Genomic DNA, 72,089 nt, shown 5'->3' on the forward strand with positions numbered 1-72,089 from the left:
GATGTTTCAGGTCAAAGACCTTTCATTGGAACAATGAAAACAAGGTGATTGACAATAAATCTAGAAGGGAATTTTCAAGAAAATTCTTTATTCAATAAATAATTAGAATAAGCGACCTGCTACCTCAGGAACTGATTAAGACCAATAGCTTGGATCCTTTCAAAAGAAACTACATAACTATTCTGAAGAACGGACAATGGAAAGACTTCTTAAACGGCTGAGATGAAGGAAATGGAATTGAAGGAGGCTTGTCTAAATCTTGGTTTTATCGGACTAAGTGGTCTGTTTCTGTGGAGACACAAGACACTGTAGATGCTGAACTTTGGAGCAACAAACAATCTGCCAGAGGAACCTAATGAGTTGTGCAACATCTGTAAGAAGAAAAGAATTGCCAACATTTTATGTTGAAACTCTGAATCAACTCTGCATCAACAATCCCTTTCTTCCTACAGATGCTGCTTAGCCTGCTGAGGTCCTCCAGCAGATTGTTGGTCTATTTCTGTATTGCATGTCGTATGTTATTTAATGATGGCCTATTCATGCATATGTAAAAGAGGATTAATTTGTATTATCTGAACAATTTGGCCATCATTTTAGATAAAAAAGGATGGTTAAGTTGTTTTCAGAAAGCATCCAAAAGTTCTTTTTCCAGTGTTAAACTAGAAACAAAAACAGCAAAATCGATATCTGTGATTTGAAAATTTGTAACTTTTGTACATTAACTGCTGTCTTCAGGGGAAATGGTATTGTTTTCCTTAATGAACTAGAGGTTGTAAGTACAATATTAAAAAGTCTCAATTGAGTGTTGATATTAGAGGTTTTCTTTTAAAAAGCAGTGTGGAAACTGACTTGAGCAAAAACAATTAATGTTACATCCATTAACTTCCAAAGGCTGAATAAATACCTTGCAAATGACAGAATTTGAAGCTCCAAAGGTAATTAAAGTCTTAGATGTTCAAATAAATTTGACAACTGCACTGTGTATGGGGATGGGGGTTTGTTGGGGTGGGTGTGTGCCAGAGTGCTGAAGGAAAAGATAAGACAAATATTATGGAGTCTTATTTCATTTATATTATCCGATTTTTAGTTATAATGACCAAGAAAATGTCAGAATGCTTATTTTGTTTAAATTTGCAGGAAGAAATGTTGTGACATTGAGTCCAAGATTGAAAGGCTTGAACTTCACTCTCCTCAAAAAGCTACCCTTTCCCAAATTGCTTTGAAAATGCTTTGTTGTCAGCTTTAAAATGAAGCACAAAGCACGGTCTGCTTGTTCTGATGGATATTTCTTTCAGATAATTATGAAATTAGCATACGAGTTGAGAACAAATGAGCCAGGAAAATCTTCTTCAAATGAACTAATCTTAATATACAGAATATTTTAGGAATCAGAAAGCATTGCTGCAAATTGGTTGCATCACGGGCTGGCACAGCATTTCAAAGGTGCAGGAATGTAAGAAGCTTCAGAGAATCGTGGATTATGCCCAAAATATCACAGGCAAATCCTCACTGTCATCAATAGTATTTAAAAGATACGTTGCCTCAAGAAATCCACATCTATCATCAAGGACTCTTGCCATCTGTCCCATGCTATCTTCTCACAGCTACCATTAGAAAGGAGTTTCAGAAGCTTAAAGTCTTCAGGTTCAAGAACAGCTACTTCCCTTTAACCACTTAGTTCTTGAAACAATTGGCACACCCTGATCACCAGAGTTTAGCAACACCTTGGCCACTTTCATCCCTTGACACAAAAATGGACTTGAGTTTTTTGTTGTGTTTCTCCTTGCAAAGTAAAGGCGTATAATTTACAGACTACAAGTGTATCGGTGACAGTGACTCCTCCCTTCTTGATAGGCCGAATACATTCCATGCACAATTTGACACAATGAATGAATGAAGTCACATTGAGGGAAGTCCCTTATCCCCCCGAGGAACAGGCATCCTGTTTCACAAGCAGGGGTTGTTATTGAAAAAGAGATTTCTTTTTCTGTTAGTATGTGGACTGTTTTTTTCTCTTGCATATGCTTTGTACTTGGATCGTTTACCTTTTGTGTTTAATTGCTCTGGTTTTGCACTTTTTTTTTGCAGGAGCCTTCTTTGTGATCCTGCAGATTGCTAAGCTCGTCACATTTGTCACTTTTTTTAAGGGGGTGGCATAGTGGTTAGCACAATGCTTTACAGTGCCAGTGACCCAGGTTCAATTCCCGACACTACCTGTAAGGAGTTTGTACATTCTCCCGTGACAATCGGGTGCTGAGGGATTGGGCAGCCCAGTGAATAGAGGTTTTAATGGACATCCTTAATTTCTCTTTGTAACAGTCCACTGTCCTTGCAGGCTTTATGGCAGCTACCATAATTTTGGTGTTCCAGAGAGTAATGGAAGCTTGCCAAAATGATTACCACTCAATGTCACTGACTTCAACAATCATGAAGTGCTTTGAGTGGCTGGTAACAGATCATAGAAAATCCTGCCTTTCAGCTACATTGGACCCTTTCCAGTTTGCCTACCGCTTAAACCAATATACTAATGATGCCATAACCCAGGTTCTCCTTTATGTGCTGTCCAAACTAGAAAGCAATGTCTCATATACCAGGTTGTTGTTCATCAACTTCAACTCGGTGTTTAGCACAATCATCCCACAGAGACTAACTGGTAAATTGTCCTCACTGGAACTCAACACCCTTCTCAATAACTGGATCTTTGACTTCTTGAATGAAAGATGCCAGTCTGTCCGTGTTGGCCACAACATTTCAAGTTCCATCACACTGAATACTGCTGCCCACTCTGCCCTCGGGCAGGGTGCTCAGCCTGCTGCTGACTCCTAACAGTACTGTCAGATCCAGCTCTAACTGCATCGAGTCATTGATGATACTGCAGTGGCTGGCCTCATCAGCAACAATGATGAGAAGGCATACAAAGATCAGGTAAAGAGGCTTCACAAATAGTGTGAGAACAACAACCTGAGTCTCAATGTGGACTAGACAAATGAAATAATTGTGGACTACAGGGGGGCACAAGTTGGCGTCTCTCCATTGCACATCAATGGCTCTGCGGTAGAGAGAGCGAAGAACATGAAGTTCCTTGGTGTGCACATAACGAACGATCTAACCTGGATCCACAACACTTCCTCACTGGTCAAGAAGGCACAGCAACATCTAAATTTTCTGAAGAGATTGAGGTCTGCAAGGCACCCCACCTCCATTCTAACAACTTTTCCGGATGTGTGAAGTCCTAGAGACTCCCAGCCTCCTGGATGACCACATCTGCACCAGGTGCATCGAGCTGCAGCTCCTTAGAGACCGCATTAGGGAACTGGAGCTGCAGCTCAGTGACCTTTGTCTGGTCAGGGAGAGTGAGGAGGTGATGGAGAGGAGCTATAGGCAGGTAGACACCCCGGGACCACAGGAGACAGAGAAGTGGGTAACAGTCAGGAGAGGGAAGGGCAAGAAGCAGGTATTAGAGAGTACCCCAGTAGCTGTTCCCCTTAACAACAAGTATTCCTGCTTGAGAACTGTTGGGGGGGAGCAGTCTACTTGGGGGAAGCAACAGTGGTCGCACCTCAGGCACAGAGACTGGCCCTATGGCTCATAAGTGTAGGGAAAGGAAGAGGATGGTAGCAGTGATAGAGGATTCTATAGTTAGGGGTTCAGACAGGCAATCCTGTGGACGCAGGAAAGAAATGCAGATGGTAGTTTGCCTCCCAGGTGCCAGAGTCTGGGATGTTTCTGATTACGTCCACGATATCTTGAAGTGGGAAGGAGAACAGTCAGAGGTCGTGGTACATATTGGTACCAGTGACATAGGTAGGAAAAGGGAGGAAGTCCTGCAAAAAGACTACAGGGAGTTAGGAAAGTGAGAAGCAGGACCTCAAAGGTAGTCATTTTGGGATTATTGCCTGTGCCACATGACAGTGAGTATAGGAATTGAATGAGGTGGAGGATAAATGCATGGCTGAGGGATTGGAGCAGGGGGCAGGGATTTAGATTTCTGGATCATTGGGACCTCTTCTGGGGCAGGTGTGACCTGTACAAAAAGAATGGGTTGCACTTGAATCTGAGGGGGACAAATATCCTGGCCGGGAGGTTTGCTAAGGCTATTGGGGAGAGTTTAAATTAGAATTGCTGGGGGGTGGGAACCAACCTGAAATGACAGAAGAAAGGGAGGTTGGCTCACAAATAGAGAAAGTTTGGAGACAATGCGAAAGGAAGGATAGGCAGGTGATAGAGAAGGGACACGCTCAGTCCAATGGTTTGAGATGTGACTATTTTAATGGGAGGAGTATCGTGAATAAAGCGGATGAGTTTAGAGCGTGGATCAGCACTTAGAGCTATGATGTTGTGGCCATTACAGAGACTTGGATGGTGCAGGGGCAGGAATGGCTACTTCGTGCCAGGATTTAAATGTTTCAGAAAGGATAGTGAGGGAGGCAAAATAGAGGGGGCGTGGCACTGTTGATAGAGATAGTGCCATGGCTGCAGAAAAGGAGGAAGTCATGGAGGGGTTGTCTACAGAGTCTTTGTGGGTGGAAGTTAGGAAGAGGAAGGGGTCAATAACTCTACTGGGTGTTTTATATAGACCACCCAATAGCAACAGGGACATCAAGGATCAGATAGGGAAACAGATTCTGGAAAGGAGTAATAATAACAGGGTTGTTGTGGTGGGAAATTTTAATTTCCTAAATATTGATTGGCATCTCCCTAGAGTGAGGAGTTTAGTTGGGGTGGAGTTTGTTAGGTGTGTTCAGGAAGATTTCTTTACACAATATGTAGATAAGCCTACAAGAGGAGAGCCTGTGCTTGATCTGGTATTGGGAAATGAACCTGGTCAGTCTCAGTGGGAGAGCATTTTGGAGATAGTGATCACAATTCTATCTCCTTTACCATAGCATTGGAGAGGGATAGGAACAGACAAGTTAGGAAAGTGTTTAATTGGAGTAAAAGGAAATATCAAGCCATCAGGCAGGAACTTGGAAGCATAAATTGGGAACAGATGTTCTCAGGGAAATCTACGGCAGAAATGTGGCAAATGTTCAGGGGATATTTGCTTGACATTCTGTATTGGTATGTTCCAATGAGACAGGGAAAGGATGATAGGGTACAGGAACCATGGTGTACAAAGGCTGTTGAAAATCTTGTCAAGAAGAAAAGAAAAGCTTATGAAAGGTTCAAAAGACTAGGTAATGATAGAGATCTAGAAAATTATAAGGCTAGCAGTAAGGAGCTTAAGAATGAAATTAGGAGAGCCAGAAGGGGCCATGAGAAGGCCTTGGCAAGCAGGATTAAGGAAATTCCAGGGCATTCTACAAGTATGTGAAGAGCAAGAGGATAAGACGTGAGAGAATAAGACCAATCAGGTGTGACAGTGGAAAAGTGTGTATGGAACTAGAGTAGATAGTGGAGATACTTAATGAATATTCACTACGGAAAAGGATCAATGAGGACAGGAGAGGTTCCAGAGGATTGGAGAGTTGTGGAAGTTGTCCCCTTATTCAAGAAAGGGAGTAGAGATAGCCCAGGAAATTATAGGCCAATGAGCCTTACTTCAGTGGTTGGTAAGTTGATGGAGAAGATCCTGAGAGGCAGGATTTATGAACATTTGGAAAGGCATAATATGATTAGGAATAGTCAGCATAGCTTTGTTAAAGGCAGGTCTTGTCTTATGAGCCTGATTGAATTTTTTGAGGATGTGACTAAGCACATTGATGAAGGTAGAGCCATAGATGTAGTGTATATGGATTTTAGCAACATATTTGATAAGGTACCCCATGCAAGGATTATTGAGAAAATAAGGAGGCATGGGATCTAAGAGGGCATTGCTTTGTGGATCCAAAACCGGCTTGCCCACAGAAGGCAAAGAGTGGTTGTAGACAGGTTATATTCTGCATGGAGGCTGGTGACCAGTGGTGTGCCTCAGGGATCTGTTCTGGGACCCCTAATCTTTGTGAATTTTATAAATGACCTAGATAAGAAAGTGGAGGGATGGGTTAGTAAAGTTGCTGATGACACAAAGGTTGGGTGTGTTGTGGATAGTGTGGAGGGCTGTCAGAGGTTACAGCGGGACATTGATAGGATGCAAAACTGGGCTGACAAGTGGCAGGTGGAGTTCAACCCAGATAAGTGTGAAGTGGTTCATTTTGTTAGGTCAAATATGATGGCAGAATATAATATTCTTGAGACTCTTGGCAGTGTGGAGGATCAGAGGGATCTTGGGGTCCGAGTCCATAGGATGCTCAAAACTGCTATGCAGGTTGACTCTGTGGTTAAGAAGGCATACAGTGCATTGGCCTTCATTAATCGTGGAGTTGAATTTAGGAGCGGAGAGGTAATGTTGCAGCTATATAGGACCCTGGTCAGACCCCACTTGGAGTACTGTGCTCAATTCTGGTCGCCTCACTATAGGAAGGACATGGAAACCATAGAAAGGGGACAGAGGAGATTTACAAGGATGTTGCCTGGACTGGGGAGCATGCCTTATTAGAATACGTTGAGTGAACTCGGCCTTTTCTCCTTGGAGCGACGGAGGATGAGAGGTGACTTGATAGAGGTGTACAAGATAATGAGAGACATTGATTGTGTGGATAGTCAGAGGATTTTCCCCAGGGATGAAATGGTTAGCATGAGAGGGCATAGTTTTAAGGTGCTTGGAAGTAGGTACAGAGGAGATGTCAGGGGTAAGTTTTTATGCAGAGAGTGGTGAGTGGGTGGGATGGGCTGCCGGTGGCGGTGGGGGTGGATCCAATAGGGTCTTTTAAGAGACTCCTGGATGGCTACATGGAGCTTAGAAAAATAGAGGGCTATCTGGTAATATAGAGTATTGTATGTAATTAGTTTTGCTACAACAAGTGTATGGGACATTGGAAAAAAGTTGAATTTCCCCATGGGGATGAATAAAGTATCTATCTATCTATCGGTAAAACCAAGCTAGTTCTATGGTAAGCATATGTTCGGCACAGCTTTGTGGGCCGAAGAGCCTGTATTGTGCTGTAGGTATTCTATGTTTCTATATTTCTACAAGAACACCCTTGGGAGTGTCCTGTTTGGCTGCATTGTTGTGTATTATGGAAGCTGTAAGGCATCAGACTGCAAGACCCTCTAGAGAGTAGTCAAAAACAGCCGAAAGGATATAGGGGTCTCCTTCCCCACTGTTTGCGACATTTTACCGGGAGTGTTGTATACAAAGGGCCTGAGATGTTGTTGTCGACCCCTCCCATCCTCCCTCAATCTCTTTGACCCACTACCATCAGGAAGGAGGCACAGGAGCATCAGGACTATGGCTGCCAGACTGGATAACAGTATTTTCCCTAGGCTGTGAGGTCTCATCACTAGGGCAAAGAGCTGTTTGCTGTACTGTTTACTGTTCACCTGTGCTGCATATTAATTGCACTTTGAATTATATTTTATTAACTTATTCGTGTCAATATATTGTTCTGTGTGCTGTGTGTGATGTTTTCACTGCGATCCAGATAAAGGTCGTTTCACTTTGTTGTATATATGTATAGTGAGATGACAATGAACTTGAACTTGAGTTTGAGCTTGGTTTTTCCTGTGAATGCTGACTATATGATGCTGCTGCAGCTAAGTTTTCCATTGTGCCAGTGCATGCATGTACTTTGTGCATATGATAATAAACCTGGTTTTGATTTTGAAATTGGAAAATTAACTGTTGAAGTCAATGATTCTAAAATTGCACATGGGGATTGCACAAGCTTTTTCAGAAATCAGTGGTAATGAAACTGCCAGTTTATCAGTATTTCCTGATTTGCATATTTGAACGATTATGTGGGATATATAGAGCTCAATTTTTCTAATGTTCTACCTTCATTCAGAGCTCCTCCCAACTTTTGTCTCTTACATATGTCTGGTAACACATTAATTCACACTCTCACACATACTTGACCAATTTTCCTATGTTTCGTTCTAAACTACTTGCTTCAACTCTCCCCTGTGTTAGCATTTTCAAACGCACCCCATTCTTTGGGTTCAAAAGTTTCTTCTGAATTCTCTATTCTAAATCAACAGGGAATAGTGGGAATGGAGTACTTAAAAGTAATGTTAAGCATCTAGCAGTATAACCTGGCTGACAATTACAATGGTAGAGAGTGATGACAGCCAGAGACAGATATGTTAGACTACAGGAGTTGCTGTTATCTAGATGCACTGATAGTCAGAGCTTTGCAGTTTACTCCTTGCTCTGATTACAGAATATTGTAGCATACACAACCATCTCCACAAAGAGAAATCATTGCCTTCATGAGGTAATACCACACAGCCATTACACTGAAGGCTTCTGCAAAACGGCTCCCATCCAAATCACTTGACATTGTATACTGTAATCGTCCACAAGAGGCAGCACACCAGGGAGAACATCTCCAGAGAATCACTAACACATGAATCACAGATTTTTATCATGGGATATGACCAGCCTGCAAGGAATTTGCAATTGTATTGGTTGCTATTTATTGTTGGTCTCACTGCTACCTCAGTTACTGTAGTGAGATGCTGAAGATGTTCTATAGGTCAGTTGTGGAGAGCGCCCTCTTCTTTGTGGTGGCGTGTTGGGGAGGAAGCATTAAGAAGAGGGACGCCTCACGTCTTAATAAGCTGGTAAGGAAGGCGGGCTCTGTCGTGGGCAAAGTACTGGAGAGTTTAACATCGGTAGCTGAGCGAAGGGCGCTGAGTAGGCTACGGTCAATTATGGATAACTCTGAACATCCTCTACATAGCACCATCCAGAGACAGAGAAGCAGTTTCAGCGACAGGTTACTATCGATGCAATGCTCCTCAGACAGGATGAAGAGGTCAATACTCCCCAATGCCATTAGGCTTTACAATTCTACCGCCAGGACTTAAGAACTTTTTAAAAGCTATTATTAATGCTTTTTGAGATAGTGATTTAGATGCATATCATATTTTTTACTGAGTTAAGTATTGTATGTAATTAGTTTTGCTACAACAAGTGTATGGGACATTGGAAAAAAAGTTGAATTTCCCCATGTGGATGAATGAAGTATCTATCTATCTATCTATCTATCCCAAAATTAAAACAGTTCTTCTTTTCTCTTTGGGGTTGCTATTTGTCTCTTTTTGTCTCGTTCATGCTCAGTGTTTTTGTTTTCCATCGTGCCTTTGATACAGTGTGGCCAAAATTTTCAGAGCCCATTTTAAACTTTTTTTTTGCATATGACTATGCTGTACTTTTTTTTTACCTTAAAGTGGAATTCAATAATTGAATGTAATCTGTTTACCTCAAAACTTGCTTCTTGTTCTTTCATCCATCTGTGGTAGTAATTAATTTTTTCTAACATGGCCTAAACTGCTGAGCATTCCTTACAGATGTACATTTCACAACTTTTATGTGCTCCTTTCTGCTCTCTATTTGCCTTTATTAATCCTCCAACAAGATGACTTCTTCAACAGTGTATCACCTATCTATCATCCTTGCCAAGCTGTCCTCACACAAAATTTAACCACTAACTTGAGTAAATGCAAATTGAGATGTGCATACTTTTAAAGATCAAAAGGACTTTAACTCTTGGTTTGCAAGGATTTAGTTATTTTCTTCAAAAGTAAATGGGAGATAATATGGAAAGACTATCGGGAAATGAATGAGGATGTGACCATCCATGACCAGCTCCTTGTTGACACATTAGTCTTGTTTTCTGGTGTTCACATATTGGTGTAACAGTAGTCCAGATGAGTAAACCTGATAAAAGTAACAGCTTTTGCTGTCATTACCACATGAAGCTGATATCATATGCAGTTTGACAAAGAAGTCCAAATGTTGATGTTAGCGATTCAATCCAGCTCCACTGACAGGTGTTCCTTGCAACCTTCTCCATTGTGATCAAAGTAAATCACTTGAACAGATGTGAACTGAAGCTACTTACAAACTTGTCCAACTGTAAAATGGCTTAAAATATAGGGCCTTAATGGTTTCTGTGATAGTACTTATGCCTTGGTAAATGATCATGCACTGGGGAACCAACCTGAACCATTTCTGGCTTGGAAGACATTGTTTTGTATTGGTCTTATCAAACAAGTGACTAGAAACCATAAAAATAATTACATTGCCTAAGAATTTTACTTTGACTTTCTCATCCAAATAATGCATTCTTTTCACATACAAATATTGGTAACACCAGCATCAGAGCACCACTTGCAATGAGATAACAGCCTGTGATGGCTGGCAGAAGGATAAGAAAAATGTAATGACATGGTAGAAGAATGACTTGACAATTTTTAGTTATGCTGCCTGCAAGTGTTCATGGAGGCAAATAATAATTGTTTTTAGCATAAAATAACAAAAGCTATTAGCCATCATGTAAACTATCTTCTTAAGGCATAGATTACCACACAAAAACATCATTTTTATAATCTTATAGATGTATTGTAATTCAATTTGCATACATAAAATATAATTAGCTCAGATCCAGTCACATAAATATGTGCTGTATGCTGACCAAGAGGATTCAGTCCATATCTACATCTTACACACTGCATGAAAGACTCAAATCGACATTGTTGTCATTTATTAAAGCCTGCAGAAATACATGATGATAAAATGTAACTTATTATTTGCTGAAATATTATTGCTTCAATTTGCACAAAGCTTTTTGGCAGAAACTAAAATACATTACAGAAATGTATTGTTCCAGGAGCTTTTCTGAGCTATTTGACAATGCAGTGGTGTTTACATCAGTTTGAACAATGCAGACCCACAGCACAGGAAACCTTTCGAATCAGTACTAGCTCTATGTCACACCATCCGGCCAAACCTATTTCCCACAGAAGTCCCACCCAGTTCATGTTTGAACACCACAGTTAAATCTGCCTTGCTGTGAAACAAAATGTTTCTCCTCATTTCACTTTTATCAATCACCTTCGATCTAAATTTTTTCTTCCATTTAAAATGCTGGAGGAACACAGCAGGTCAGGCAACATCAATGCAAATGAATAAGAAGTCAACATTTTGGGCTGAGGCCCATTTCCAAAGATGGTGCCTGACCTGCTTGTGCTCCTCCAGCATTTTGTATGTGCTGTTCTGGATTTCCAGCATGGCTGGATCTCTTGCATTTGTTTTTTCTCCTCTTATAAGACCACAGAACATCGGAGCAAAATTAGACCATTCAGCCCATCGAGTCTGCTTTACCATTCAATCATGCCTGATCCTTTTTTTTCTCCTCCTCAACTTCAGTTCCCGGTCTTCTCCCCATAACCTTTGATGCCGTGTCCAATCAAGATCCTATCAAGCTCTGCCTTAAATACACCCAATGACCTGGCCTCCACAGCTGCATGTGGCAACAAATTCCACAAATTCACCACCCTTTGGCTAAAGAAATTTCTCCGCATCATTGATTTGAAAAGGTGACCCTCTATCCTGAGGCTGTATCCCACCCTGGGAAACATCCTTTCCACATCTACTCTGTCTAGGCCTTTCAATATTCAAATGGTTTCAATGAGATACCCCTCATCCTTCTGAATTCCAGTGAGTAGAGACCCAGAGCCATCAAACATTCCTCGTATGATAATCTTTTCATTCCTGGAATCATCCTTGTGAACCTCCTCTCCAATGCCAGCACATCTTTTCTAAGATGAGAGGCACAAAAACTGTTCACAATACTCAAGGTGAGGTCTCACCAGTGCCTTATAAAGCCTCAGCATCACATCCCTGCTCTTGTATTCTAGGCCTCTTGAAGTGAATGCTAACATGGCATTTGCCTTCCTTATCTGCCTATACCTTTCACAATTCAGACATGCCTATCTGAATACCTCTCACAGCCTGCAGTGTTCCAAGAACAATTCCAACTACTTCAATTTGTTAACATGTGTTCCTACTCCCTGGAATCATTTTTGTCAATTTATTCCATACCTTCTCTTATGCTGTTGCATCTTTCCTGGAGTGTGGCACAGTAATTGTAGCCTGTGTAGGACTGAAGTTACTAGTTTGGTAACCCAAAGATCTAGGGTCCCAAGGTGAACTCCCACCAAGGCAGTTGAATAATCTGAAATCTTTAAACAAAGTGTATCTAATCTTAGAAATGATTACCACAAAACCACAGGATTATCTAAAAATAAAACTGTCTAGGTTACTAATGCTTTTTAAGAGAGCAAAGGTATCATCTTAGTCTGGATACTAATTCTAATTAATGTAGCTATGCTGAGCTAGAAAGGATATTAAATTCTGTACTTTCATTAGTGAAAGAAAGAAGGTAGTGAAAGAAAGAAGGTTGTGTAAGATGATTTATCACAACTTCCTTGCTATTGTTTCACATTTACAAACTCCAGAATTGCCCATTCATTTTAGATAATTTCTGAAACTGTTCTGCTACTGACATCAGATGTTCTTTTTTTTTGGTAATAAGGCCTTTTCGGCTACTTTGAAAATTCAACAGATCCTTTGAGGAGCTTCACACTCCGGTCACTTCAATGTGTCTTTACCAATGATGTTCGCAATGCACTTAATGCACTTGCACACAAACAAACCTTTCAACCCACATTTGATATGGACACGGACAAGGTTAAGATGTTGAATTCAGATTTTGTTATTCTCATTAGTGCCTCAGCAAGATTGTTCAACACTGGTACTCAGGCTTTCAATTCCGAGGTTGCTTTTCCACTACATTATCCCAAAAGATGGAGATGGACTAATAATCAAGGGCTTAAATTGAAAGAAATATAAATTTCATTAATATAAACAAAGGTCTTGCAAAGGTGGATTCTAATTGCAGGTAATCTTATAGTTGCACAGTTGGAAACATTCAAGGGGAAATAATTAGAGTTCAAAGCCAATGTGTTCTCACGCCTCATGCCCTGGATGTTGGAGGCACATTGGGGGTTGGAAAGAGAGGAGAAAAAAAATAACATATAGGAAACTTATGATGAGAGGAGAGGAAATTTATCAAGAGTATATCGAGTGTGGCTGCTTAAGAAGGAAATGAGGAAGACTAAGAGTGCAAAAAATATCAACAGACAGGATTAAGTAAAATGTGAAAGCAGTCTGTAGCATGTTGAGGGCAAAATAATAATCAGGGAAAAAGTAGGGCCAATTTGGGACAAACTGCCAATTTGTGCATGGGATGCAAAAGGTTTAGGCAAGATCCTAAATGAATACTTTTCATTAGTATTCATAAAGAAAACAGAATATGTAGTTGGACGATTCAGTGAAGGGGTAGGTGTAAGTCTAGCACTTATTTGCATAAATAAGCACACACTTGCACTTGACTTTAACCTACCAAGCATAAACTGAGTGTCTTGGTAGGGTTAAACATGGATAAATATTAAGGGCTAGATAGGATTCTTCTAAGAATGCTACAAGAGGCAAAGGAATTAATTGGTGAAGTACTGGCGGAGCTTTGAAAATCTTCTCTGGTCCTCACTTGAGGTGCAGGTGATTGAGCATAGTAAAAATGTTTCCCTCTTTTCTAGAAAAGCAACCGGGAAAAGACTTTACTACAGGCCTGCCATCAGTGGTAGGGAAGATACTGGAATACATTCTAAGGAAGAGGATTAATAACATTTGAGAAGGCAGAGAAGGATCAGAGACAACTGATGTGGCCTTGTCAAAGAAAGATCTTGCCTGTCTTATTGGATTTAGTTAACATGGACTTTAGAAAGTTCTTTGACAAGGATCTTGTGTGAAAAATCATTCAGGAGATTAAAGTCCATGAATACAGGGCAAGGATAAAATGGATTCAAAATTTGCTTGATAATATGAGGCAATGGGTGAAAGTAGAGGATTGCTTGTACAATCAGATGTCTGTAACTAATACAGTCAGTTTCCACTTTATTAGGGATACCTGTACAATTGCTTGTTAATGCAAGTATCTAATCAGCTAATCATGTGGCAGCAACTCAATGTAAAAAAGCATGCAGACATGGTCAAGAGGATCAGTTAATGTTCTGACCAAACATCAAAATGGAGAAGAACTGTCAACTAAGTTTTTTTGACTGTAGATTGATTATTGGTTTCAATCAGAGTGGTTTGAATATCTCATAAAGTACCGATCTCCTGGGTCTTTTTATGCACAACAGTCTCTAAACTTCACAGAAAATCAAAAAAATCATTCAATAAGTGACAGTTGTGTGGCTAAAATAACTTGTTAATAAGAGAGGTCAGAGGAGAATAGCCAGACTGATTCAAACTGACAGGAAGGTGACAGTAACTCAGCTAACCATGCATTAGGATAGTAATATGCAGTAGGGCATCTCTGACTACACAACACATTGAACCTTGTAGTAGAAGGGCTATAGCAGCAGAAGACCTCAAACATGTAATCAGTGGCCATTTTATCAGGTACAGGAGGTACTTAATAAAGTGGTCACTGAATGTATGTACTACAAGGACTGGTGCTGCGATACTTCATTTATAATATACATAAATGACTTGCTTGTGGACATTGATGTCATCAGTAAGTTTGCTCATGACGTGAAGATTGGTGAGGTTATTGATAGTGTGGAATAAAAAAAAAGTTACTTTAAATCAAATCCTAAATCCCTTGCACAATTTCAAACTTGTGTCTCTAACCTCAGTAATAAACTGAACATAAAATCAATTCTTTAATTAAATCCTTCCTTCTAGCCATTTTAATAAAGGTTCACCTGATAATTAGTTTTGGCTTATTTTCACTGATCATCTGTCTTTTTTTTCTTTCATGGAAAGATTCAGTTTTTACTGGTAATAAAAATACCATCCCCAGTAAGTCCTGAGAATTGGGGAGCGAAGATAATTAGTGCAGCGGATGATGCAGTGTTTTGATTTAAATACAGTGATGATTCAGGAAGGATCACTGAACAAAACTGTATTTTGAATTTAATCACCCTGGCTCTCTTGCAAACAAAAATCAAATTTATGCTAACATGTGGTTCCTCATAAATAATGGTACTATTTATACAGTAACACATTCTCACATTGAGTACAGGATGCTCCCGTTTATTGGAACCATCCCGGAGCTAACAAATTCACCTGATGGTCAGGAAGAAGTGGTGTCAGATTTACCTTCATGGAGAACATGGATACTGTATGTAATAAATAAATCTAAGAGTTTGCTGCTCCAGTTTGAAAATGCATTTGCAAAAAGCCTTTTGCTTGACAGCATAATGTTATTTACTCCTTCAGCATGGGAACAGACTCTGCAGCCCACTAAGTCCATGCAGGCACATTAATCCAACATTCAAGTTCAAGGTCACGTTTATTGTTCTTTAACCATACACATGTACACTCAGTGTGGATGTTTGCGGTCTTCTGTTGCTGCAGCCTATCCACTTCAATGTTCGATGCCCTGTGCATTCAGAGATACTGTTGTAATGTGTGATTATTTTTTACTGTCATCTTCCTGTCAGCTTGAATCAGTCTGGCCATTCCCTTTTGACATCTCTCATTAACAATGTGTTCTTACCTACTGAACCGCCTCTCACTGTAATTTTTCTTGTTTCTCGCAACATTCTCTGTAACCTCGAGATACTGTTTCCATGAAAATCCCAAGAGATCAGCAGTTTTTGAGATACTCAAAACACCCTCTCTGGCACCAATAATCATTGCATGGTCCAAGTCACTTTGATCATATTTCTTCCCTATTCTGATGCTTGGTCTGAACAAGCAGTGAACCTCTTGACCATGTCTGCTTCAAGTTGCTGCCACATGATTAGCCATTAGATCTTTGCATTAAAGTGCTGGTGTGCAGGTGCACGTTATAAAGTGGCCACTGAGTGTATACAGCTAAATGAAACCTCTTTCCTCTTGGATTAAGGTGCAAAACATCGTACATATCATCACACACAACACAAATAGTTATGATCCATCACGTGCAGTCACAAAATAAAATTAGCACATGGCCTGAAGATTGACAGCTTGACATTAAGTATGAGGTGTATGTTATTGTCAGAAAATATAATGTTATCAGTTTATGTAAAACAGAAACAATAAAAGTTAAAAAATTGACCAGTGAAGGGTGGGGGTGGAAGGTTGCAGAGCATTCAAAAAGAGTGTACGTGTGTGCTGGGTAGTAGCAGAGAGTTAACAAGTCTAACAGCCTGGGGGGAAGAAGCTGCTACACAGCCCTGGCAGTTCTGTTTCTCGTGCTGTGGTACCTTCTGCCTAACAAGGAGGTCAAAGAGATTGTGGGAGGAATGGGAGGAGTTGTTGACAATGGTGGAGTCACTGCATATGTAGCACTTCTGATATATGTGCTGCGGGGAGGGCTGTGAAGTTTTCAGCAGTCCTCACTATCTGTTACAGGGACTTGTGATCTGATGCACTGTAATTCCCGTTACAGACAGTGATGCAGCTGGCCAGGAGACTCTGGTGGAACATGGTAAGAGTGGAGTGGAGGGGAGCATCCTCAGAAAGTGTAGCACTCTTCCCTTTTTAATCTCCTCACATTACCATCAACATCCTCCAGAAAGTAGGAGTAATGTATAGATGCCAAACGGCCTACAGTTGAAAACACACTGTAATAGAACAAAATGCAGACAGACAGCACTAGAGGTCACTGGAATTGTAAGGAATCAGCTCTACTAGTGGAGCTAGTGCATCACGAAATAGGTATATCCGTCAATATTTGTTCCTATCTGTTTAGAAATGCATCCGCTTTCCATTCAACTGCAATTTTTAAAAATAAGAATGATTGTGATTCACATGAAAATACTTAAAATATTAAGTGCTTACACATTAGTGTAAATTTTCATTATGGCAATCAATATCCCCTTGACTTCAGACAGGTATAGTATTTTGAGATAGAAAATGTGAAGGTGTTATTGTTGCATGAATTAAGAGACCGGAGGAAGGTACTGGTACATATGAAGCCATCTATGTAGTTGAAAGAACAAGATACAGCAGGCATCACATTGAGATGCTTTCACTGGAAAGGTCTGGCTGGTCTACACTGTCTGATATTTTATATGCTAAACATCAAAGAGCATCCATTTTTACAATGCTTTCTTAGAAACTACACACAAACTTCACACCCACACCACAGACAGCTAAATGAATTTTAATCATCGTCTGGTCTCTGATTCAAGGTTTTTAGAAACCTATTGTCCAGAGCTATATTTAAAGTTAAATCTACAATCTATATTCAGATTTGAAGATAGTAGGCTGAAGTTATTTGCTAGACATGCTAAACCCAAAAATCACTCTAACAGTCATTACCAGAGTAAAAAGTTGAACATTGAAGAATGTATTATCTGTCCAATTTCATATAGAATTTAGTGGCTGATGCAAGCAAAACTTGGTGTAAAATTAGAAGAGATCAGAGTTGCTCTATGGTGTAACAAATGTGTAAAACCGATGGACCATTGGTTGTCTTCAACTGGAGTGATTATCTGCCAGAAATGTTCTTACTCACTTGCAGTGACTTTGCTTGGTAGAATTGCAGGACCTCTGCTGAAATAAAGCATGTGGTAGTGTTTCTTTTGTCCTTACCTACCACCCCATGAGCCACTGCATTTAACACATCATTCTCCACAACTTCTTCCATCTCCAAAGGGATCCTACCACCAAGTGTATCTTTAACTACCTCCCCCCCCCCCACCTGCCCACTGCTCTCTGCAGTGACACCTCCGTGATTCCCTTGTTTATTCATCCCTTCCCACTAATTCTCTTCCTGGTACTTATTCCTGCAAGCAACCAAAGTAATACACTTGTCCATCCACCTCTTTCCTTACCTTCATTCAGGCCCCAAACAATCCTTCCAGGTGAGGCAACGTTTCACCTGTGAATCTACCGGGGTGTTGTCTATTGTGTCTGGAGCTCCCAATGCAGCCTTTTCTAAATTGGTGAAGCCCTTTGTAAATTGGGGTCCTCTGCTCCATCTGCCAAAAAAATCCCTCCCCTTCCCACCTTCTTCTGTTCCCCATTGGGCCTCTTACTTCTTCTCTCCTGCCTATCACCTCCCACTAGGTCCCTCCCTTCTTCCCTTTCTCCTGTGGTTCATTCCCCTCTCCTACCAGGTTCCATCCTTTCCAGCCCTTTTCTACACTCCTGGCCTCAGCTTCTAGCTATCCACCTTCCCCTCCCTTCAGCTTTTTATTCTGATGACTTTCCCTTTCCTTTCCAGTCTTGACGTTTTGGGCTGAGATCCTTCTTCCACTGTTTATTCACTTCCATGGTTACTGGCTGACCTGCTGAGTTCCTCCAGCACTTTGGTATTGCTTTAAAGCATGTGGTGCTTAATATTAAAATAGCCAGATTTTTATGTATTGTCCTCTGTGGAAATCATGCATGTATTTGTTGAAAGTTTTCAATCATCTGAGCAGTAGTTATTTAAACAGCTGTGTTTTGAGTGGCAGTAGAAGCTTAGACTTGTTTCAAATTAAATGGAAGTGCAGGCCTATCAACATTGAGCTGTCTCTTTCAGTGATTCAGCACTGCCACTGAAAATGTGGAAACTACAGTCTGTCAACACAGGAAGAACAGCAAGCTGCTAGAAAAGGGTAGCTTGATTCTGTCAAGCACAAAGCCCCTCCACTTTCGGATTTCTAAATGGTCTCTCAAATTATTTCCTTTTTTTTTGCACTGTTTATTTATGACTGTAATTTTGTGTCTTGGCACTGTATTCCTGCAGCAAAACAAGAAACAGTGATAATAACCCAGATCCTGATCCTGCATAGAGTGCAGATCTGAAGCTAAATAATTGATCTGAAGAGTTAAAGGCCCAGAAATTAGAATAAAACTGCAGAACTCTTACCTGTCTACTCAGCAAATGAAACTAAAGAAAAACTGTACTTGCTGGAAATCTGAAAAAAAAGAAGAAAATTCAGCAGATTTGTCAATAATGGAATTCTGATGAAAGGTTTTCAACCTGAGAAGTTCCTCCTTCTGCGGACACTGTACTACCAGAAGAGTAGAATTGGCATTTCAGTGCTGTATCGGACATCATTCATAGTTTCAAGAATTTATATCTCTATAACTGAAGGTAACAAAGCCATTTTAACTAAATGCACTCATTTTGAAAATGTTACAATCAAATTTCTGTCCATTTTACATTCTATCTGATAAAATTTACTATTGACTGCAATACAATGTAAAATCAGGAAGAATATTAGGTAGAGGAGTATTCCGAATTCACATAGAGCAGTTAGTGCAATGCATTACAGTGCTTGCGACCAGATTTCCATTCTTAGTGCTGTCTGTAAGGAATTTGTATGTTCTCATGATGACTGCACGAGATTTTACAGTTTTGGTCATGTTTATATTAGAGTGCGCAGTATTCCACTTCCTTCCCCACTGCATATCATCCATGAGTGATGTCACTAACTTTATTTTAATTACACTTTTAATTCAATGCCTTATATCCACCCCACCCCCAATCCATTTCATCCACATATTATTGGTTCTATTTCCAGTGATTAGAAGTAATTAGGATTATTAACTTATAATAACTTTTATAATAATGTACTGTACTGCGGCTGCAAGGCAACAAATTTCTCATTAAATAAATCAGTGATAATAAACATAATTTGAATTCTGATTCTGATAGTTAAGGTGTTAAGAGGACTCTGGATGAGCATTCGATGCAGCAATCTGTTTGGCTACATTGCCTTCTACAGAGTTACATGTTTTTGATCAGTGTTGCATCCTGAAATGATCTGGCCTGCTCTTCCCATCTTACATTGGGACTCTTGGGTGGCAATAGCATTAGAAGACTTGGAGGAACAACCACAGATTTTATGGCTGCAAGCAGAACTACTCACACTCCTAAGATGTTGAGATAGGATACGAACAAGATATTAATTAAATTCTAGATGCATTAAAAATGAAAGGTTCATCTTCAATGAGTTTTTTTTTCAGCTTCTCCTCTTTAAACAAACCCAGTATTGCGCAGGTCAGGTTATTGCAACGGAAGTGTTGACACATTGTAGGTTATCAACGAACAGCTGCATGGTGACAAAGTTTCTGTTGGTGCAGGGCACTGCATTCAGCCTAGGGCCCTAGATGGCCATGTGAGTATCATTAATCACACCTTCACTGCTGTAAAGCCAACAATTTAGTGTTATATTATTATATAATATATTAACATAGGACATAGAACAGTACAGCACAGTACAGGCCCTTCGGCCCACAATGTTGTGCCGACCCTCAAACCCTGCCTCCCATATAACCCCCTACCTTAAATTCCTCCATATACCTGTCTAGTAGTCTCTTAAACTTCACTAGTGTATCAGCCTCCATCACTGACTCAGGCAGTGCATTCCACGCACTGACCACTCTCTGAGTAAAAACCTTCCTCTAATATCCCCCTTGAACTTCCCTCCCCTTACCTTAAAGCCATGTCCTCTTGTATTGAGCAGTGGTGTCCTGGGGAAGAGGTGCTGGCTGTCCACTCTGTCTATTCCTCTTAATATCTTGTACACCTCTATCATATTTCCTCTCATCCTCCTTCTATCCAGAGAGTAAAGCCCTAGCTCCCTTAATCTCTGATTATAATGCATACTCTCTAAACCAGGCAGCATCCTGGTAAATCTCCTCTGTACCCTTTCCAATGCTTCCACATCCTTCCTATACTGAGGCGACCAGAACTGGACACAGTACTCCAGATGTGGCCTTACTAGAGTTTTATAGAGCTGCATCATTACATCGTGTCTCTTAAACACTATCTCGCGACTTATGAAAGCTAACACCCCATAAGCTTTCTTAACTACCCTATCTACCTGTGAGGCAACTTTCAGGGATCTGTGGACACGTACCCCCAGATCCCTCAGCTCCTCTACACTACCAAGTATCCTGCCATTTAATTTATACTCTGCCTTGGAGTTTGTCCTTCCAATGTGTACCACCTCACACTTCTCTGGGTTGAGCTCCATCTGCTACTTCTCAGCCCACTTCTGCATCCTATCAATGTCTCTCTGCAATCTTTGACAATCCTCTACACTATCTACAACACCACCAACCTTTGTGTCGTCTGCAAACTTGCCAACCCACCCTTCTAACCCCACATCCAGATCGTTAATAAAAATCACAAAAAGTAGAGGTCTCAGAACAGATACTTGTGGGACACCACTAGTCACAACCCTCCAATCTGAATGTACTTCCTCCACCATGACCCTCTGCCTTCTGCAGGCAAGCCAATTCTGAATCCACCTGGCCAAACTTCCCTGGATCCCATGCCTTCTGACTTTCTGAATAAGCCTACCATGTGGAACCTTATCAAATGCTTTACTAAAATCCATGTAGATCACATCCATTGCACTACCCTCATCTATATGCCTGGTCACCTCCTCAAAGAACTCTATCAGGCTTGTTAGGCACAATCTGCCCTTAACAAAACCATGCTGACTGTCCTTGATCAGACCATGATTCTCAAAATGCCCATAGATCCTATCTCTAAGAATCTTTTCCAACAGCTTTCCCACCACAGACGTAAGGCTCACTGGTCTATAATTACCCGGACTATCCCTACTACCTGTTTTGAACAAGGGGACAACATTCGCCTCCCTCCAATCCTCCAGTACCATTCCCATGGACAACGAAGACATAAAGATCCTAGCCAGAGGTTCAGCAATCTCTTCCCTTGCCTCGTGGAGCACCCTGGGGAATATTCCGTCAGGCCCCAGGGACATATCCATCCTAATGTATTTTAACAACTTCAACACCTCCTCTCTATTAATATCAACATGCTCCAGAACATCAGCCTCACTCATATTGTCCTTACTGTCATCAAGTTCCCTCTCAGTGGTGAATACTGAAGAGAAGTATTCATTGAGGACCTCGCTCACTTCCACAGCCTCCAGGCACATCTTCCCACTTTTATCTCTAATTGGTCCTACCTTCACTCCTGTCATCCTTTTGTTCTTCACATAATTGAAGAATGCCTTGGGGTTTTCCTTTACCCTACTCACCAAGACCTTCTCATGCCCCCTTCTTGCTCTTCTCAGCCCCTTCTTAAGCTCCTTTCTTGTTACCCTATATTCCTCAATAGACCCATCTGGTCCTTGCTTCCTAAACATCATATATGCTGTCTTCTTCCACCTGACTAGATTTTCCACTTCACTTGTCACCCATGGTTCCTTCACCCTACCATTCTTTATCTTCCTCACCGGGACAAATTTATCCCTAACATCCTGCAAGAGATCCTTAAACATCGACCACATGTCCACAGTACATTTCCCTGCAAAAACATCATCCCAATTCACACCCGCAAGTTGTAGCCTTATAGCCTCATAATTTGCCCTTCTCCAATTAAAAATTTTCCTATCCTCTCTGATTCTATCCTTTTCCATGATAATGCTAAAGGTCAGGGAGCAGTGATCACTGTTCCCCAGATGCTCACCCACTGACAGATCTGTGACCTGTCCCAGTTCATTACCTAATACTAGATCTAGTATGGCATTCCCCCTAGTCGGTCTGTCAACATACTGTGACAGGAATCCATCCTGGATACACTTAACAAACTCAGCCCCATCTAAACCCTTGGAACTAAACAAGTGCCAATCAATATTAGGTAAGTTAAAGTCACCCATGATAACAACCCTGTTATTTTTGCACCTTTCCAAAATCTGCCTCCCAATCTGCTCCTCGGTATCTCTGCTGCTACCAGGGGGCCTATAGAATACCCCCAGTAGAGTAACTGCTCCCTTCCTGTTCCTGACTTCCACCCATACTGACTCAAATGAGGATCCTGCTACATTACCCACCCTTTCTGCAGCTGTAATGGTATCCTTGACCAGTAATGCCACCCCTCCTCCCCTTTTCCCCCCTCTCTATCCCTTTTAAAGCACTGAAATCCAGAAATATTGAGAATCCATTCCTACCCTGGTGTCAGCTAAGTTTCCGTAATGGCTACCACATCATAATTCCATGTATGTATCCAAGCTCTCAGTTCATCACCTTTGTTCCTGATGCTTCTTGCATTGAAGTACACTCACTTTAGCCCTTCTACCTTACTACCTTTACACCCTTTATTCTGCTGCTCTTTCCTCAAAGCCTCTCTATATGTTAGATCTGGCTTTAGTCCATGCACTTCTTTCACTGTTCTATCGCTCCGGGTCCCATTCTCCTTGCAAATTTGTTTAAACCCTCCCAAACCATGCTAGCAAACCTACCAGCAAGGATATTGCTCCCCCTTGAGTTCAGGTTCAACCCATCCAATCTGTACAGGTCACACCTTCCCCAGAAGAGATTCCAATGGTCCAAAAATCTAAAACCCTGCCCCCTGCACCAACTCTTCAGCCACACATTCAACTGCCATCTCCTCCAATTCTTACCATCACTATCAAGTAGTACTGGCAGCAATCGTGAGAACGCCACCCTTAAGGTCCTGTTCTTCAGCCTTCTGCCTAGTTCCCGAAACTCACACTTCAGGACCTCATCCCTCTTCCTGCCTATGTCGTTGGTCCCAACATGTACCACGACTTCTGGTTGCTTTCCCTCTCGTACCAGGATGTCATGCACCCGGTCAGAGACATCCCAGACCCTGGCACCCGGGAGGCAACAAACCATGCAGGTGTCCTTCTCACGTCCACAAAATCTCCTGTCTGCTCCCCTGACTATAGAGTCTCCAATGACGACAGCTCTCCTCTTCTCCGTCCCATCCTTCTGCACCACAGGGTCAGACTCAGTGCCAGAGGCCCTGCCACCGTGGCTCACACCTGGTCGGTCGTCCTCACCAACAGCATCCAGGATGGTAAACTTATTATTCAGGGGAATTAATAATAATAATATTTCTTAATAATAAGAAGAAAATTATATATTATTATATAATATATATAATATTATTATATTATATATATTATATATTATACAGATTTAAAAAACCATGTTTCTCCCCCTGGCCCAAAACTGCTTCAGCAAATGAAGTTCTCTCTTTGCAAAGGTGTCCTACTTCAAGGGTAGTACATTGACACGTGGAGGCAGAATGCTACCAATGCCTTCATTGCTTCTGCCAATTTTTCTTCACTAAAATGTGAAACCTGCATGTAATCATTATCGTTGAAATCCGTCAGCTAGCAAAGGCTAATTGAGACATGAGAGACTGAAGATGCTAGAGTATAGAGCAAAAATAATTGTTGGAGAAACTCAGTGGCTGTATTTGTGGAGGAAAATGGACAGTTGATGTTTTTGGTTGAGACCTTTCATCTGGAATATTAACTGACATTCTCATTGTTAGCTTAAGCATCCCGATTGCAAGAATAGAAGTCCCATTTAGTACATGAAAGGGTACTTTACTGCAGGGTTGCAGCAGGAAGAAAGCAATATTACAGGCTTGATACATTTAATTATAAATTCTGAATAGATTTGCATTGCAAATGACTTGTCTGTGTGAAGCCACTGCATGAGGATCCAGAGGCTTGGTCTGGGTGTTGACTTTTAAGGAAGCTCCAGAAGGGATGAGACCTCAGAGGGAGAGGAAGTTGATGATGAAATCATAGGTACAGTGATTGCCATAAAATTGATGCAAAGGGATAACTATCTCAAGGGAAAGATATTGGGCTAAATTTTAATCATGTACAATTCTGGAAGCACAAATAGAAAAATATTTTTCAACATGCAAGCCTTTTCATCTTGTCATTCTGAGCTGAATTTTAATTCAGAAGCAAAAGTACTAAATGACTATTACATTGCCACAAAACTACTGTCTAACAATATTCGCTCTTGGTCTATTATAACATTCATCATTAGTCTTTGGCAAACCATTTTACATATAATGAGGAGAAAATTACTCTATTTTATTTCCGATATCGGAAAAAGAAATAATTCACGATGACTCACTTATGATATTGGCTCAAATAATTTCTAATGTATTAAAATAATTTGCAGAAAATCCATATAACCATCTAAGCAATTGTTATCAGTGATCAATTAATTAGTGACAAGATCTTATCACAGAAAATCTGTTGAAAATTGAACTGCTTAACAAAACAAAGTATTTTTGAATTTCCTTTACTCTGTGTTCTGAATTAATGGTTTCAGATTCACAAGTAACTGTGACAAACCTAATAAAATGGATGCCATCTGCTTTCTGCAGTAAATTGTCATCATATTTGGCTCTTGACTAAGCAAGCATTGCCGAGAACGCCACTGAATGAAGAAATGAAATGATTTTTATATCTCAGACATCAGCTGTAATACACTGCCTTGTCAATCAATAAGTGACTAAATGCAACAATTTTATTTTAACTGTGGCTGCCAATTGGATATGCACTCAGAAAAGAAAAATGACATTGACTTTACTCACATAACTCTACCTGTTGCCTCGTTTGCTCAGTAACAATGACTAGATTTGGCTTTCATAGAACATAAAATGTTATAGGACATCAACAGGCCCTTCAGCCCACAATGTCTGAGACAACCATGATGCCAATCTAAACTAATTCCATCTGCCCATGATTGGTCTGAATTCCTTTGTTCCTCACCTGTCCATGCACCTGTCTAAGTGCCTCTTTAAACACTATTATTGTATCTGCTTCTACCACTTCCCCTGGCAGCATCCTTCAGGCAGCTGCAAGTGCTTGTGTAAGCATCTTGCTTTGTAAATCTCCTTTAATTTTTCCCCTTCTCACCTCAAACCCATGCCCTCTACTGTCACTTTTCTCTTTCCTCCTGATCCATGCAGTTCTTCCTACACTGATCTCAATCCCCATCTCCCTGTTTTTCCCCTCCCCCACCTTCTCCATCATTCACACACTCATCCCAGTGGTTTCCCTCTTCTAATCCCATCTGCTTTTCCCACCCCTTCCTCTATTTACTCCATGGTCTGCCTGCTTCTTGTATCAGATTCCATCTCTTTATCCCTTGGTTGATTGCACCTATCAACTCCAAACATCTGGCATTATTCCCACTCTCCCCTTCTCAATCTATTTATCATCCCTGCTCATCTGAATCCACTTATTATCCATTAGCTCACATCCCACCTCTTCCTCCAACTTAGCTTCTTCAGTTTCTCAAAATTCCTCCTATAGAGGTTGACATTTATTTAAAAAAAAGTAGGCAAATTATATACCTTCTAACCCCCATCTTGATCTTTCAGTCTTGATGAAGGGTCTTAACATGAAATGTCCACAGAGCAATTCCCTCCAGAGATGCTCTTGATCTGTTGAGTACCTCAGGTTTTTTAAGGGTTGCTCCATATTCCAGCATTTGTAGTCTCACTTGTTCCAAAGAGAAAGTGAGCAGCCTTCCAGCAGCGAGACCCTGAATCTCCACAGTAAACTGGGGCAGTAACTTCATCCACAAGGCTGCCAAACAGGGAGTGTATATGTTTCCATTTATATTTTGTTTGTTTATTTTTAATTAATTGTTGTCAAAAATGTAATAATGTATTTTCATTTAAGGAAAATTGACAAGGTCAGTTCGCATATAGTCATAACTGTATATCCAGCAATCCCTCAAAAGAAAGGTTGATAATAAAATCAGAGAGTACTACAGCACAGAAATGTTTTACAGGTCATTTTAACATAATGGAGAAAAACTTTAATTGCTGCTAGGTCCAAGCAATGCTTTCCCATTAAAAATTATATCACAGCAACAAAGCACATTATTATAAATTTGCCTGGTGGTTTAGCTGCTATGTTACTGCAGCAATAATTGTCTATGATGCAGCATCAGAATCAGAATCTGGTTTATTATCGCTGGCATGTGTCGTGAGATTTGTTAACTTAGCAACAGCAGTTCAATGCAATAAATAATATAGAAATAAATAAATAAATTACAGTATATGTATATTGAATGGCTTAAAAATAGTGCAAAAACAGAAATAATATATATTAAAAAGTGAGGAAGTGTTCAAGGGTTCAATGTCCATTTCAGAATCCGATGGCAGAGGGGAAGAAGCTGTTCCTGAATCACTGAGTGTGTGCCTTCAGACTTCTGTACCTCCTACCTGATGGTAACGGTGAGAAAACTGTATGCCTAGGTGCTGGAGGTCCTTAATAATGGTGCTACCTTTCTGAGACACCACTCCCTGAAGATGTCCTGGGTATTTTGTAAGTTAGTACCCAAGATGAAGCTGACTAAATTTACAAACCTCTGCAGCTTCTTTCGGTCCTATACAGTAGTCACCCCATACCAGACAGTGATACAGCCTGTCAGAATGTTCTCCATGGTACATCTATTAAAGTTTTTGAGTGTATTTGTTGACATACCAAATCTCTTCAGACTTCTAATGAAGTATAGTCGCTGTCTTGCCTTCTTTATAACTGTATCGATATGTTGGGACCAGGTTAGGTCCTCAGAGATCTTGACACTCAGGAACTTGAAACTGCTCACTCTCTCCACTTCTGATCCCTCCATGAGGATTGGTATGCGTTCCTTCATCTTACCCTTCCTGAAGTCCACAATCAGCTCTTCTGTCCTACTGACATTGAGAGCCAGGTTGTTGCTGCGACACCACTCCACTAGTTGGCATATCTCGCTCCTTCATGCCCTCTTGTCACCATTTGAGATTCTACCAACAATGGTTGAACCATCACCAAATTTATAGATGGTATTTGAGCTATGCCTAGCCCCACAATCATGGGTATAAAGAGAGTAGAGCAGTACCCTAAGCACACACCCCTGAGGTGCACCAGTGTTGATCATCAGTGAGGAGGAGATATTATCACCAGTCTGCACAGATTGTGGTCTTCTGGTTAGCAAGTCGAAGATCCAATTGCAGAGGGAGGTACAGAGGCCCAGGTTCTGTAACTTCTCAATCAGGATTGTGGGAATGATGGTATTAAATGCTGATCTATAGTCAATGAACACCATCCTAACATAGGAGTTTAGCTGATGTAAATGTAAAGCTGATTTCTATTTTCTTCTTTATTCATTTCTTTGTCTACTTTTTCTGTGGCAAAAAAATTCTGAGAAGCTAACAAAAGTATGCATGGTTGCACAGCAGAATGAAACAGCAGATTGTTTTTTTCCACAGTTGTTTTTTTCTGGAGCTTTGAAAGCTGCAAGTGTAGATGAGGGAGTGTTGGTGAAAAGTGATTAATTATGCAGGAATGTGGATTATCTTACTGACACATGGAATCATAAACTGAGTAAAACACAGTAATCCTGTATCTGGCACTTCAACTATTCATATGAGGAGAGATTAAGAAAATTGAGATTGTGTTCTCTAAAGATTAGAAGAATGAAAGGAGATTTGTTCAAACGTGAAATGTTTACAGCATTTCTAAGACTGTATACTGACAGGATGCTCCCACTACCTGAGGAGTTGACAACCAACGTGTGTCATCTACTGCCAGCAAGAATTATCCAGAGTGCAGGAATCTGACATTACTTCACACCTCAGTCATCACAGCAAAACATGGTTGGTTCACAGGATGCAGAGAAAGGTAGAGCATATAACATAGAACAGTTCAGCACAGGAACAGGGCCTATGGCCTCATGATGCTGTGCTGAACTAATTAAGACAATGACCATAATCCTTTCTGGCTGCATGTGGTCTACATCCCTCCTTCCGCTGCCCCTCCAAGAGGCTATTAAATACCTCTGTTGTTCCTGCCTCTAACAGCACCCCTAAAATTGCTTTCCAGGCACTCACCACTCTGTAAAAACTTATACTGTACATGTCCTTTGAATTTCCCTCTCATGTCAATTGTATGTCCTCTAGACATTTGGATCCTTGGAAATAATTGCTGGATGTCTACTCTATCTATACCTCTTATGATTTTATGAACTTCTGTTATGTGTCCCCTCAGCCTACACCGCTCCAGAGAAAACAACTCCAGTTGTCAACTACTCCTAATATCACAGGCTCTCTTATCCAGGCAACATCCTGGTAAAACTCTTCTACACTCTCTCCATATCCTTCCTGTAAAAGGTTGAACAGAAATTAATGGAATACTGCAGATGTGGCTTAGCCAGAGCTTTATAACACTGTAGTATATCTTCTTGATTCTTGAACTCAATCCCTTGACTAATAAAAGCAAGCATGCCATACGCCTTCCTTATGATCTTATCACCTTGTGCAGCCACTTTCAAGGAGCTATGTATTTGGATCCCACTCTAGTCATGTCACTCTGAGGTCACCGTCTTTGGGAACGTGAACCTACCAAAGTACTCTCTTCCAACACAACACGGGGCAGTTCATGAGATCAATTCTACTGGAGAGCCCCTCTGACCAAGATGTTGACTGTTTACTTCCCTCATGGTTGCAGCCTGATCTGCTGAGTTCCTGCTATATTTTGCCTGTGTTACGAGACCACAGGTTTCGTTCACTGTGGACTGTCGCTTTAAGAGACGCTTGGATGAGGCGGTACTATGATGTCAGTATGATAAGCTGTGATGGACCGCTGAAATTTTCAGTAGTAAGGAGAGAGAGAGAGAGACAGGCTGTTGGAACTTCAGCTTGTCACTGCTATGGTTTGGAACTCTTCCATGACCAAAAGTTTGGGTTGATCATCGGCACGCAGTGCACAACAGATGTGTGACTGTCACTTCGTGTAATCCATATGTGTGGATTTGTTGGAGTATCTTGTGTTACCACTGTTGTTGGCCCTTACCTGAAATTGGGGTGTTATCTGGTAACCACTTGAAGAAGTGATATTCCTGTGACTGTCATCTGGTGTTATTTCAACGTGGATGTCAGAACGATTTGACAGATAAGATCATCGGCGACTGTTATTCTGTTTGACCAGTGGGGGAGTTTGTGGAATTCAACGTAATCGCCTTCACTCTACATTTTACCCTGGATTACAGATCTCTCTCCCATTGTTTACTTCGTGGATTACTGGACCTTTCTACTTTACCATCTTAAGACTTTAAGAATTATTCCTGATCTTGACAGTTTGGGAACTACACACACACACATAACACTGTTAACTTCAGTTTATTCAGTTTAATCTTTTACATATTGAGTAGATTCTAATAAAGATAGTGGTTTTAACATCAAAACCTGACTCAGTTAGTGATGTAGTGCAGCTGGTACGTTACAAAATCGTAACAGTCCGTGTAAGGCATGGGAATAGTCTCTTTATTACTAGATAGACTCATCCTCCCACCCTGAAACTTCTGACATCCTGAGTCATCTACCAGCCCTATCCGGGAACCTCTAGTAATACCAGTGTTGTCACCACTGACACCACTAATTAAATGAGCAATTCAATCCTGGGGAGAAAAGAAAGCATTAGAAAGCACATCAAGCCTGTAGTCACTTCTGTGATTTTCCACTTAACTTAGTCTTACTCTTTCCACAGATGCTGCTTGATTGGCCGAGTTATTCCAGCATTTCTGCTTTTATTTCAGTTTCTAACATCTGCTGTTTATTTGGTTTCTATTTATTATTACTGACTGTCATCTAATTCTCAATCCAACTCATGTTCTCAGTGTGGTTTCCAATTGCACAGTTTGTTTTCTTTTGCAGATTGGTGTTTGTCAGTCTTTCACTATGTTTTTTTTTTGTAAAATTCTATTGTATTTCTTTTTTCTTGTAAATGTCTGCAAGAAAATGAATCTTAAAGTAGTGTATTGTAGCATATGTACTTCAAGAATGAACGTACTTTGAACTTTTTGAACATTTAACTTTCTATATTATTTCCAATTTCATATGCTTTAACTTTGTACATTAGCCTGTTATAAAGGAACTTATCTAAAATCCAATTAGACTTTGGTTATCCCTTTCTCTTAAAGAGAACTTTGGTTTCAGGTGAGGGGAAGGAATTTCAAAGAAGATCTGAGGAAAGTGTTTTCTACACCAGAAAGTGGTTTATATCTGGAACATGTCATCAGAAGAAGTGTTTGAATTGATATAATCACTATTCTTAAGATATCTTTAGACAGATGCTTGAATGATGTACACTCATATGACTCTGAAAATTTCAGTAGATTTGTAAAGTATAATTTCTCTTTTATAAAAATAAGTTGACTTTGTCCAATCCCATAATGTTTCTAAATGATTAATTTAGAAAGATAGATAGATAGATAGATAGAGAGAGAGGGACAGACAGATCGGTCCCAAAGGAAATTATTGTGTCACAGTAGCATAACAAGTGCACAGATATACAAATATTCAAATATTAGAGGAGAACTAAGAAAGAATAAAAAATGTTATCTTAAACAGTCTAACAAGAGGGAATCATCACCTCCCTGGTTATAGGTTGGCTTATTATAGAGCCTAATGGCCGAGGGTAAGAAAGACCTCATATAGTGCACTTCAGAGTAATATTATAGATTTTACAATAAGTTCTGGTATCTTCCTCAACAATGATAGTAGACTTACAATTTTGTGATTTCCTGTCCCCCCCCCCCTTTACCTCCTATATTTAAATTAAGTGTTCCTCCCTGGTGCTGGGGTCCGGGACATCTCAGATCGAGTGCAGGTTATTCTCGAGAGGGAGGGCAAGAACCCAGATGTTGTGGTCCATATAGGGACCAATGACGTGGGTAGGATGAGTTAGGGGGTCCTGCGTAGTGAGTTCAGGGAGTTAGGTGCGAAGCTGAAGGGCAGGACCTCCAGGGTAACAATCTCAGGATTGCTACCTGTGCCACGTGTGAGTGAGGCAAGGAACAGAAGGATTATACAGATTAATACGTGGCTGAGAAGATGGTGCAGGAGGGAGGGCTTCAGGTTTTTAGATAATTGGGCTTTGTTCCAGGGAAGGTGGGATCTGTTTACACCTGAACTGGAGCGGAACTAACATTCTTGCAGGAAAGTTTTCTAGTGCTTCTCAGGGCGGGGGGGGGGGGGGTTTAAACTAAATTTGCAGGGGGCAGGGATCCAGAATGCGAGAGAGGATAGCGAAATGAAGAATAAAGGACAGGTGGGGACTACACAGTTCCAGAATATTAAGTGTGTAGTAGAGAAAGGTGAGGCGGAACAAGTGATAAGGAGGACACATGTACAGAGGGATGGTCTGCCGGAACATGGAGTTAAATGTGCTGAAAGAATAAGTAAATTTAGAAAGGACAACAAAATTCAAGGGGCGTATAGCCCGAAGGGAGTTTGGGGAGCTGGGTTAAGCACAATAGGCAGCGATTTAAACAGAGAGAGGAGAAATGGGCTAAAAATTCTATATCTGAATGCACGAAGTGTCAGAAATAAGGCAGATGAGCTTGAAGCTCAGGTGCGAATGGGTAACTATGATGTTGTTGGGATAACGGAGACATGGCTGCAGGGAGATCAGACCTGGAAAATGAATGTACAAGGGTATACATGCTATCGTAGGGACAGAAATGTGGGCAGAGGGGGTGGGGTGCCCTGTTGGTGAGGAATGAGATTCAGTCCTTTGCAAGGGGGGACATAGGATCAGGAGAAGTAGAGTCTGTGTGGATAGAACTGAGGAACAGTAAGGGCAAAAAGACCCTAATGGGTGTTGTCTACAGGCCACCAAACAGTAGCATGGGTATTGGGTGCAAGTTGAATAGGGAGTTAACATTGGCATGTGGCAAAGGTTATGTTATGGGGGATTTCAACAGGCAGGTGAACTGGGAGAATCAGGTTGGTGCTGGACCCCAGGATAGGGAGTTTGTAGAGTGCCTATGGGATGCATTCTTGGAACAGCTTGTACGAGAGCCGACCAGGGACAAGGCTATTCTGGATTTAGTCTTGTGTAATGAACAGGATTTGATAAGCGATCTTGAAGTAAAGGAGCCATTAGGAGGTAGTGACCATAATATGATAAATTTTTATCTGCAATTTGAGAAGGATAAGGGCAGATCGGAGGTGTCAGTGTTGCAGTTGAACAGGGGAAACTATGGAGCCATGAGGGAGGAGCTGGCCAAAGTTAACTGGATGGATATCCTAGCAGAAAAAACAGTGGAACAGCAATGGCAGGTATTCTTGGGAATAATGCACAAGGTGCAAAATCAGTTCATCCCCCGGAGAAGGAAGGATTCAAAGGGGGGAAAGGGGCCACAGTGGTTGACAAAGGAAGTCAGAGATTGCATAGCATTAAAAAAAAGGAAGTATGACAGAGCTAAGGTGAGTGGGAGGACAGATGATTGGGAAATTTTTAAGGAACAACAGAACTTAACTAAAAAGGCAATATGGGGAGAAAAAATGAGGTACGAACGCAAGCTAGCCAGGAATATAAAGGAGGATAGCAAAAGCTTTTTTAGGTATGTGAAGAGAAAGAAGATAGTTAAGAACAATGTTGGGCCCTTGAAGAATGAATTGGGTGAAATTGTTATGGGAAACAGAGAAATGGCAGAAGAATTTATTAAGTACTTTAGATCTGTCTTCACTAGGGAAGACACAAGCAATCTCCCAGATGTATGGATGGGCCAAGGACATAGGGTAACAGAGGAAATGGAATAGATTGACATTAGGACGGAAACGGTGATGAGTAGACTGATGGACTGAAGGCTGACAAATCCCCAGGTCCAGATGGTCTGCATCCTAGGGTACTAAAGAAGGTGGCTCTGGAAATTGCGGAAGCATTGGTAATCATTTTCCAATGTTCCTTAGATTCAGGATCAGTTCCTGAGGATTGGAGAATGGCTAATGTTATCCCACTTTTTAAGAAAGGAGGGAAGGAGAAAACAGAGAACTATCGTCCTGTCAGCCTAACATCAGTAGTGGGGAAGATGCTAGAGTCCATTATTAAAGATGAAATAGTGGCATATCTAGATAGCAGTGATAGGATTGGGCCAAGCCAGCATGGATTTACCAAGGGCAAATCATGCTTGACTAATCTATTGGACTTTTTTGAGGATGTAACAAGGAAGTTAGACAAGGGAGATCCAGTGAATGTAGTGTACCTCGATTTTCAGAAGGCATTTGATAAGGTCCCACATAGGAGATTGGTGGGTAAAATCAGAGCTCATGGCATTGGGGGGAAGATATTGACATGGATAGAAAACTGGTTGGCAGATAGAAAGCAAAGCATAACGGTGAATGGGTGTTTCTCGGAATGGCAGGTGGTGACTAGTGGGGTGCCACAGGGCTCGGTATTGGGACCACAGCTGTTTACGACTTACATCAATGATTTAGATGAAGGCATTGAGAATAACATCAGCAAGTTTGCTGATGATACTAAGCTGGGTGGCAGTGTGACATGTGATGAGGATGTTAGGAGAATTCAGGGTGACTTGGATACGCTGAGTGAGTGGGCAGATACTTGGCAGATGACGTTTAATGTGAATAAGTGTGAGGTTATCCACTTTGGGAGTAAGAACAGGAAGGCAGATTATTATCTGAGCGGTGTAGAGTTGGGTAAGGGAGAAATACAAAGAGATCTAGGAGTCCTTGTTCATCAGTCACTGAAGGTGAATGAGCAAGTGCAGCAGGCAGTGAAGAAGGCTAATGGAATGTTGGCCTTTATTACAAAGGGAATTGAGTACAAGAGCAAGGAAATCCTCTTGCATTTGTACAGGGCCCTGGTGAGACCACACCTGGAGTATTGTGTACAGTTTTGGTCTCCAGGGTTAAGGAAGGACATCCTGGCTATAGAGGAAGTGCAGCGTAGATTCACAAGGTTAATTCCTGGGATGTCAGGACTGTCTTACGCAGAGAGGTTAGAGAGACTGGGCTTGTACACGCTGGAATTAAGGAGATTGAGAGGGGATCTGATTGCAACATATAAGATTATTAAGGGATTGGACAAGATAGAGGCAGGAAATATGTTCCAGATGCTGGGAGAGTCCAGTACCAGAGGGCATGGTTTGAGAATAAGGGGTAGGTCATTTAGGACAGAGTTAAGGAAAAACTTCTTCTCCCAGAGAGTTGTGGGGGTGTGGAATGCACTGCCTCGGAAGGCAGTGGAGGCCAATTCTCTGGATGCTTTCAAGAAGGAGCTAGATAGGTATCTTATGGATAGGGGCATCAAGGGATATGGGGACAAGGCAGGAACCGGGTATTGATAGTAGATGATCAGCCATGATCTCAGAATGGCGGTGCAGGCTCGAAGGGCCGAATGGTCTACTTCTGCACCTATTGTCTATTGTCTATTTGCTACCCACCAGACAGCTGGATCTCCCCCAAGGCCCACTAAATTTTGGAAGATGACCGCCAGTGCACTGTTTCCAGGCCACTTCCTTCAGTACTCTGGGGAGTGGATTAACAGGCACCGGTAGACAATCCATTCCAAGATGCCAAGAAAACCTGAATTTCGAAAAGTTAAGAACAATTGTGTAGAGAAAATTAATAACGTATAAATGCTCTATATTCCTAACTTTATTCACAAGTTGGTAACTGTTCCTTTTGTGATGAAAAGGAAAATTAAAAGTATGTTATGCTTAAAGTATTTTGTATGCGACCTATCAGTTTGGCTAGGGTCTTTTTATTTCTCCTCTTTCAGTTTACACTGGCATGTTAGTCCATTCTTGGCATCCTCCTTCCCTGCTTTTCATTAGCGGTGGAGGCTCAGCTGAAACAGTATCAAAACGCTTTTTTTTAATCACATAGAAAGAATGGTTTATCTCAGTTAATTAGGAATCATCAGTAGGATCTTGGCAGTTCCAAATATCAGGCACAGAGATCACAATGACTTCTTTTCCAACACAATTTCAACAAACCTACATGAAATGAATATTCTTTGAAATCGCATTGTGCAGGTCCTTCTGTTTGGATATAAATTCAGTGCATATCCCACATTGTGTATTAAGTGCATATGTACACGACAGCCCATTGCAGCAAAGCTGTCAACATTGCTTGAGGTTTAAACTCACAATGGCATACTCTGCTTATCTCAGTATGTATGTGCCATGTTGCAGGTAGACCGAGGTACAATTTGTTTTGAAATTGTGCACATGTGGAATCCATAGCACCAAAAGTATGAGTCTGAATTTCCAATCTAAAGCTTTTAAACATAATATTTATCATATTCATTTTTTAAAAACTCTCTTCTCAAAAAAGCCCATTAGAAAAACTCCCAAAGTCTGACTGAACTTGAGACTGTTTTCAAAAATACATAGATCACACACAAACATTTCAAGACCTGCTGAATTGAAGAGTGAAGTTCAGGCCTACACTGTAAAGAGCTGTAACTTAACTCACTGACATAGAGGCAGACTGCCTCTCTCATACTGAATAGAGTGCAATGTGGTCCTTCATGCTAGAACGTTGGAGAGTTTCACTTCTACTCAACAGACTGTGACTTTGATGAAAGGTTTGAGAGATTGGTCTTCAAAGACTCAAAGAATCAAAAGACTCTGTCTGTTAAGGACTGTACTAGTGCATTGCATTCAATGGTCAAGTTCATGACTTATGTCTACTTTCTCTAAAATATGTAAAAAGGTCCAAGTTTTTCAGGGTCTCCCCCAGAACTATATCACCAGGATGTGGTGTTGTTGTCCAGCAGGAAGAAGTTTGCTTAGAATGTATCATTGACATACGTTGCAAAATGTATTGTTTGTGGAGCAGTGAAGTGCAATATTTAATAAAAAGCAATATAAGTTACAATAAGAAATATATTTTACATTTTTTTGCAAAAAGAGAGCAAAATAGTGAGGTTATGTTCATGGGTTCATAACCCATTCAGGAATCTGATAGTGGAGAGGAAAAAGCTGTTCCTAAAATGTTGAATGTATGTCTTCAGGCTCTTGTAGCTCCTCCTCTTCCTTCTGAAGTGGAGATAGCAGAAGCTGAACAGTTCAACTTCATGCTGTAGTTCAAATCTGCTTAAAAAGTGAGTTCTCCTAGTGTTGGTTGTTAACTACTTCTATAAACACAGCATGTGTACAGTAGAAAAGCAATATCTACCCACTGTGATTCAATGTTCAGTCTGTGTTAACTAGTCCCTGCTGGTATAACAAAAGAATGTTAAATACAGTAATGCAGGCTTACCTTCCTTGACTTCCTGACCAACAGACTTCAATCAGTAAAGACAAGCAGCAAGACTTCCAACGTGTATATCCTGAGGAATGGTGTTTCACAGGTCTGAGTTCACATTCCAGATTTACTCTCTGTACTTTCATGATAGCATGGCCAGATTCTGGTCTAATTCCATCCACAGGTCTGCAGATGCAACAACCATGGTGGGTCAAATCTCAAATACTGTTCTCAGTCTGATTACATCAATGGCACTGAAGCTGAAAGGGCTGAGAACTTCAAGTTCTTAGGAATGAACATCACCAAGAGCCAATGTTCTGGTCCAACCATGTTGATGCCAGAGCTAAGAAATCAGACCAGTCTTGGGTTCAAAGTACAGATTAATTTTATTATCAGAGTACATTAGCGTCATGACACACAGTCCTGAGATTCTTTTTCTGTGGGCCTGTTTAGCGAATCTATAGAACAGTAACTGTAAACTGTAAACATCAGGAACTGTTAACTGTAAACAAACTATGCAAATGCAGATATAAGTGAACAGCAAAAAAATAACATGTGTAAAATGACAATATACCAAACTCATTAAATGAGCAGGGCTTTCCCCTTTTTTTCAAGAGCCTGATAGTTGAGTGGTAGTAACTAGCAGTACGAGTCCTGAGGCATCTGTACCTTCTACCTGATGGCAGCAGCAAGAAAAGAGCATGGTCTGGGTGGTGAGGATCTTTGATGATGGCAGCATTTCATGTAGATGTGCTCAATATTTGGAAGGGTTTTACCCATGATATAGGATTTTCCACTCAAAGGTTTTGGTGTTCCCATACAAGGCCATAATACAGCCAGTGAGCACACTTTCCACCACATATCTATGGAAGTTTGTCAAGGTTTTCGATGACATGCCGAACCTTCACAGCCTCCTGAAGAAGTAGAGGCATTGTTGTGCTTTCTTCACAATAATATTTATAACCTTATAAAGTATCCTACTTGGATGATTCATGGTGTGGTATGGCACCAGCTCCATGCAAGATGACTGGAAACTGTAGGAATTTATGGATGCTGTTCAGCACATCATGGGAACCAGCCTCCTCATCATGGACTCTGTATCTACATCTTCTTGCCTTATTAAAGAAGACAATATAATCAAATACCCCTTCTACTCTGGGCATTCTCTCTTCTTCCCCTCCGCCTATTGGGCAGAAGATACAAATGTTCAGAAATACATACCACCAAGCTCAAGGACAGCCTCTATCCCACTGTTTTTAGTCAATTGTATAGACCTTTCGTAGAATAAGATGGATACCTGACCTCACGATCTACCTCATCATGACCTTGCATCTTCTTATCTGCATGCACTGCATTTTCTCTGTAAATATAGCACTTTATTCTGCATTCTAATATTGTTTTGCCCTTGTACTACCTCAACGTATTGCTGTGATGAAATGATACAGATGAATCACATGTAAAACAAAGTTTTTCCCATGCCTCAGCTCAGTATATATGGCTATACAAACCAATTTACCAAGTTAGCACCACAGTTCTCCAAAAGGAAGCTTGTTAAAGTCTTCATAATTAAGTGAACTCCTCAAATAACAAAAGGAAGTTAACAAACCTTTATCATTGCTTCCATCTATTTATTGCTATAACTTCCAAGCTTAATTTTCTTTAGATATCAAACAGTAATTTCCCAGAATTTTGTTTACTCTATAATTTCACCTTTCACAGGAGTTATCTGTGGAGAGTGAAACTGATTAGGCATTGTGGCCATTTCATAGGTAGGACCTATTGGGTAGAGCAGTTGGCCATTTTATGTCTATTTCTGTGTGTCTACAGCTTGTGTTTGCACTCTGGATTAGAAATTGAAAACCCAGCCAGTATTTCTACTGCTGATTGCTATCTTGACATCTGATGTTGGATGTCAGAACAGAAGTTCTCAAAGGCAGCCAATACTATTTACTAAGAATTATTCAGCAAACTTCTGGAGGATATTCACTACTGACATGGCACTGCATTAGCTCGACCTAGGTCATATGTTTCCATCTGTTTGAAAGGTTCGTTTGATCAAGTAATTATTAACTTATTTCCACCGGGAACTTATCTCTGTTAATTTAGATAGTGAGAATAGATAAAGCCTTGAGATGTCATATGTCATAACATAAACAGAACAAAATTTCAAAGCAATAATGCATCAGAGTTAAGGGGATATTGACAAACAGCTCTTTGCTTCATGAGCATCATCTTGAATATCAAATATATTGTCACTTGCCTAAGATGACGTGCTATCTGTAAAATGTGCGGACCCATGAATCATCTTAGACCTTCATTCTGCTGCAGCCTTGCCTTCTACAGCTGTGCTTTGTTATGTGAGAAAGGACAGTGGCATTGCTGGCAAGTGTAAAACAAAGTGTCCCCAATGTGACTTTTGAAGATGTTTCTACAAAGGATGTGTGATCAATGATTCTTATTCAAGTTCAAATTCAAGTTTATTGTCATTAAATCATATATATGTATACAGCTAAACAAAACATAGTTCTTCTGGGGCCAATGTGCAAAACACATTACATATAGTCACCAACAATTCAGCACATACAATCACAAAATAATATTAGTGCAAGTCCCTGAATGGGACCTCTAAAATTAACTTCTTTAAAAATACATTCAAAATGCATTCAAATCTCTGGCATTTTGTGTGTGTTGCTTTGGATTTCCAGAATCTGCAGATTTTCTCATCTTTAAGAATGCATTTATATTTTTAATGCCAAATTTACTTCCTGCTACATTCCCTACTGACCTCACCCTCTCTTTCCATATCTACATCACTATATTCATGGAAATCACCAAGGTACTGTATGCCCTATCTACAACCCATCCACTTACATTTGCATGGTGTTGTCCTCAAAAGACAGCAAAATGATGGAAGGGGTATTCATTCTCACTAATAATCTCGCTTCAGTTCCCACTGTACTTTCTATATTGCTTCAGATTTCTTAGCAGACATGGTGCAATCCTGGGTAAAAATTCAAAATCAGGAGAGAAGGTGACAAAGCAGCCTCTGGCAGATTATGATATCAAGCAGCTCTGGTAAATTTGAAGTTAAATTGGAATCAGCAGGGAAGCAATGCACGAAACAAGATGATTGTGGTTGTTGGGGGCCAGTTATCTCAGCACAGAACATAACTGCTAGAGTCCCACATGATATTGACTGAGGCCAAACAATTTACAAATGCTTTTCATCCTTTTCATGCTTTTCATCCAAAATTAAGCTGAAAGTGAGAATGTCTGCAGATTATTGTAAATTCCTAAGGAGGCAGACAACCTTCTGTGCTGCAAATTGCAATGACTCCATGCATGCTTGTGCAATATCTGGACAAGGCAAGAATTCACGACATACAAAAATCAGGAAATGACCATCTCCAGCAAAGGCTTACTACCTTGTAGTGTGCTTCAACATTACCAGCCTCCATCTGATGATGGATGATGCCTCCATCATCCAAATCGGAGGCATTACTTTCAGACAGGAACTAAAGTGGACAAACTGTATTAATGATGTGGCCACAAAAACAGTTCTTTTGACTTCCCAGTGCCCTTCTGCCATCAACAAGGCGCAAGTCAGGAAAATGCATGAGTGCCTTCCATTATCCTAAATGAGAGCAGCGTCAGCGAAATTACACTTACAACAAAGAAGCCTGATGGCTGACATCACTTTTAATGCATTAATATTAATATTATTTCTCTTCATTATTGGATACCCTAAATACAATTCATATTATCATTGTAACAAATCAACACTGTATCATTAATAACAGTTCTCAAACATGTCATGTGAAGTCAGGCACCTGGAAAAACCTGGGCAACAGAGGCATTGTCTGTAACAAGAAATTTGATGTTACCACATGAAATAAGTTGTTGATCCTATACTATCCCCTCCTGTCAAAGTTTTCTGTCATACTGTACCTCAGATGTACCTTCAAAACAACAATTGCAAGTGTTCAAAAAAAAGTGCATCACCCACCTGCCGATGGACAATTAAGAATGGGTAATAAATGGTGACTTTACCAGCAATGTCCATATCCCATTAATGTATTAAGAGTCCGAATAATCCACTACAAGAACATAAAGTCACATTGTAACTTATGTTGCTGCCAATTGTCCCTCAGTCCTTTCTAGCATTCTGATTTCCATCCAGAATGTAAGTGAACCGATTTTCAAAGGATTAATCTCAAATTAATATCAAAAAAGTCCTGTAATTTAAATGGTATTAATGTAGAAATACACTATTTGTTATCTGATCTGTAACACATCCTAGCCTGGGTTCTATCCTTTATGTATCAGCCATTTAAAAGCTTTCAGATATTAGTGTTGCTAATGCTGGTGGAATTTGATAACGGTCAAGGTTTGCACTCTGTCCCACCAAGCCCTCAGGGATATTTCAATAATGAATGTTCAGATATTAAAACGTCAACAAAATCACTTGAATAATAAAAAAGAAAGGATTATATTTCAGGGAGATTTTATGTAACACATTTTAATGCTGCTTCAATTGAACTGTGCAGCAATTCAATAAAGAGGAAAAATACAGCCAGTAGCTAAGCATTTTCTCGGAATTTTTCAGAACTTGGAAAATATATTTTAACTATTGAAAAGATGAACACTAAAAATTAACTGCAATTTCTTGTCTTATTTGCGGTTTTCTTGCCTTCCTACAGTAGCATGTGATCATTTTCAGTTCCTAATTTATTTTACATAGTGAAATATTGCCTCTTTCACTGTGTGAAGTCCCACAGTACAATGTCCATAATACTCCTCATAAATGCTTACTAATAACATTGCTCCCTGCAGTCAGGTAATATTACCAGAAAATGAAAAATATACTGAAACCATGTTACTTTTATTTAACTTTTTTTCAATTGCATCTCAGCACAATGGAGGGAAGTATTTTATATCTTTTAATACAATATTGATAAAAGGCCCTGCATTACAGAATGGAAGAGTTTGAATTGTAGTCGTGCCATGAGTCTCAATTCAGGATAAACTAAAACATCCATATGGAACCATGAAATATTGTAGGGGCCAAACAGGTTCATTGACTAAAAATGAAGGTCAAAGAGTGGACATCCTAGATATTAATTGAAACCTGGGAAGGTATAGCAAAATGGTCATTTACTGAAAAGATTGAGAAGCTGGACATAACTAGAACTATAAATATCGCTCTGTACTCCCAGCACATCCATTTCCTCCATTCTTTTGGTACTAGTTCGATAGTAATGACAACCTGCATTTGTGTAACACCCTGAAAGCAGCAGCACACACCAGACACTTGACAGGGCTGTTAGTAACCAAAATCCAACACCAAATATACAAGATGAAAGGGGAGTTGAAAAATAAATTGCAGGAGGCATCTCATAAGAAGAGAGGTAAAGAAGAAATGTGACATGACAAAGGCATGCCAAAACTCAGACAGCAATGGTAGATCAATTAAGGTAAGAGATGTACAAAATCATAAAACTGGAGGAGTATAGTGTTTCTTGGGGATTGTAGTGCTTGACATTTAGACAGGAATGAACAGAGGCAAGACCATGCTGGTAATTAAATATAAAGATTGAAAGGTCAACATAGTATCATTTGTCACATTAGAGGCCAATGCAAGTCAATAGTTACAGGACTTTTGAACAAACAGAATCTTGAAGATACATGTTATGAATTGAGGGCATGGGCTTGATAATTGAATAGTATGACAAAAACTAAGTGCTGATGTGGAGAATGGAGGTCAACAAAGTGTGACTGATTTTAGCAGCTCCATTTCTGAAGCATCTCCTTTTTTGGGTGAAATGGTGAAAAGGGGCATTCATGGTCATTTGTAAAGGAGTTCTCTCAAAGTTATTTGAAAACTTTTCAGAAGTAAAGTACATATAGAGATTATGAAACGGATAATGAATATTTAAGCACTTCTGGTGAAGGAAAACAGGAAGGATCTCCCCATTCTTTTCACTTCCACAGGCAAGTAGAACTGCAGATGGAAATCCAAATTCCATATGAAAACACATGGGAAGTATGCCAGTTGAGAGCATGACACCATCTGCAAATAGACATGAAACAAAGGTAATGCTCCTAAGGTTTGGCCAAGTTTTTAGATACACAGCAAGGAAGCTATCACTATATTGGAGAGCTAAAGAACTACTGACCTCATCTGCCTTTGCAGCACAATTATGTTGGCAACATGAAGCTAAATCACTTCTCACAAGAAGGAGCAGATGGTGAAAGACTGAGTTGGCTTCAGTACAAGAAGATATACTAAGTAGAAGATCTTTCTTTTAACACTCTGCATGATTTCTAAAATCTAGCAAGAAATCCAAGGGAAAGAAGTATATCATGTTTTAATCAAATTATAATAATTTCCCTGTGTACACAGGTTTAATTTTTCTTCAAAAGACAGTCAAAACAGAACTCAATAATTAAAAAAAACTTCAGTCAATTCTAGGAATAAAGAACAAAATGTAGAAAATAACACTGAGCTCTTTTAATGAACATTTATTTTAAATGTAAAGTTGTCTCACTGATGTCCATTAAGACTATTATAGATAGTCAGCATAGACATGACAGGTCAAGGGGTCTGTTTCTCTGGACGATAACCCTGTGAATCCATGATAATGAGACTGTGAGATGCTAATATTCCAACAGAAAACTGAGCTTGAAACCAAAAGTTACCAGAGTGTTTTATGATTATTTTGCAAAATATATAGCAAAAGGTCTTACGTATACCCAGGCCCATCCTCCTTCATTGTCCCTCCAGTACAGATGGTCAAAGAAGGCTAAGTCAGCAACAATAGAAAAGACTATCAGAAAGTATCAGTCTTGATCCTCGTTACTCCAGGGACCTACTGAAGTGAAGGAAAGTGATCTAACCAGGAATATTAATGTAAGACTCACTTTTCCATGAGTCATAACATCTGCAGAGTCCTGCAGAACGATACTTTGGTCTAGAACTATCAATTCTTTTTCTGTCTAATTTCTGGTGTCCAGCATAGAAAGCTTTGCTGTATCTCTTTAGTACTTACTAGCTCATCCTCAAAAACTACAATTGTTTTCACAATATTGTTACCCCTTGACAGCATTCATTACTCTTTCTGTCATCAAATAAAATATGCTAAGCTGCTTCACTCATCTCAAAACACTTTAAATTAATTTATCCGCTCTCACTTTTTATGCATGGGAAAAGCAAACCATCCCATTCCACAGGCACCAACACTAATTGAAGACCAAAGGTGTTCATTGTTGGCTTTTAGCTCAAGTTGGTTGAAATGTTAAAATGAAGAAGTGGTGTTTCTACTTTACCTAGCCTTAGTCAAACAGCATCTGAACTACTGCATCTAGCTTTATGCAATATTTTAACAGAATGATCAAGACAGAATAGAATCAGAGAAACAGACTCTTTTGGTCCAACTCATCCATGCCATCTTTATTCCTGTCTACACAAAACCAGATTCCTCAGGACTATGCAGGGGTTTAAGATTAAGCCAAAAGAAAACACACTGAAACAAGAATTTGTTCATTAATCCAGGTTAGACAATATTGCAAAACAACTGGCCAAAAGAGAAGGGAGGAAATATTGTCAGTCAAGGAAGATAACTAATCATGACATATAGGCTGTGGATAGAAATGAAGAATTGGCTTGGCTTGTAATCATGAAATAGCAGAGGGAAAAAAGACACTATAGTCCCCAAAACGTGACCCCTCAAAAGGATGGAGCATAAATTGGGATAATCTCAGGCATATTTAAAATGAACTGCATTTGTACGTGGGATGAGAATCAGGTTTAATATCATTGGCATATGAGGTAAAAATTTGTTGTCTTGCAGCAGCAGTACATTGCAATACATAATAAAAAAACACATCAATTTCCCTCTGCTATTTAAATTAAATGTTGTGCAAGTTCTGGGTGATGGTGGTCCTTATTGATGGATACCACCTTTTTGAGGCAATGCCTTTTGAAGATGTCATTGATCATGGAGATGGCTGAGTTTGCAACTCTCTGCAGCTTTTTCTGATCCCATACAGAGGCCCCTCCATACCAGTCAGTTAGAATGCTGTCCATGGGGCATCTGTGCAACTTTGCCAGTGTCTTTGGTGACATACCAAATCTCCTGAAGCTCCTAATAAGTTGCTTTCATGAATTCTTTGTATTGCAACAATATGTTGGGCCCATATATTGATTATTCTGTTGAAGTATTGCACAAAGCTCGTTGCAGTAGTTCAGATGGTGTTTGACTAAGACTAGGAAAGCCTGAAGCATCACTTCTTCACTTCAATATTTCAACCAACTTGAGAGAAAAATCAACAGCAAATGCCTTTGGTCTTCAATAGTGTGAAACTGCTCACAGTATCCACTGCTAATACCTCAAGAAGGACTGGTGTGTGATCCCTCAAATTCCCCTTCCTGAAGTCCACAATCAATTCCTTGGTCTTACTGAAATTAAGTGCAAGGTTGTTGTTGTGACATCTCTCAACCAGCTGCTCTATATTGCTCCTGTATGTCTCCTCGTCACCATTGAAATTCAGGCAACAATAATTGTGTCGTCAGCAAAATTATGGATGACATCTGAGCAGTACCCAGCCACATGGTCATAGGTGTAGACAGAGTAGAGCAGTGGACTAAGCATGCATCCTTCAGGTGTGCCATTGTTGGTTGTCAGTGAGGGGAAGATGTTATTTCCAATCCACACTAACTGTGCTCTCCTGATGAGGAAGTCAAGGATCCGGTTGCAGAAGCTCGCGTTTTGGAGCCTGTTGATAAGTACCGAGGGTATGGTTGTGTTGAATGCAGAACTGTAATCAATAAACTGAAGCCTGACATGGGTATTGCTACTGTCCTGGTGGTGCAAGGCCTAGTGGAGAGCCAGTAAGACTGCATCCACTGTAGACCTAGAAGTTCGTCTAAGTTTTAGATGTCATTCCAAATCCTCATGAACTCCCAAGAAAGCAGAGGTGCTGCAGTTCTTGCTTCATAATTGCACTTATGTGCTGGGCCCACAACAGTTCCTCAGAAATGATAACATCAAGGAATTTAAAGTTTCTGACCCTCTCCACCTCTGATTCTTCAATGAATGCTGGCTTATGAATCTTTGGTTTCCTCCTCCTAAAGTCAATCATCAGCTCCTTGGTCTTGCTGACATTGAGTAAGAGTTTGTTGCTGTGGCACCACTCAGCCAGATTTTCAATCTCCATTCTATATGCTGATTCATCACCACCTTTGACTCAGCCTATGACGGCAGTGTCATCAGAAAACTTGAAAATGGCTTTGGAGCTGTGCTTAACCACAGTTATGAGTATAAAGTGAGTAGAGCAGGGGTTTAAGGACACAGCCTTGTGGTGTACCTGTGCTGATGGAGATTGTGGAAGTAGGTGTTGTTGCCAATCCAAACTGACTAGGCTCTACAAGTGAGGAAATTGAGGATCCAATTGCACAAGGAGGTATAGAGGTCAGGGTCTTTAAGCTTATTGAATAGTTTTGAGGAGATTATAGCATTGAATGCTGAGCTGTAGTTGATAAAAAAACATCCACATGTTTGCATCTTTGCTCTCCAGATGTTCCAGGGTTGAGTAAAGAGCCAATGAGATGGCATCTGTTGTGGACCTTTTGCTCTGGTAGGCAAATTGGAGCAGATGTTTCATTAGCAGATCTCAGGCAAGGGTTCATATGTTTCATTACCAATCTCTCAACGTACTTCATCACCGTGGATGTACAGTAAATGCTACTGGACAATGGTCATTGAGACAGGATACCACGTTCTTCTTAGGCACATTTGCTACCAAACATCAAACAAATTGTCAGGAAAGAGATCTGTAAGTTGTAGTGCTGCTGTTGAAACAAGCGATTCCTGATTACAGTGGAAGCCCTTGCATTTTGTGGTCAATAGACCTTTTCAGGGAAACAGCAGTGTCAAAAGAGTACAGTTGAAAAGTGGCCCTGAATTGGTCAGGTTGAGAATTCTGTTCAAACCTTATTGCTTTATCCTGCTGTTTTATGTTACTCAGTGGGAAATGCTGCAAGTGTTAGCTCAAACATGACATGACATGGCCTCTTATTGATAAAATGTGCATTATCACATGCCAATATTTTTTTCTCTTTCTTTGTCAGTGAGATTGTAGTGGTATTGCTGAGTGTAATGGCAGAGCCTATGCCTGGAACTTCCTCTAAAGTTTTCAATTTCCAGATAGGTTAGACTGGTCAGGATGGAGAATCTGGGGTTCATTTGGATATATCACAGGAATTATTCAACAATTATCAAAAGGCCTGATAGAACCTTTATTCTTGCTGGAGGGGATAAATAAAATAGGGCTGAATGGATCTGTTTCAAACATTTTTGAAGGAAAAAAACAACTGATCTGCAGTTATGTTGAAGTTGTACAGTATCCGACTTTGGTGAGGCCTAATTTGAAGTATTATTTGCAGTTCTGGTCATCTAGCTACAGGAAAGATTGAAACAGTACAAAAAAAGTTACAAGAGCATTGCTGGGATTTGGGGTTTGAGTTAAAGGGAAAGATTGAATAGGTTAGTGGTTCATGCCCTGGAGCCTGGAAGAATGAAGGGAAATTAGTTAGATGTATATAAAATTATGATGGGTATAGATAGGGTAAATACGAGTAGCTTTTTCCCACTCAGGTTAGGTGAGATTAAAACTAGGGGTAATAGGTTAAGGGTGATAGATGAAATATTTAAGGGGAACTTCTTCACTCAGAGGGTGGTCCAAGTATGGAGCGAACTGCCAGTGGAAGTGATGGATATGGGTTTGATTTCAACATTTAAGAGAAATGTGAATTAGTACGTGGATGGGAGGGCTGAGTTCCAGGTGTGGGTCAGTTTGACTCGACAGAGTAACAATTCAGCGAGGACTAGATGGGCCAAAGTTCCTGTCTCGCTGTAGTGCTCTGTGACTCTATACTCTAAGAGGAAAGGATAATTATTTTGAAAGATTACCCAGTTATAAAATGTATAATATGTTTTATTCTTTACACAACGGTAAGATCATGATATTTACTACATTACAAATGGAGCATAGTTGTATGGTGGTCATTGATGATTTTGGTACATTCACCTCTTCATATGTGGAATGAGGTTTGATGGTTTAGTTCAAGCAGTTTCTGAAATATTCCCAAAATTCAAACAGTGTTGCTGGCTGTGCTACCTCTGAGGGTAAAATAGGCAGATCAAACGCCTTTACATGTGAAGTGAAGGAAGTATAGTGACTTACTGTGCATATTATATTTTTGGACATCTGGTGTCTCTGCAAAGAGGATTAAAGCAGAAGTTAAAGAAGGTTGCAGAGAGTATAATTTAAAAAACTGTTATTTTTGAGAAGAAATGTAACACAGAATCTATGGATTCATTATACAGGTTTGCATCCAGTCTATTCACTATCCCAATTTTTCCTTTCTAATCAACTACCCTTGCTTGCTTGACAAAGAAGAAACTAACTGTTCATTCTAACTGAGGTGTTTCTGTTAAGTTATAATCAATAATTTCAGATGCGTCACCCTTGTCAAAAACTATAGGACCATAAGGCATAGGAACAGAATTAGGTCAATCAGCCCATTCAGACTGCTTTCCCATTCCATCATAGATGAATTACTATCTCTCTCAACCCCATTCTCCTGCCTTCTTTCCATAACTATTGATTCTCTGACTTATCAAGAACCAATCAACCTTTGTCTCAAATATACTCGATGACTTGGCCTCCATAGCCATTGGTGGCAATGAATTCACAGATTCACAGCCCTTACATCTGTTCTTAATGGCCATACCTCTATTCCGAGGCTGTACTCTCTGGTAAAAGAGTCACCACATTAGGAAGCATCCTCTCCACATCCAGTCTATCTTGACCTTTCAATATTCAATAGGTTTCAATAAGATCTCACCTTATTCTACTAAACTCTAGCGAATACAGGTCCAGAGCCATTAACAGCACCTCATACACTAACCCCTTCATTCCTACAATGATTCTTGTAAAACTCCTTTGGAGTCTCTCTGATGTTGGCACATCTTTTATAACCATATAACAATTACAGTACGGAAACAGACCATCTCGGCCCTTCTAGTCCATGCCGACACTTACACTCACCTAGTCCCACTGGCCCACACTCAGCCCATAACCCTCCATTCCTTTCCTGTCCATATACCTACCCAATTTTACTTTAAATGACAATACCGAACCTGCCTCTACCACTTCTACTAGAAGCTCAATCCACACAGCTACCACTCTCTGAGTAAAGAAATTCCCCCTCGTGCTACCCTTAAACTTTTGCCCCCTAAATCTCAAATCATGTCCTCTTGTTTGAATCTCCCCTACTCTCAATGGAAAAAGCCTATCCATGTCAACCCGATCTATCCTCCTCATTATTTTAAATACCTCTATCAAGTCCCCCCTCAACCTTCTATGCTCTAAAGAATAAAGACCTAACTTGTTTGGCCTTTCCCTGTAACTTAGGTGCTGAAGCCCAGGTAACATTCTGGTAAATCTTCTCTGTACTCTCTCTATTTTGTTGATATCTTTCCTATAATTCAGTGACCAGAACTGTACACAATACTCCAAACTCGGCCTTACCAACGCCTTGTACAATTTTAACATTACATCCCAACTCCTATACTCAATGCTCTGATTTATAAAGGCCAGCATACCAAAAGTTTTCTTCACCACCCTATCCACATGAGATTCCACCTTCAGGGAACTATGCACCATTATTCCTAGATCACTCTGTTCTATTGCATTCTTCAACACCCTACCATTTACGATGTATGTCCTATTTGGATTATTCCTACCAAAATATAGCACCTCACACGTATCAGCATTAAACTCCATCTGCCATCATTCAGCCCACTCTTCTAACTAGCCTAAATCTCTCTGCAAGCTTTGAAAACTTACTTCATTATCCACAACGCCACCTACCTTAGTATTATCTTTTCTTAGATAAGGAGCCCAAAATTGCTTGCAATACTCAACCTCAACGTCACATATTTGCTCTTGTTTAAAGCCAAGTGTTCTAAATAAACAAACAAATAAATAAATAAATATTCTAGTCCTCTTGAAATGAATGCTAACATGAATTATGTAAACAACAAAGAATTTATTCAAACAATATATTTACAATATTACTCAAACATTGAATACACAACAGTCTTTCCTGCATTGCTATAAACTCCAACTCAATATTGAATGCATCTCAACTGAAATATGTAAGATATTGCTCTCTTGTGGGATAACGTCTTTCCTGACCAGAGAGGACACTCAGCTTGGCAGGTGAGATGTGTAGCAGTGAAACAATCTCAGATTCTGGGATGTCTTCCATAGCAGGTTTAGGAGTTGACCCTGGCCCTGACAGCTCTGAATACCTTTCTTCTGGGTGTGATGGCATCCCAAACAGTGCATCACATGCTTCAATCTGCATCAATCTGCCGATCAATTCCAGGACACAGGACAAAGCTGTGAACCAACACTTTCATTTTGGTCATGTTTAGATGACCACTATGTAGCTGCTCCGAAACTTTAATTCTCAGATTGGATGTACAAATTTCAATCCCTACATAAATTAACAAATCCTAAAATGAACTACAACTGTGACATGACTTTTGACATTGGGACATCTACCACTGCTTGAATTTTCTCAGCATACTTGTGTAAATTCTGTGCATCAATGATATGACCACAATAAGTGATGCTTGGTTTGAAAAATTCACACTTGTTGTGTTGTGTTCTGAGCTCATAATCTTCTAACCTCTTTGAAATATTCTTTGTCATCTCTACTGGTAAAATGATGTCATCTAAGTAACACTAAGAGCCTGGGCAGTCTTGCAGGTCCTAATCTATAGCTTTTTGCAAGAGTGTAGTGCTACTATAGAAAAATAATCCTATTATAGTGATAAAGTCATTTATGAGTGTTTATGGTGAGAAACACTTTGGACTCCTCTACCATCTCCATCTATAGGTAGGCATCAGCTAAGTCCACTTTGCTGAAGTGTTGCCCTTCAAATAGGTTTGCAAAGGTATCTTCTACCTAGGACAGAAGGTTGTGATCTACTTTCAGTACTGAGTTGATAGTGACCTTAAAATCACCACATATCCTGACAGACCCATCCTTCTTGGCTATTGGGACCATTGGCATTGCCCATGGGCTCCACTGAACCTTGGAAGGAATTCCTTCAGCCTCCATGCAATCTAGCTCACTGGCTACTTTTGCCTGGATGGTATAAGGAACTGGACAGGCTTAGTAAGTATTAGGTATGGCATTTTCATTTAACACTATGTTAACCTTGATATGTTGTATTTTCCAATGCCACCCTTGAACACTGCTGTGGCATCATCCAGTAACGTTCTTTATTTGCTTTCAGTTGACTCTATTGCAAGGGATGTGGCATGCAAATGGTGGATGGATCTCCAATTAAGTTGTAGTTTTCTCAGTCAATCATGGAGCCACAGTGCTGGCCCTCCTGTATTTACCAAATACAAGCCCATTGTGGTTTGCTGGTTGTTGTATTCCATTGTTACTAATGTCATACCCACAGGAATTATCTTTTCTCTAGTATAAGTTCTTATTTGGATATCTGCAGGCTTCAGTTTAGTATCTTGGAAATGCTGCTCAAACTCATTTTGTGGAACGATTGAAACAGCCAAGCCAATGTTTCAATCAAGCACATCTTTCCCTCCCCACTCTTTCTGCTTTCCACAGGGATCGCTCCCTACACAACTCCCTTGTCCATTTGTTCCCCCCCCCCCATCCCTTTCCCCCAATCTCCCTCCTGGCATTTATCCTTGTAAGCGGAACAAGTGCTACACCTGCCCTTACACTTCCTCCCTCACCACCATTCAGGGCCCCAGACAGTCCTTCCAGGTAAGGCGACACTTCACCTGTGAGTCGGCTGGTGTGATATACTGTGTCCGGTGCTCCTGGTGTGGCCTTTTATAAATTGGTGAGACCTGACACAGACTGGGGGCCACTTCACTGAACACCTATGCTCTGTCCACCAGAGGAAGCAGGATCTCCCAGTGGACACACATTTTAATTCCATGTCCCATTCCCATTCCAATATGTCAATCCATGGCCTCCTCTACTGTTGAGATGAAGCCACACTCAGGTTGAAGGAGCAACACCTTATATTCCGTCTGGGTAGCCTCCAACCTGATGGCATGAACATTGATTTCTCTAACTTCCGTTAATGCCCCCCTCCACTTCTTACCCCATCCCTAATTTTTAATTTTTAATTATTTTTTTCTTCTCGCTTTCCCTCTCACATTCACTCCTTGCCTGTTCTCCATCTTCCACTGGTGCTCCCTCCCCCTTTCTTTCTTCCAAGGCCTTCAGTCTCCCTTCTTCTCCAGCCATATATCCCTTTTGCCAATCAACTTCCCAGCTCTTAGCTTCAGCCCTCCCCCTCCTGTCTTCTCCTATCATTCTGGGTCTCCCCCCACTTTCAAATCTCTATCTATCTCTTTTTTCCCGTTAGTCCTGATGAAGGGTCTTGACCCGAAACGTCAACTGCACTTCTTCCTATAGATGCTGCCTGGCCTGCTGTGTTCCACCAGCATTTTGTGTGTGTTGCTTGAATTTCCAGCATCTGCAGATTTCCTCGTGCAAGCCAGTCTTCAATTCCATTTTAATTAATTTGCCATTCTCGTCTGGTATAAGTCATGTTGTTTGCCTATTGTTTGTTTCACATTGTAAATGTCAAGGATACTCAGTCCTGTGTCACTCTCATCATTGTCAAATTTTTCGTTAACAACATGCAGACTTGTGCTCTTTTAGAAACTACAACTTGACATTTATCTTTTTCTCTTCGCTGTGCAGTCCAATCATTTTTGTTTGACCAACATGATCATTGTGTGTGTCCGACTGCATTGTGTTTTCTGCAAGTTTTGCCTTTAAACCTGGAATATTCCGGTGTACATGAGACCCTGCCGCAACAGCAAAGCAATTTGTTCAGCCAGGCAGGGTTATGCTTAGACATTACAATTTTGTTCATGTTCGCTTCCATTCCTGACTGCAAGTCAATTACATTTCTAATTGCTGTTTCCATTGATACAGTGATTTCAACTGCTCTTTTAAATGTGAGCTGTGCTTCAGTTAGGCACTGTTTTTGAATGCTTTCTGGTAAGATTCCACAAACTAAATAATCTCTCAGTACACAGATTACCCCATGGCCATTCTCTTCAATACTAGGTATACCCTACCGAGGAGAGCTGTAGCTTCCCGGTCTCTGGCACGGTGGCTCTGAAGGGAGGGAGAGAGAAGAAGGCTGCAGTAGTGACAGGGGATTCCATAGTTAGAGGAGTAGACAGTAGATTTTGTGGACACCATAGAGACACTAGGTTCCACGGTTAGATCAGGTCCACCACATTCTAAAGGGGGAGGGTGGGCAGCCAAACATCTTCGTATTCATAGCAATGACTAAGGAAGGAAAATAGAGGAAGTTCTAAAGAGATAATTTAGACAACTAGCTGGAAAGCTAAAAAGCAGGATCTCCAGAGTAACAATCTCTGATTTCTGTGGCTGAGGAACTAGAGCAGAGGGCAGGGTTTCAGATTTATCGATCACTGGAATCTCTTCTGGGGAAGGTATGACCTATACAAAAGGGAAACTGAGTGGGACCAATATCCTAGTGGGCAGGTTTCCTCGTGTTGTTGGAGAGGGTTTAAACTAATTTGGCAGGGGGATGAGAACTAGAGTGATAGGGCTGTTGGTTTACAAGCTGAGGCAGTGTTTAGAGAGTCTGTCAGGAAGGCAAATGATAAGGCAAAATTACAGTTAGCATGATGAGTTGTAGTATAAAATGGTGCAAAATCAAAAAGCTGATAGATATGGGGCTTAAGGTGTTATAGTTGAATGCACGCAGCAAATGATCTTGTAGTGCAATTAGAAATTGGCAGGTATGATGTTGTTGGCATCACTGAGTTGTATTGGAAAGAAGCTCATAGTTGGGAGCTTAACATCCAAGGCTACACATTGTATTGAAAGGATATGCAGGTAGACAGCAGAGTGGTTTGGCTCTGTTGGTAAAGAATTAAATCAAATCCTTAGGAAGAGGTGATGTAGAATCAGAAAATGTAGAAACATTGTGGATGAACTAAAGAAACTGCAAAGGTGAAAAGACCTTGATGGGAGTTATGTGCAGGCGTCAAACAGTAGCCAGCATTTGGGCTAGAAATTACAATTGGAGATAGAAAAGGCATGTCAAAAGGGCAATGTTATGTTAGTCATGGGGGATTTCAATATCAATGGTTCAATGATTCAATGGTTCCATGTTCATTATCAGAGAATGCGTACAATATCCAGCCTGAAATTCTTGCTCTCTGTAGATATCCTTGAAACAGAATAAAACCCCCCGAAGAATGATTGACAGAAAAGTACATAAGAACCCCTCCCATGCACACGTAGCAGCAAGGAGCATCAACACTCCCCTCACTTAATCTAGCAGAAAGCATCAACCCTCCCACCACCCACCATGCAAACAACAACAAAGCCCTCCAAAACAGACTATGGTTCCATGGTTTACAGTACATCAGAAACTAACTGTTCATTCCTACAATTCGACATCCGTCAACCTCTCTCGCTCTCTCACTAACAAGGGAGAGACAGATATCACTCCTTCCACCGTGAGAGGGGAGATGAACAGTCATTGTTTCGATGTTATAGTCACATTCTGCAGCATCACATTTTAGTTTGAATTCGCTGACTCAATAATTGGCAGCAAACTCTCACTTACCATCAAGAAAGAGAGAGTGATCACCTGAGTGCAGAGGCCTCCGACAAGCACTATCACTGTCCCAAATGTTTTGGCTCCCCATGACAATTCAGTTTGCAACACCAACAAGAATTTGCATCCACAGGGCCATGCAAGGCCACACCCCAAAGGTGCTTGACTTGAGGCCACACCTAGAGGTATTGAAAACGCGGCTGGTGGGCAAGCTCCAAGAATGGGAATATGCCGCCATGCAAAACCGCAGTTTGAGTGCCTCTATAGATCACAGACTCCAACAGGATCCCAGCCACCTTGAAAAGGAAAATAGAGACATTAAAAGATGAAGAATTTAACTGTTTCACTGATAGGCTGACCTCTGGCAACCTCTTTAGCTCTGCAGGTAGATTGGGAAAATCTGTTTGGTGCTGATTGCAAGAGAGACAATTTCTAGGCTGACTACAAGACGGCTTTTTAGAGCAGCTTGTGATTGAGCTCATTAGGGAACCAGCTATTCTGAATTGGGTGTTGTGTTATGAAACAGATATGATTAGGGAGCTTAAGATAAAGGAACACTTAGGAGTGAGTGATCAAATGGTTCTGTTTATTATCGGAGTATGTTTACAATACACAACTTGAAGTACTTGACTTTTCAGACATCCACGAGAAAACTGAAGAACCTCAAAAGAATGAACGACAGAACTCCAAAGTTCCTCGTCCCCTCCCCTGTGCAAGCAAAAGCAAAGCATCAATGCATCAACCTCCCCTCCCTGCCCATTTCAGCAAAATGCATCAGCACCCACCACCCACCAAGCAATAGCGAAGCACACAAAGAGAGACCTTGATCTGCAGTCAACAAAACTGTTGTTTACCCAACAGTTCAACATGCCACAGGCTCGCTTTCATTCACTAACATGGGGTAGTGAGATACCACCAATTTTCACAGAGAAAGGAGAGTATTACAGTTGCTGTTACGATATTACGGTCTGCTACATTGCTATTTATTCTGAGATTCTCTGACTCAATAGACAACAGACAATAGGTGCAGAAGTAGACCATTTGGCCCTTCGAGCTTGCACCACCATTCTGAGATCATGGCTGATCATCTACTATCAATACCCAGTTCCTGCCTTGTCCACATATCCCTTGATTCCCCTATCCATAAGATACCTATCTAGCTCCTTCTTGAAAACATCCAGAGAATTGGCCTCCACTGCCTTCCAAGGCAGTGCATTCCAGACCCCCACAACTCTCTGGGAGAAGAAGTTTTTCCTTAACTCTGTCCTAAATGACCTACCCCTTATTCTCAAACCATGCCCTCTGGTATTGGACTCTCCCAGCATCTGGAACATATTTCCTGCCTTTATCTTGTCCAATCCCTTAATAATCTTATATGTTGCAATCAGATCCCCTCTCAATCTCCTTAATTCCAGTGTGTACAAGCCCAGTCTCTCTAACCTGTCTGCGTAAGACAGTCCGGACATCCCAGGAATTAACCTTGTGAATCTACGCTGCACTTCCTCTACAGCCAGGATGTCCTTCCTTAACCCTGGAGACCAAAACTGTACACAATACTCCAGGTGTGGTCTCACCAGGGCCCTGTACAAATGCAAAAGGATTTCCTTGCTCTTGTACTCAATTCCCTTTGTAATAAAGGCCAACATTCCATCAGCCAACTCGAGAATCGGCAACAAACTCTACCACTATCAAGAGAGAGAGAGAGACAGAGAGAGCAGCTGCTGGACAACAGAGACCTCTGTCCATAAATCTGCCTCAGCAAAATCAGAACGTTCCATCTCCCGCGACGCCTCAGTCATCAACACCGGCCTTGAATCAGTTGTCCACAGGGCCACACCCCGGAAGCATTGTCTTCCAAGCAGCACCTGGAGAGTGTCGAAAAATGGTCAGCCAGTGAGCTCCAGGAATGGGAACATATCTGCAGTAAAAAAAAACACTGCAGTTTGAGTGTCACTTACAGATCAGGAGCCCAGTAGTACCCCAGCCATCCTGAAATGGAAAAAAAAAGACATTAAAGAGGAATTTAAGTTATTTCTGCAGATGAGCTCAAAGAGGCAGCCACTTGGCACCATCTTCACTCAGTGAGAGTATAATGGAATTCACCCTGCCATTTGAGAGGGAAAAGATAAAGTCAGAGTTATCAGTATTACAGTGTAATAAAGGGAAATAAAGAGGCATGAGAGAGAATATGGCCTAGAAGGGATGACTGATTGATGTTTCTGCGGTAAATTTAGGTAGTTGGATAGCTATATCCCAAAGGTGAAGAAGAATTCTAAAGGGAGGATGAGGCAACTGTGGCTGACAAGGGAAGTGAAAGCCAACATAAAAGCAAAAGAGAAGGCATATAATAGAGCAAAAATGAGTGGGAAGTTTGAGGATTGGGAAACAAAAAAAAACAGAAAATAATTTTAAAAAGCCATAAGGGGTGAAAAGATAAAAAAATGAAAGTAATCCAATCACAAACAAGAGAACATTTGCAGATGCTGGAAATCCAAGCAACACACACAAAATGCTGGTGGAACTCAGCAGGCCAGGCAGCATCTATGGAAAAGAGTACATTTGATGTTTTAAGTTGAGACCATTCATCAGGACCAGAGAAAAAAAAAAGATGAGAAAACATGAAGGTAAGCTAGCCAACAATATCAAAGAGGATACCAAAATCTATATGACGAGTAAGAGAGGTGAGAGTAGATATTGGATTGCTGGAAAATGATGCTGGAGAGATAGTAATGGGGACAAGGAAATACTGGATGAACTGATTAAGTATTTTGCATCAGTCTTCATTGTGACATATGCCGGAGGTTTGAGAATGTCAGGGAACAGAATTGAGTGCAAGTGCTCTTGCTAGGGAGAAGCTGCTTGGGAAAATGAAAGGTCCAAAGGTAGATACATCATCTGGACCAGATGGACTGCAACCCAGTATTCTGAAAGTGATTGAAATAGCTGAAGAGATTGTAGATGTATTAGTAATGATCTTTCAAGAATCAGTAGACTCTGGCATAGTTCTGGAAGACTGGAAAATTAAAAATGTCACTCCACTCTTCAAGAAGGGAAAGAGGAAGAAGAAAGGAAATTATATGGCAGATAGTCTGATCTCAATGGTTGGGAGTTGATTGTTAAGGATGAGGTTTTGGGGTATGTGGAAGCACATGATAAAATATATCACAGTCAGAATAGTTCCCTTAAGGAAATAGCTTGCCTGATAAATTGTCTGGAATTCTTTGAGGAAATAACAAGTAAGATGGACAAAGAAAAATTAATAGATGTTCTATACATAGATTTTCAGAAGACCTTTGACAAGGTGCCACAAATGAGGCTACTTAATAAGATAAGAACCCATGGTATTACAGGAAAGATATTTGTATGTATAGAGCATTGGTTGATTGACTGGAGGCAAAGAGTGGGAATAAAGGGAACCTTTTCTGATTGGATGCCAGTGACTAGTGATGTTCCACTGGGGTCTGTGTTGGGACTACATCTTTTCACATTGTATGTCTGATGCACCATCAATAACTCTCTGAGACGTGAGGTGAGATATCGGCTTTTATTGACTGGAAGAAAGAACAAGCAGCAATTGACCACCATGCTACATCCTGGAGACTGAGGGCCGGGCTCAGGCCTCAATCGCCTTTATTCTGGGGTCTGTGGGAGGAGCCACAGGAACAGTCAGCGGGGGGGGGGCGTGTCCAGACAGGTATATGTAGTTCACCACAATGTCAATGATTTGGATGACAGAATTGATGGTTTTGTGTGGCCATGTTTGCAGATGATACAAAGATAGATTGAGGAGCAGGTAGTGTTGGGGAAGCAAGAAGGCTACAGAAGGACTTGGACGGATTAGAAGAATAGGCAATGATGTAGCAAATGGAATGTCATTATGGAAATGTATCACCAAGCACTTTGGTAGAAGGAATAAAAGTATAGTCTATTTTCTAAACAGGGAGAAAATTCAAAAATCTGAGGTGCAAAAGGGACTTGGGAACACTCCTGTAGGATTCCCTAAAGGTTAACTGGCAGGTTGAGTTAGTGGTGAGGAAGGCAAATGTAAAGTTAGCATTCATTTCAAGAGGACTAGAATAGGAAAGCAGAGATGAAATTCTGAGTGTGAAATTCTAACACACTGGTGAGGCCACACTTGGAGTATTGTGAGCAATTTTGGACTCCTTATTCAAGAAATTATGTGATGACATTGGAGAGAGTTCAGAGGAAATTCATCTGAATGACTTGAGGATGAAAATTTTTTGGTATGAGGAGCAATTGCTGGCTCTGGGTCTTTACTCATTGGAATTTTAAAAAATGAAGAGCGATCTCATTGAAACCTATCACATGCAGAAAGGCCTCAATAAAGTGGATGTGGAGAGGATGTTTGCTCTGGTGGGGGAGTCTAGGACCAGAGGACACAGCCTCAAAATAGAGGGACGACCATTTAGAACGGACATGAGGAGGAAATTTTTTAGCTATCAGGTGGTGAATCTATGTCAGTCATTGCCATAGGCTGCTGTAGAGGCCATGTCATTGAGTATATTGAATAGGTTCTTAATTAGGACTCGAAAAGTTATGGAAGAAGACAGAAGAATGGGTTTGAGAGGGAAGTAGATCAACCATGATGAGGTGTTGAAGTAGACTTAATGGGCCGAATGATTTAGTTCTTGTCTTATGGTCTGATCATTAAGCCCATTAGTGAACTGACGTTATTCAGACAATTTCTTCAGTTCAGCCACATACACTGAAATGGACTCCCCTTCTTTTTGATTCCTAAAGGGTTCTGCAATGGTTTCAGTTCTAAATGTTCCTGCATTACTTTCACAATATCAGTAAAGCTAATTTCAGCTGGTTTGGTTGGAGCAGTCAACCTTCTAAGCAAAACTGGACTGGCACTTTTTTCTTACTGGCTATTTCATTTGCTTCAAAATATTGCTCAATTTGTTCAGTATAGATCAGCCAGTTACCTGTTGTGTATTTGAATGACTCCAGCTTTCTGATGTAGGCAGCCATTTCTGCTTTTTATAAAACTTATAATTATTATCATCAGGTACTCATTGTTTATGAACCCATGAACTTTTGGTCATGTTTTGCCTTTTTTTAAACTCGACCGACGTTCTCCTCCTTCCAAAGAAAAAAAATGTACCATGCTCTTTTAAAACTTGAACCTCTCACTGTGCTATTTTTTAACTTGAATATCTCTTTTCCCTCCATTTCCCTGAACCTTTTCTGTCTATGGTATTCGTGATTTCAAATAACACTATTGAAAACCTTCACAAACCTCTCTCTGTAGCAAAGAGAGTAACCCCAGATTCTATCCACATAACTGTCATCCTTCATCAAAGCCTTAAGCCTGATGAGCCAGTAGACAGGTGTTATTTATTGAGTAGATTCAAAGTGAAGAACAAATAATGTAAAGGTGAGGGGGAGAGTCAAAAGTGCAAGTTGGTTGATCTTTAGGTTTAGAGTAGATTAGAAATATCACAATATTTCGTACTGATCTTTGACATTATAAGGTAGAAGTAGCAACTTGTAGCTGAGGTTCAGGTCATTTGACTTATTCTGCCAATACCAGCTCATTGAAAGACCTACACAATTCCTCCTCCTCCTCCTCCTTTGCTCTTTCCACAAATACATTCTCAAATGTATATTCAATTCCCTTTTGAAATCCGCAAATGCAGCTGATATTGCTACCTTTCAAACACCATGTTTGGGAGATTGTAACATTTTCTCTCCATCTCCTCTCTGTTTCTTTTCTTCTATACTGGCGTCCACTAGGTACCGGCCTACCTACCTGTGGTTCCAATCTCCCTCTTTCTGCTCTGTCACAGACAGAGATAAGAGAAAAGGCACAATGCCAATTTTCTCGCGTTCTGTTTATTTAACATTTGGCTGTGGGTGGCATTCTGTCTTATTAATGATTACACTTCAACGGCTGCCAAATATAGCAGAACATTAAGGCAGCTCCAAGCACACTAGAATTTGCCCTGATTCAAAATTTCCATTGGCAACAGAATGTGTGAATTGACTCTCAGTCACAAACATATTCAATGTCTTCGACATAACTCAGTGACTTCAAAATATGAACTGCACTATAATCCTTACATGTTGTTTTACCAGGAAAGTTGCTGTATGCTGAACTGAAATAGCAGCTTTATACCTAATGCAGAAGTGTAGAATGATAAACACGAGAAATTCTGCAGAGGCTGGAAATCCAAAGCAATGCAAACAAAATGCTGGAGTAACTCAGCAGGTCAGGCAGCATCCGTGGAATTGAATAAACATTCGGCGTTTTGGGCTGAGACCTGTCTTCAGGACTGGAAGCGAAGGGGAAAGATGCCAGAAAAAGTGGGGAGAGGGGAAGGAAGATAGCAGAAGGTGATAGGTGAAGCTAAGTAGGTATGAAAGGTAAAGGGCTGAATAGAAAGGTATCTAATAGGAGAGGAGAGTAGACTGCAGGAGAAGGAAACCCGGGGGGAGGTAATAGGTAGATAAGAGGTAAGAGGCCATGGTGAGGAATAGACTGGGGAGGGGGAGGGGAAATTTGTTTACTGGAAGGGAAAATCTATATTAAATTTATACTGTGAAGAAAAGAATTGGTTAACCACATGGGGGAAAAAGTTAGAACAGACTCATATTTTTTGCCTTCAGCGACATTATGAATTTATAGACTACTTGTTGTTTAGATGACTGAATTAAGAAATGCCATTTTATAGAAAAACCTCTGTAAAAGGTCAGGCTGCATATTACAACCATCCACAGAGAAGAGATTCACTGAAAATGAGGAAGGTAGCTTAACAGAGCTTTCAAACATCTTAAAAGTCAGACTGGTGGAGTGATGTAGTGATCTGAATTCTGACATGGTAAGAATAAAACAAGAGAAGTGATGTATTCAAAATTGGGGAAAGTCCAATAGAACATTTTTAAATGGCTATTTTGAAATAGGAATTAATATCAATATGTTTCATCAAGAAAAAAACTGGAAGATTGGAAATGGGGATAACAACTTCTTTTAGCGAGTTCACTTCAGGTGCTGCATTTTCAAGGTTGCTATACAGAGAAATTCAGGCATGATGGTGGTATTCAATGACTTAACAGAGTTACGAACTTCAAAGAAGGCAGGCCGAGAATGAAAAGTGAGATTACAGATAAGGAGACGTGGAAGTGTCACCTGGGATCAGTAGAGACAGTGAGAACAAGAATATCAATTGAAATTGAAATGTCCAGGGAAATGGAACAACTATATTACATGATTTATTGAGAAAAGAAGGCTTGGAATTCATGAGGGTGGGTGTCTTTGACAATCTATTGGTATACTCCTTTAGTTAAGTGGAAAAAGCAGGAACCAAACTACATAGAGTTTCTGAAAGCAGTATTATTTTGCAGCAAATGATGTGGGAATTCTCCAACTACCTGTTTCTTGGACAACCATTTGAAAGGAAAATTCAAGAAAATTCGATAAATCATCCTGGACGCTGAGGAATTGGAAGAATAATAGATTCTATAATTGTTCTTTTAAGTAGTTTGGGCGTGTTCAAGCATTAGTTCATAGCATCTTCAGGGGTTGTAAGGGTGGGGCAGAAGGGAGGTTGGGAACTTCTCCAGTCCTAGGGTTAGCTAATACTATCCCTTTGAAGTAAGAAGCAGTTTTATACTATAAATGTCTCCAAGGCAAAGCCTACACCAACATTTTCCATGTTAATGAGGGATCCTTAATTAATTCTGCATATACTGTTGGAATCAATGATGAAAATTATGAACCTGGGAACGTCAGTGCCACTGTTCTATTTTTAAGAAGTGAACAAAACAAAATTAGTTTTGCCACATTGAAGAGAAAGAAGAGGATTAAGATATAATGATTCAACTGCTGTACTGCTGTGGAACAGAGATCATGTTATCTCTAAATTGACAGATTTAGAGCAAAGGGATTTATTGACACTGAAAGAACAGCAAGGTTAGTCATGGGAAACCTTGCAGTTATTGGAAAATGTGGTGAAATGCAGATACAGTGCAAAATCATTATTTTGTTTAATTTTATTCATTCATGGGATGCAGATGTCATTGGTAATGTTACCATTTATTAAACATTCCTAATTGCCTTTAAATTCAGCAGCTTGCAAGGGCATTTCAGAAGGTAGCCAAGGATCACTGTTCTATATTTGATGCCGCCAAGAATAAATAAGAATGGAAGATATTGTTTCTTGAAGGGCATTAAGGAACCAGATGGGCTTTTACAACAATCTCTAGATTCATTGCCACTATTACTGACACAGTCTTTTTTATTCCAGACTTATTTAATGACTAGAATTGAAATTCCCCAGCTGGCATGGTGGGATTCAAACTCAACTGTCTGGAATGATAGCCTAGTCCACTGGGAACCAATTCTATGACTTAACCCTTATGATACCATCACTGTTTCTAAGGGACTAATCAGATAGCCGTACAAGTAGTTTGGATCAAAATTCACCTTACCGTAATTTGTAATTGATAAACTTCTAGATGCCATCATGCCTTAAAGACGCCCAGATACTTGACTATTAATATCAATGTAGTGAGCATCCAAAAGTTATGATATATTGGCACAAAGTAGAATTTTCATTTTGAAATCTTCATTTAAATGTGCATACATCAGGAATTTTAAGATAATTGATAAGTAGGTGGTTCTATAATTGTCAAAACTGTACAATATCCAATAGATATTAAATACAGCCCACGGCTGAATTCCATTCATAACTCCTCAGAAAATCAAACAGTCCTTGCCTGGTTGAGGATTAGTCAACATTCTATAATGGGCTGTTCAGTGTAAGTAAAACTCACTCTACATCTGTGCTAGACAATGTTGTTTTCCAGCAACAGTCTTCCATTCTTGTGTTAGACTAACAGTCCATCTGTCTTGATATTTAATGACATTTCTTTTGCTACCATTATTATGTATTTTTTAATTTAGAGATACAGTGTGGAACAGCTCCTTCCGACTCAGTGAGCCATGCAACCTTGCAATTCACCTTTTTAACCCAAGCCTAATCAGAACCTAATTCAGAATTACAATCAGGTTTAGTATCACTGGCATATGTCATGAAATTTGCTGTTTTTTTCAGCTGCATTACATTGCAATAAATAATAAAACTATATAAATTACAAGAAGTATATATATAAGAAAATAAAATGAAATAAGTAGAGCAAAATAAGAGAAAAAGTAGTGAGATAGTGTTCATAGATTCATTGTCTATTCAGAAATCTTGTGGTGGAGAGGAAGAAGCTGTTGCTGAAATGTTGAGTGCATCTTCTCAGGCCCCTGTACCTCCTCCTTGATGGTAGCAACAAAAAGAGGGCATGTCTTGTGTGATAGGGGGTCCTTAATGGTGGATGCCACCATTTGAAGGTGTCCTTGATGCTGGAGAGGCTAGTGACATTGAAGAAGCTGGCAGAGTTCACAACTTCCTGCTGCTTTTTCCAAACCCGTGCAGTGATCCCTCCATACCAGATGGTGATGTGACCATTAAATGCTCTCCGCGGTACATTTGTAGAAACTTGTAGGAATCTTTACTGACATACCAAGTCTTCTTAAATTTCTAATGAAATATAATGCTGTCATGCCTTCTTTGTAATTGCATCAACATTTTGGGCCCAGGATATGTTGACACCCATCAGAAATGTTGACACCCACAAGTTTGAAACTAGTCATCCTTTGATGAGCAAACACGAGGAAATCTGCAGATGCTGGAAATTCAAACAACACACACAAAATGCTGGTGGAACACAGCAGGCCAGGCAGCATCTATAGGGAGAAGCACTGTCGACGTTTCAGGCCGAGACCCTTCATCAGGACTAACTGAAAGGAAAGATACTAAGAGATTTGAAAGTAGTGGGGGGAGGGGAAAATGCAAAATGATAGAAGAAGACCGGAGGGGGTGGGATGAAGCTAAGAGCTGGAAAGGTGATTGGCGAAAGTGATACAGAGCTGGAGAAGGGAAAGGATCATGGGACGGAAGGCCTCGGGAGAAAGAAAGGGGGAGGGGGGAGCATCAGAGGGAAATGGAGAACAGACAGGGTGATGGGCAGAGAGAGAGAAAAAAAAACAAACAACTAAATATGTCAGGGATAGACCAGGTAAATTTGAGGGCAGGGTGATTGGAACATTTTCCACTTCTCCTTTGGCTCCTCCCACTTCCTCCAAACCAAGGGTGTAGCCATGGGCACCCGTATGGGTCCCAGTTATGCTTGCCTTTTTGTTGGCTTTGTGGAACAGTCCATGTTCCAAGTCTATATGGGTATCCGTCCCTCTCTTTTTCTTCATTACATCGACGACTGCATTGGCGCTGCCTCCTGCACGCATGCTGAGCTCGTTGACTTCATTAACTTTGCCTCCAACTTTCACCCTGCCCTCAAATTTACCTGGTCCATTTCCGACACCTCCTTCCCCTTTCTTGATCTTTCCGTCTCCATCTCTGGAGACGGCTTATTTACTGATATCTACTATAAGCCTGCAGACTCTCACAGCTACCTGGACTATTCCTCTTCCCACCCTGTCTCTTGCAAAAGTGCTATCCCCTTCTCGCAATTCCTCTGCCTCCACTCTCAGGATGAAGCTTTTCATTCCAGGATGAAGGAGATGTCTTCCTTTTTTAAACAAAGGGGCTTCCCTTCTTCCACCATCAAGTCTGCTTTCAAACACATTTCTCCCATTTCCCGCACATCTGCCCTCACCCCATCCACCCTCCACCCCACTCGGGATAGGGTTCCCCTTGTCCTCACCTACCACCCCACCAGCCTCCGGGTCCAACATATAATTTTCCGTAACTTCCCCCACCTCCAACGGGATCCCACTACCAAGCACATTTTTCCCTCTCCCCCTCTTTCTGCTTTCTGCAGGGATCACTCCCTACATGACTCCCTTGTCCACTCGTCCTCCCCCAACCCTTCCCACCGATCTCCCTCCTGGCACTTATCCTTGTAAGCAGAACTAGTGCTACACCTGCCCTTACACTTCCTCCCTCACCACCATTCAGGGCCCCAGATACTTCACCTGTGAGTCGGCTGATGTGGTATACTGTGTCCGGTGCTCCCGGTGTGGCCTTTTATATATTGGTGAGACCCGACGCAGACTGGGAGATCGTTTCGCTGAACACCTATGCTCGGTCCGCCAGAGAAAGCAGGATCTCCCAGTGGCCACACATTTTAATTCCACATCCCATTCCCATTCTGATATGTCTATCCATGGCCTCCTCTACTGTCAAGATGAATCCACACTCAGGTTGGAGGAACAACACCTTATATACCGGCTGGGTAGCCTCCAACCTGATGGCATGAACATTGATTTCTCTAACTTCCATTAATGCCCCTCCTCCCCTTCTTACCCCATCCCTGACATATTTAGTTGTTTGTTTTTTGTCTCTCTCTCTGCCCATCACCCTGCCTGTTCTCCATTTCCCTCTGGTGCTCCCCACCCCTTCCCCTTTCTTTCTCCCGAGGCCTCCCGTCCCATGATCCTTTCCCTTCTCCAGCTCTGTATCACTTTCGCCAATCACCTTTCCAGCTCTTAGCTTCATCCCACCCCCTCCGGTCTTCTCCTATCATTTTGCATTTCCCCCTCCCCCCACTACTTTCAAATCTCTTAGTATCTTCCCTTTCATTTAGTCCTGATGAAGGGTCTTGGCCCGAAACGTCGACAGTGCTTCTCCTTATAGATGCTGCCTAGCCTGCTGTGTTCCACCAGCATTTTGTGTGCATCCTTTGATGAGGACTGGTGTGTGTTTCCTCAATTCCACTTCATGGTCCATAATCAGTTCCTTGGTCTGAATGACATTGAGTGCAAGGTCGTTGTTGTGATTCCTTTCAACCAGCTGATCTATCTCACTCCTTGTCACCATCGGAAATTCTTTCAACAATTGTTGTGTCGTCGACAAATTTATGCATGGCATTTGAACTGTGCCTAGCCACATAGTTCTGGATGTAGAGAGAGAGAGCAGAGCAGTGGGATAAGCGCAAATACTTGAGGTGTTCCAGTGTTCATTGACAGTGAGGAGGAGATGTTATTTCTGATCTGCACAGACTGTAGTCTATCTATGAGGAAGTCAAGGTTCCATCTGCAGCTGAAGGTACAGAGACCCAAAGTTTAGAGCTTATTGATTAAAAATGATGGTATGATTGTGTTGAATGTGGAGCAGTAATCAATAAACAGCAGACTGAAAAACAGTAGGTATTACTATTATCCAGGTAATCCAAGGTTGACTAGAGAGCAAATGAGATTGCCTCTGCTGAAGACCTATTGTAGCAACAGGCAAATTGCAACAGGTCTAGGAGTTGATTGCAGCCATGACCAATTTCCAAAACCACTTCACCATAGAAGATATGTATGCTTTTAAGTGAAAGTCATTGAGGCAACTCACCCGGTTCTTCCTTGGGCACTGGTAATTGTTGCCTTTTATGAAGTAGGTGGTAACCTCAGACTGCAGCAGAGAGATTGAGGATGTCCTTGAATGTTCCTGTCCATTGGTCAGTACAGGTTTTTAGAACTTTACCAAGTTCACATCAGGGCCGGATGCCTTGCAAGGGTTTACCCTCTTGAAAGATGCTTCCAAGACAGAGATCACAGGGTCACCAGGTGTTGTAGGAATTTGCAGAGGTGCAGATCTATTCTCCCTTCCAAAGCATGCATAAAAGCATCTAGGTGTGAAGCATCACTGTCATTCATGATGTTAGATTTTGCTTTGTAGGAAGTAATGGCCTGCTAACCCCGCCAGAGCTGACGAGCATCTGATTCTGCATCTAACTCCAAGTGGAATTGTTTTTTTCTGTTCTTTAAATAGCCTTCCATAGGTTATACCTGCACTTCTTGTATAGTTCTGGATCACTGGTTTTGAATGCCACAGATCGAGTCTTCAGAAGACTATGAATCTCCTGGTACATCCATGGTTTTTGATTTGACTATGTCCAGTATGTTCTCAAAGGGACACACTCATCCACACAGGTCTTGATGAAGTGAGTGACAAGTGTGGCATATTCCTTCAGATTTGATGCTGAATCTTTGAATATTGTCCAGTCCACTGACTCAAAGCGGTCCTGTAAGCACTCCTCTACATCCCTGAACCATAAATTCTTGGTCCTCAGCACCGGTGCTACAGTATTTGATCTCAGTACAGATGCTGGGGGTAGAAGTACAACCAAGTGTTTGAACTTTCCAAAGTGTGGGTGTGGGACGGCGTTCTTGAATATTGGTATGTCAGTGATCATGTATATTGGTTCCACGGGTGATATGTTGGAGGCAGTTTTCCAGAGGCTTCTTGACGCTGGCTTGGTCAAAATCCTGCCATGACTGGGAAGGCATCAGTGTGCCTTGCTTCGTGCCTGCTGATTATAGTGCTCAGCTCCTCCAGTGCCTACCTGAGCTGGAATGTACACTGCTACCAGGATGATAGCAGAAAACTCATTTAGCAGATAAAAATGATGATATTTGACTGCTAGATGTTCCAGGTCAGGTGAGCAAGACTAAGACAGAACTGCCACATCTGTACACTATGATAGGACAATTTACAGCGACTAATTTGCCTAGTAACTGATACATCTTTGGTCAGTGGGAGGAAACATTTGTCCTCACAACAAACACAAACTTTCTACAGACGGCCGGAATTGAACGTGGACCTCCACCATCCTGAGCCATAATATCATCATGTTCACCACTAGGATACCATGGCATACCAATAACATTTTGCATTTCAAAGATGGTATCCTGTTAGTGGTCGCCAACCAGTTGATCACGATCGACCGGTCGATCTTTGAGAGTTTCCCAGTAATCCCGCAAAAAATGCAAAATAAATACACAAATACGTTATGCCTGATAAACCTTTTGATGCAAATATGGAGTAACCTCTGCTTTGAAAAAGGACCATTTGACAACTTCATGCCCAAAAGGAACAACTTTATCTTGGATGATAAAACAATATTCGCACACAAAAGTTTTCACTAATGCACACCGGGCAGAAAAGACGAAGGAAAACCCCGCAACCCCGGAAACAATCTCTCTTTACAAACAGTTTCTGTAGTGGGAGTATTGCTATATTACCATGATCCTAATTGGTATTAACTTATCTTTATAATACTCACATTACAACCCTTCTCCCCCTTTAAATTCCAACATTCTCCAAATGTACAAATAATGGAAAACAAAAACAGTGGTGTCACTAGCTTGTGTACCCCTGAAACTTGTACTAGTGTTTCAGTAAGTTTATCAATACCAGGAAAGTTGAGGAGCTGAAATCGGGGTTGAAGGCCCAACAAACATGCTGCTCAGATGATGTGGATTGACAAGTGTTAATGACTTTTGACTTGTCACTCTGTGAACATTTTTCACAGTAGTTTGATGGATCTCTGGATATAATGCAAACAGCTCAGTTTGTTGTATTTGTCAGAATGGCTTTTCAGGATTTTACAACAAAGGAGGACTTCCTCACTCTTTTGCACCTAAAGGAGAAAACAAGAGGTAAGAATATTTACAATGAGTTCAAAAAAAAGTCCGTGAAAATGACATACCCATTCATAAACTGACGGCAATTACTGCTGATGGGGCCCCCGCAATGCGTGGTGTGCGCTTTGGTTTTACAGCATTGTGCCATAATGACCCTGATTTTCCCGACTTCCTGCATTATTACTGCGTGATTCATCAGCAGGCCTTGGCTGGGAAGGTCATAGACTTTTCTCATGTAATGACACTGGTGGTCAAACTGATAAACTTGATTCGAGCAAAAACGCTCCAGCACCGCTTATTCAAAGCGTTATTGGATGAGCTCGATGCCGCTATGGCCTGTTTGATATGTTAGTTACAGTGTTTTCTTGGTTACGTTAATTTGAAAATTTGACAAAAGCATTTTATGTAATTAAATTACAATTAGCCCAAATAAAGGGCCTCAAGTTGGAAGTACCATCTGAGCTGTTTTCTCTCTAAATGATTTAGTCAGTCGATCTTGCCTTTCACTAAGGCCGAGGTAGGGGACCTTGGGCTTAAAAATGTTTGTGACCACTACTGTAACAACTGAATATTTTCCTGAGTCCTCAAAACTCATTCATTGTTTAAGTCAGGAGTGTGATGGAATTTTCTGTTTGCCTGGGTGAGTACAGTTCCAACAACAGTCAATGATTTTTATATCAGCAAAACAAAACAAAACAAAGTTGACAACATGATTGGTACTTAAGTATTCTCTTTCTCCACCTCCATAGATTGCTTTACCAACAATACATATTGCAGTTACTTATCTACAGTAAAAGACAGCAAGCTCTAATACATGTTCCAAGTTATTTATCATCTTGACTTGGGAATACATAGCTATACATTAATCATTGTTCACTGTCATTTTCTCAAGGCTATTTGTGATGGACAAGAAAGGCTGGTTTTGACAGAGATGCCAACAGCCCAAAAATGAATGAAAAAATGTCTTATAAAATATAGATATCGAATTGACGCAAACATATTTCCAAGAGGATTGCAAGACAACTAAGGTAAGGGACATACAAAACTTTTTGCAGTGAAGATATTTGAACTTGCTCTTTTTTGGAGTACAGGCTGTAGAAACGTTGAGAGATATAATAGCAATAACAATAATGCTGAACGTAATTGGTAAATAAATTAATGAAATTGAGAAAAATTAAGAACTTTCTTCTTCCAGAGAGATGTAACTGAGCTTTCAATCTTCTGTTGCCTGTAGAAAGCAGTCTTTTTGTAGCAGACAAGAGCTTTCAAAGTCCTAAAACCTAGTTTCCTTAAAACCGCCAGTGCCTCACAAGGAAATCAAATATCATTGAAGGTTTATAAATCTTAAAGTTGATAAGATTTCACTGGTACAGTGACACTTTAGAGCATGTTAAAATTAAAAATTGGATGAATTAGCAAGTATAACTGTTGATACATTTAACAAAACTCATTTAGTGATATCCCAGTTTTAGGGAGGCAAGGAAAGTGCTTAGGCCCTGATGGAGTTATTTTTCTCTCCTGGCCAGTTGCAAATATGCTACCTTTATTCAAGAAGTGCAGACTCTTCTTTAAGATGTCCAGCAGGAATATTCCAGGGTATTGGATCTTAAACCAGTGGTAAAAATTATTGGAAAAAATGTTCAGAGATGGTACTTATGTACATTTGGAAAGGCCAAGATTGATAATGGTTTTAGTCGAACATGAAAAATTAAACTTGATGGACAAGCTAATCAGTTGTTATAGTCAGGAATGCATTTCCTGAGTGAATTACAAATGCATGCTCAACCATAACTTTCAGAAGTGAAGTGTATGTACACAACGGAAGCTATTTCCACTCACTCTTTCTTCCTCCAACTACCTATCACCCCTCTTCACCTTTCATTTTCCAGCTCTTGCGCCACCCTTTTCCTCCATTTTGTTGTATCAGCTAAATTCCCTCCATCTTTCTGTCCAAATGAAAGTTCTTGACTAGAAACATCAACTGTCCATTTCACTCCACTGATCCTACATGTTCTGCTGAGTTCCTTTAACAGTACCCTTTGGTTCCGGATTCCAATATTTACGATCTCTTGTGATTTGAAATGTCTACACGAAAAGGAAGCTGCTACGCTACAGAAATAAAATGGGGCAACCAGACTCATTGAATAGATTTCTTATAGGGCAGATATTAACATGATGAGTGCATGTAGAGTCAAAAATTTAAATAGTTACTAAGTAATGTGGTTACATAGCATGGAAACAGGCTTTTCAGCCCATAGTATACTTGCTGTCTATCTAGAACTCAGCTTTACCAATTCCATTTCTCAACACTCTTGATTTTTTAAAAATATTCTTGGTATTCCCTTAGACAATACATTCTTGATTTCAACTATCCACTCCATGAAAATGTCCCTCCCCCACCTTAAAATAATCCATATTCTCTAGTTTTTGATTCCCCACACTTCCCTGTTCCATTCCACAAGATCAGTTCCACTACTTTTCCTTCTCTAGTCAAACTAACTATATATTTTAGTCCTAGGGAAGTCCAAAAAAGAAGTAAAAAAAATGCACACAGCAAGACCAGAGAACATGGGAACAAGCAAAATGGACAACATCAAATGCAACATTTCAGCAGCACTGAATGGCAATCATCCTAATAAAAAGAGAATTCACCATTGTCACAAACATGAAAAAATTTGCAGATGTTAGTGATGCACCATCAATAACTCTGAGACGTGGGTTAACGTAGGCTTTTATTGGCTGGAAGAAAGCACAAGCAGCAAGTGACCATCACACGACATCCTGGAAACTGATGAAGGGTCTGTGGCTCCAATCACCTTTATACTGGGGTATGTGGGAGCGGGGGGGGGGGGGGGGGGGGCATGTCCAGACAGGTATATGTATTTCACCACAGTTAGTAATCCAAACAACCTGCACAAAATGCTGAAGGACCTCAGCAGGCCAGGCAGTATTTATGGAAAAGAGTAAACTGTCAAAGTTTTGGGCCAAGACCCGTCATCAGGAAGGGTTGTGTGGTATTGTGTCCCCTGTCTGCGAAGCAATATATTCTAAAGCGGGATTTAAGCCCTATCCGATATAGATAGAGTGGCTACATTATATCGACCTGCTCCTCAAGGTCTAGCTTTCTTTCCTGTCTAGCCTCTGTGGTGAGTCTTAGCTGCCAATACCCACTGCTTGAGTGATGATTCTTCCACTCTTCCAAGGAGGAAATACTTCCAGCTCATGAAGTAGTTCAAATACAGTTATTTTATTTTAAATGATACACATTTAAATATACTC

This window comes from Hemitrygon akajei, chromosome 1 (assembly GCF_048418815.1).
Source record: "Hemitrygon akajei chromosome 1, sHemAka1.3, whole genome shotgun sequence".
NCBI lineage: Eukaryota > Metazoa > Chordata > Chondrichthyes > Myliobatiformes > Dasyatidae > Hemitrygon > Hemitrygon akajei.